Source organism: Episyrphus balteatus, chromosome X (assembly GCF_945859705.1).
Source record: "Episyrphus balteatus chromosome X, idEpiBalt1.1, whole genome shotgun sequence".
Lineage (NCBI taxonomy): Eukaryota > Metazoa > Arthropoda > Insecta > Diptera > Syrphidae > Episyrphus > Episyrphus balteatus.
The window spans coordinates 1,786,212-1,858,300 of record NC_079138.1 but is presented as its reverse complement, the minus strand read 5'-3'; the positions used below and the strand labels follow the sequence as shown (position 1 = coordinate 1,858,300).

Below are 72,089 nucleotides of genomic sequence, written 5' to 3'. Positions count from 1 at the left end.
AAACAAAAAACCATATTTTGACTAAATCGCTTGCAAATCACGATAACATTGTGATCTATCTTTGAAAAGCAGCTGGCGTTTAACAATACCTTTAAAATGAGAGAGGATGTTTCAAAACTTGTACATACAAGCGATGTGCAATATAGAAAACTTGAGTTAACACTTCCGGATGGAGTATACAACCTAATTTATTGAATTAGTTAATTAGAAGCTATTTAAGTTAAATTAAATGCTACGTGGAATCTTATTTTATTTTGTTTTATAATCTAGTAGTATCAATCTTTTGAGAGTACAAATTGTTAGTAGTAACTCGTAAGATAATACGCTGGTACTAAGATTACTACTGCGCAGAGGCGTACACTCCCTTGGGGCAAGCAGGGCGGTGCCCCTGGGCCCCCGACCGACCCCAGGGCCCCCACTGGAGACAATGCAGAGAAGGAAACTGTTAGCATAAATTGAGTTACGAAGTAAACTAAAATGTATTTGAATCACTTCAGATACAAGGAAGACAAATTATGTCATTCAGTGTAATGTGTAATGCATTGGTAGCCACACAATATATAATGATTTAAAAAAAAGGTTACCCCAGGGGCCCCAAAAAAATAAATTGCTTTTAAAAAAAAATTATAATTTTATCTTAGGGCTCCAAAAAATATTACTTGAAAAATCTTTGCAACCACAAATAATACATTAGGGGCCCCAAAAAAGCAAAAAAAGTTTTTTTAATGGCATACCAAATATTACTTTAAGTCATTACATTAGGGGCCCCAAAAAAGCAAACAACTTTAGGCCAGGGGCCCCAAAAGCCTTTACTTGAGGGCGTCAAAAAAAAATAAATTTAAAAAAATTGTTTTTTAAATTAAATTACATTTGTTAATGGATTACTAATAATATTACTTTAGGAGCCCCAAATAATATTACTTCGGGGCTCCAAAAATATTGTATGAAGGGTCCCAAAAAATAATTTTTCAGGAATCCCGTTAGTTGAGAGACAATCAAATATTAATTTGAGGGCCCAAAAATATTCATCAAATTTTCTGATGGCATGAAAAATATTATTTGAGGATCCTCAAAAGCTATTACTTCAGTGGTTCAAAACAACCAAATGGCAAATTAACTATCAATTCAGGGGCCCCAACATTTACTAATACCAATACCTATTAATTCTTGGCTCCAAAAAATTATATTATATTTTTGGGCACTTAATTGTGAGGCCCCAAAAATATTTTTTCTGGGGCCCCAAAAAAATAAACTATGTTTGATGATGGAAAATCAAATGTGTACATATTACTTTAGAACAGAGGCCCCAAGAACAATCAATTCTAAGCTAAAAAAATATTTATTTTAGGGGTTTCTAAATATTTAATTTTGGGGGCTACTAGTACAAGTATTTACACCTTTTATGATAGAAATTTTAAGTAAGTATAGCAAAGTGCATTGCAAACATATTAAAACATTAAAATAAACCTAAAAATAAATAATCCATACAAAAAAAAATGTATGGCGTATACGTAAATTTTTTTTTTGTATCTAATGGGCCCCCAAATATCAAAGGGGCCCCAAAATTTAGTCTTGCCAGGGGCCCCGGCGACTCAACGTACGCCTCTGCTACTGCGTTACTTTATGTCACCAGATTTTTATAGCATATTTGGACTTCTTAGTAGTTACGTAAAATAGTCTTAACCTCATACGTCCCGATTTAGCATCATCTAATGGTAATGTGAACTAATGTTTTGCTATTTTTTTTTAAGTAAAATTTTGGTAAAGCAATAATATTAATTCTTGAAATTATCGTTCTGCTTAAACAAAATTATTATTATGCTTTTTTTACTGTTTATAAAATGTTGTTACACCCAAATGTGCTTTATTAAAATAAATAAAATCTAATAACCGTCTGTTTCGTTTGATATAAATAAATAAGTACAAAAGTTTTTATTCGAATTTGGCAGCATTGTTCTCAGGTTTATTTGATCATAAACAACAGCTTTTATTTGAAAGGCATTTTGAACTTTGAAGTTCATTTCTGATTCATTCTATACGATGAATTTTTTTGCTTTAATAAATGAATCTTAATTTTTTTAGTTTGTATACTTGATCTTTTGTTATTATTGTAAACAATCTTCTACAAATCCATTTGCTATGAATCATTTTTGTTAGGCTTTCTACTGAACAAAAAAAAGGGGAAAGAGGGGGTACGTTTCAGGCAACCAATGAGGCATGAAAAACAGTTGTGTTGGCGAGGTTCCTAATATGTTTAATATAAATAAAAATATATACAATATGCGTTCTTAATGTGCAAGTAAATAGAATTTGTTTCTGTGCATGTAAATCTTGAAATCTATAGTTAAAAAATTCTGGGCTCACATTTCATAAAATTTTTGTATGAAGTAGAAGATTTATAATGAAAAAAAAAACACAGAGCTTATGATGATTGGTCGTATAAAATGTGTAACATCATTTTATATTGATTGCAAAAATAAAAAATTAATTATGTTCTGACTTTTACTATTAATGTAAATGCAAAAACGAAGTTTAAGTAAACTTTTATACAAAAATATTTATCCCCCAAATTTCTTGAATTGTATTCAATTTCTTTATTTTTTTTTTTTTTTTATTAAAATAAAAAGACATAAATTTGCGGAAATTATATTCTAACCCAACTTTTATTTTGGCTATCCTACCCTGAATTAAAAAATTATAGAAGAATTATTTTTTATTCACCTCAGAAAAAAAAGTACGCATACACCACAGTGACCTTTTTAAATTTATAATTTAGAAAAAGCATATCACTGGTGACTTAGAATTCTTGATTGAATGTAGGTAGTCCATACAACCACAAAATACAAATATTTTTTCAAGTGTAAGAATCATTGAATTTTTTAAGCACCTAGAAAAGCTACATGCTTAGTTTACTCTATTCCAACTTTTTTCAAAAGTAACAACAAATACCATGGTTAGTTGTAAAAGGTTTAGAAAGTACTATTCATGTACTGACAAAGAAATCCCTTCACACACCATTTTATATTTGTTGTTACTTTTGAAAAAAGTTTGGATACATTATAGTAATCATGTAGCTTTTGTAAATCTTGAAAAAAAAAATATTTGTATTTTGTGGTTTTTAAGGTTAAAAAAAAACAAATCACTTTAACTTCTTAATAGAAATGTTCTATGGACTATATTCAATCAAGTAAGAATTCAAATTGAGAGGCAGTGCCCACACCAGTGGATTTAGTTTTTCAAAATTATAAATTAAAAAAAAGGTCACTGTGGTGTATGCGTACTATTTTTTTTTAGGTGAATACAAAATAATGCTTCTATAATTTTTAAACTAATTGTAAGATAGCGTTAATAAAAGTTGGGCTATCCTGAGTTAAAACCACGGTTTTAAACTAACTAAACTAACACAGAAAAAGAAAAAAATGGTTGAATACAAAAAAAGGTTGGGCTTTCTTGGGCAAACGAACCAACGAATTTTACACTGAATAAAAATAATTATTTTTTGTGATTTTTGGGGTGAAAACCGAAAGGTCTGTCGCCAATTTCTGTGGTTAAACCAGCGAATCTCACAGGCGGATCACTATTGTGAAGCAGCTACGTGGGAGAGTTTATAATCTCCTTGACATTGAGATCATAACAGCGCCAAGATAAAGGAAAAAGAAAGAATGCTATCATTTATGCTTTTTTCGTCCCCAAATCATTTATAATTTATTCTTAAGCAGCAAAGAAAAAAGTCTATTACTCAGATTTTAAGCTCCTGTCGAAATAATGTAAAAAATGCTTGAAATCTAAGCGCTTAAAAAAAAAAAAAATTTTGGTCGAAATATCAAAAACTCAGCATTCTCAATTTATTTGCATTTCTAATCAGCTTTTTCCGAACAAATGATTGGACTATTTTTAGTTCGAATTTTTTGTAAAAAGGTATGCATAACTGGACACGTTTGAATAGCAGGTAGATACTCTACCTATCTACTTGGAGATACACTCACTAACACGCACACAACAATTTAATGCTCCCCTTATAAGTAAATGCCACATATGAACCCATAACAGCCTGAACTTGAACTTTAAAAAAAAAATTAAAAAAATAAATCCTGAGCTTTGAAGCAGTCGTCCTATTTATATAGATATTATTTGATGATAATTATAAGTAAAGAGATAGAAAATAGAAGATATAATATTTTACTGCACCTCAAAAATACGTTAGGGTGGTCTTCTGTGTTTAAATTTTCCGTAAACATGCAAATACAGTCTTATTCAATAGAAGAGTCTAACCAAATGCTTAACTATTTAATGTAGACACTTTACAACGTTTTAGATGGTGTTTTTTTTTTGTAATACGATAAAACCACTTACTTCCATTTCTTATAAAAAGAAATTAAAGAATACCCAAATTAAAATTCTTCAGCAATAAAAAAAATAGTATGTAAAACCGAATGCACCCTAATGTGCATATTGTATCGAAAAGATTTTAATCTAAAATGCTTCATATTGTTTTTAATGTGCCCACAACTTTGAAGAGTCATGGTTTTGCAAAAACCATAAAGCTTTTAAAGCATAAAACAACAAAAAAAAAATTAGGTCGTTACTATCAGCAAAGGGTGTTTTTTTTTTATTGTAGCCAAAAGTTGTTCTATTCTAGCTGATGAACACGTATATATTTACTTAGACTAACGGAGAGGAATTAATGTTTGCCTCGACATAATGAGACCATAACCCACTTTTTTTTATTTAACTCATTTTAACTAAAATAATAGGTATGGACAATCAATTAAATACAGGAAAATATTATAAGTGTGGAAAGGGAACTAGCCCACATTCAAATCAAAGACCCATAAAAGTTAAAAAAAAATTAATATTGTGGCACGACACCCCATGACTAAAAAATCTCACCCATTCTTGTGTGATTATAATTAATTTGCAAGAACGGACTTTACCTTCAACCGGATTCAATAGACTAAGCACAGTTGACTTGACAATAGGTGACTAAACTGGACAAAAAAAAAAACCCAGTCAGGCTTAGAAATTTGCGTGTTAAATGCAATAACACTCAACCCTAAGCCCAAAGGCTAATGTGTTGTTGTATTTAATTGCTTACCCCCGACAGCGTTTTTTTGTCCAGTTTAGCCCGGTCGTAATAAAAAACACACCTAATGAAATGATACTCTTGGAGGCTTTTCCAATTCCTCGCAGCGCAAGTCAGCTGGAAATGCATACGAATAAAATAGTTAAAGGAGAATGCCTAATACAAAAACCAGCATCGAACGATACGAAGGGCATGAACATCTAGTAGATAACAAATATGAAATGTTTTGGACGTCCGGTTGCTGAATAATTTGCAATCGAAATATTTTAATTTTTTTTTTTCTTACATTTGGAAGCAGATATTTCGTAATTGTATTTTCAAAAAAGTTCTCCAAATCCATCGAGTGATACATCAAAAGGAAGGCCTCTTTAAGCTCTATTCATAACCGAAAACTAAAAGTTTCTTGGACGTCTGGTTGCTGAATTATTTGCAATCGAAATATTTCTTCTTTTTTTTTCTTACAATTGGAAGCAGATATTTTCGGATCAAGGTCTCGAAAAATGTTTTGGTTAACAGATATAAGCTCACAATGAATAGGCCTATCCATTTATGTAAAAAAAATTACAAATTTATTTTTTAAGGATTTTCGAGAAAAAATCAAGGTTAACCCCTTGCCTAAAAAAATTGTATTTTCAAAAAAGTTCTCTAAATCCATCGGGTGATACGTCAAAAGAAAGGCCTCTTTAAGCTCTATTCATAACCGAAAACCAAAAGTTTCTTGGACGTCTGGTTGCTGAATTATTTGCAATCGAAATATTTTTATTTTTTTTTTCTTACATTTGGAAGCAGATATTTCGGAATTGTATTTTCAAAAAAGTTCTCCAAATCCATCGAGTGATACATCAAGAGAAAGGCCTCTTTAAGCTCTATTCATAACCGAAAACCAAAAGTTTCTTGGACGTCTGGTTGCTGAATTATTTGCAATCGAAATATTTTAATTTTTTTTTCTTACATTTGGAAGCAGATATTTTCGGACCAAGGTCTCGAAACAAGATTTGGTTGACAGATATGAGCTCACAATGAATAGGCCTATCCATTTATTTTCAAAAAAGTTCTCCAAATCCATCGAGTGATACATCAAAAGAAATGCCTCTTTAAGCTCTATTCATAACCGAAAATAAAAAGTTTCTACTACGTCTGGTTGCTGAATTATTTGCAATCGAAATATTTTTTTTTCTTACATTTGGAAGCAGATATTTCGGAATTGTATTTTCAAAAAAGTTCTCCAAATCCATCGAGTGATACATCAAAAGGAAGGCCCCTTTAAGCTCTATTCATAACCGAAAACCAAAAGTTTCTTGGACGTCTGGTTGCTGAATTATTTGCAATCGAAATATTTTTTTTTTTATTTTTTCTTACATTTGGAAGCAGATATTTTCGGATCAAGGTCTCGAAAAATGTTTTGGTTAACAGATATGAGCTCACAATGAATAGGCCTATCCATTTATGTAAAAAAACTAGAAATTTATTTTTTAAGGATTGCCTAAAAAAATTGTATTTTCAAAAAAGTTCTCCAAATCCATCGAGTGATACATCAAAAGAAAGGCTCTTTAAGCTCTATTCATAACCGAAAACCAAAAGTTTCTTGGACGTCTGGTTCCTGAATTGTTTGCAATCGAAATATTTTTATTTCTTTTTTCTTTCATTTGGAAGCAGATATTTTCGGATCAAGGTCTCGAAACAAGATTTCACTTAATTGGTATTGAAAAAAGAAATCATAACATTCAGCTTGTTAAACAAATAAGGGGAGAAACTTATCTACGAATACCGTGCTCTGATCATTATACCTACCCTGCAACATACCGCATCTAAAATCTACTCTGCCTATAAAATGGTCACGATTCATGTCACAGAAGACATAAATATAAACATCTAATAATCATCTTCTCATTAATGATGTCCAAAAGCATTAGCAAGCAACATAAACAAACATTCACCAACAAATAATCTCATTTTAAATTCAAAACCCCATAAACAAGTAGGTGGCTATGTCAAAAAGTGATTTCATTATTTGTCTTCTTAATGATAGCACAACCCCATCATAAACACATTAGAGAAACTTTATAGGTTGTAAACCAAGGCGTTTATGACAAACAAACAAATAATTCTAGACTATAATAACACCTCAGCTGAGATAAACACCTCATAATCTTACAAATAATATTGTCATTATCACTTCTGACTTCCAGCCAGCAGCGCAGCGGCTCATAAAATATGTCTTTCGAAAACATGTACACCCAATAAATTAATTGGTTCATATAACTTTATGTTTCGTTTATTTTTGTGGAACACAATCACAAATTTTATGTTTAACGGACATTGTACGAAAAGGCTTTCAAAAATATGAGGCGTTCAGTACAGAGTAATAAATTGTCAAGATCACTTCTCTACAGGTAGGATATAGAGCTATTGATCTGTGAAACATTTTTTTCAAAAGTTACTTTAGTGAGAAAGAGCTTCTCAAAGTTCTGAGTAATGCAAAAATTTCGGTTAATTCACCAAGAATTTATAAGCTTACAAAGTTCAAAAATTCAATTTTTTTCGTCATTTACCCAATTTCGACATCAATTTTTTCAAGGGTATGTTTTCAATACAAAATTATGTTTTAAAAAGTCAAGGAAGAATCTGTTTTGCTTGCAATGTAATAAAAATTGGGATCGTAAATCAATTATAAGATGCTTTCCAGAACCCATACGGATTTTCATATTCAGTTACAGTTCGTTGATGTAGTACAACGAAGTCGCAAATTCATCACGGCAGGAACTTTATGACTCGGAATAATTTATTCCTTAAGGGTTGCACGACTAAATTTCATAAAAACGAGCTATTAGTTTTAAGAGATATGAGATCATTCTGTTTTCGATTACTTTAAAGACAACTGAACTAAATTCTTCATAATTCGTCTGATTCCTTATTCATATTTCTTTCGAGCTATAAAGGCATTAACTAACATATGGCAGAGTCAAGTTTCAAGTACTTAAGTCTTCACATGCACTAACATTTTATTACCTCAAACTCAAAGACAACAGTTCAAGTAAGATTTGAGGCAAAGACAGATCTGAGGCTGACCAGAACGAACTGAACGATAAATTAAAACACAAAATTTATGAGATGGATATGAATTTGTTCCACTTCTACACATAATGATGAGAAAAATCTTGTAAGTATAAATTTTTATAGTGTTTTTTCCATACTTTCAAAAAAAAAACCAACATAAATGGCAGCACATCAAATCGTCGTCGTCGTCTCTTTATATGACCAACTTAACCTCATATAATGTGCACATTAAAACCTCTGAATGGGTGGAAATTTCCCTTATGCGAACAGATCTCTCAATTGTATAGATACATGTTTTCAAATTTCAAGACAGAGTACCGATCCAACGCACACACTAGTGGACTAAATTATAAATTTTAAAAGGTCACTGTGGCGTATGCGTACTATTTTTTTTCACCATGAGTTCACCGCTCACTGTTGAAGACTATTTTGGCTATTAAAAACTGCAGTAGAAGTAACATTGCCACTTTTGAAAACAAACAACTAACAGCAACAGGATGCCAGCTCAATTATGATCGGCGATGATGGCGTTTGCTAAGTGTTCTTCGTTAAACCCGGTGTGTTTCCAAATTCTATATTTCATAAGCAAAAATTAAAATAGTAATTTTTTTAAACCAAAATGTTCACCACATTTTTTTACATTTTATTTGTGAAAAATATTACACTTTATTAAAAAAGAAAATTTAAATTGATTACATATAAGAAAATGAGAGTTTATGAATAGTATAAAATTTTACTTGAAAAAAATATCGGAGTGTTTGAATAATATTAAATTTTGATTGAAGAAAAAGATGGTTAGTTGTTACAATTTTTATCGAAAACCCCACTGAAAAATATAAAAAAAAAAACACATCAATTGAAAGCGTTTTTATTTAATTTATGTATAAGTTTACCTCATGTTCTCATCCACAGTATCATCATGAATTTCTGGTAAATCAAAACGAACTCGCTTTTTAGTTCCTTTAACTTGAACTTCGTTCCTTGAGATTTTCTCATCAGTAACATTGAGTTTATATTTTGGTTCAGCTTTTAAAGTTGAATTTGTGTTAATATATGTTCTGGCAATGGTTTGTAAGGACATTGGTTTATTCCATTTAGATGTCGAAGTAGATGCTTCTTGGGCATCTAGATTTTTGTTTTCTTTGATGTTGGATTCCATTTTAGATCTCAGAGAATAAACTTAATAAAAAAATAAATAAAATCAAAATGAAAAAAAAAAAATTAAAAATTATGATTTTTGAAAATAGTCTTAAAGACGCGGCAGATTTCACAAATTGGGTAACAAAAATATGATGATGATGCAGATTTGTGCAATAAGTTCAGGATTGTCAATTTGATAATTTCAAAATGGTACCTGATGAATGATCCCTTTTTTTAGAGACAGATAGTGTCACAACTAAAAAAAAACACGATTTTTTAAGTAAGATAAGAAAATCGTAAGACTAAATTTACGTATAGAATAGCGGCGAATTTTGCAGATAGAATCACGCCATTAGTTGCGAATGTAGGAATATCGACTTAATTCATAATCGAAACTCTTTGAGTTGTGACTAGCTAAAACAAAAAATGACAAAAAATATGAAAATAAAAAAAATGCAAAATCCTAAAATATTAAAAAAAAAAAAAAAAAAAAAAAACATTTAAAAACAACGAAAATGAGCCAAAATACCACTTTGTTCACAATATATTAATCGACAGATTTGTAAGTTCTTAAAACTTTTAGTAACCTGCGACACTGTGAACAAAGTTGTATTTTGGCTCATTTTTTTTTTTTTAATTTTTAGGATTTTGCATTTTTTTTTTATTTTAATTTTCATATTTTTTGTTATTTTTTTGTTTTAGCTATTTTTACTATCATCCGTGTATTTAAAGACTATTTTTACTTGAATGTCTAAGACTATTTTGTAGATTTGGTTTTTTTTCGACTTAAAATATACATATGAGAGCATTGAATTGTGTAAAAAAATCATACTCTTTGTTTAAAACAAAATTTTTAAAAAAATCGTAGAAAAAAAATTATTTTTTTTTTTTTTTTCAAATGATGACTTTCAAACTAAATTTCAAGTACAAAACAAATATAAATCGAACAGTAAACCATGAACCACACGAATCAAACCCAAAATTTTTGAATAAGTCTCTTCGATGAAGTGTTTATAAGAATAGTAAATCAAATTTAGTACAAGGTTCTATTGAAGAATTAACCTAATCCTTTTTTTTCAATTGTACACTGAGGGAAAAGCCACCATATAAAATCAATGAAAACCACTTTGATTTAACTATTATTCTTCATCTTTGAAACAACGATGTTTCAACTTCAATTTATTTTTTTCCCTCAGTGAATGCATTTTTTTAACTCAATTTTAGTTTTATCTTCAAATTAAACTTTTTCCGACTTATAGAATTTTTTGTGTCCACTAGTACAAATTAGATATATTACACTGATTAAGCAAGGAGTTACTTAAAACCTCCTTATAAATATCAGTAATAATTAAAAAAAAAAAAAAAAAAAAAAACAAAAAAAAATAAAAATAAAAACAGAAATTAGTAAAATATAGTTACATGTAATAAATTTTTCACCGGAACAACGTTTAAACCAAAACCAGACAAAATTAAAACAAAACTGACCGCAAGCTACGGATCTACAAGAGAATCTAAAAAAGATCTTGCACACGTCTCTGCCTTCTTGTTTACAAATCGAGTTGGAGACAATAAATATAAACTTTTTCAGAAGGAGATTCTAAACAATTTCATTGGTGGATAACTTTGTTCATATACATATACATCCACAATCAAAGATAATACAATATTCTATTATCTTTGCATGGAGTTGTATCTAAACAAATCTCAATAAAAGAGTGAATAACGAAAAAATTGATATTAAATTTTTTTCTTGGAACTATGATGTTGAATTTGAAAGGGAAATAAATAGATACAAGATTTAAATCGATTGTGGACAAAATTGAATTCTGCAAAACTGCCAATTATGCGGCTGTAATTAAATGTACCCACTCGTACATAAATGTACCTAAATGTACGTACTCATGGCCATGGTGCATTGATAAGCTAGTTTGGATATTTACATATGCTTACTGTTCTTCATTAAACTCGCCATATTACCAAATTCTATAATTCAAAATAAGTAAAAACTTGAAATAGTACATTTTTTAAACCAATATGTTTAGAACATAGGTTTACACTTTATTTGTAAGAAAAAGATAAATGGAATTTATATAATATAATAAGAGTGTGTCAATAATATTGTTTATCACAAACATTTACACTTTATTTAAAAAAAAAAAGATAAATTGAATATAATATAATAAAATAAGAGAAATCAATTAAATCATTAAAGTCAATGAATAATATAAAATTTTATTTGAAGAAGATGTTTAGAAGATGTTACAACGTCGACCAAAATATGAACTACAAAATACAAAAAAAAAAAAAACCATCAATTGAAAGCGTTTTCATTTATGTTGAGTTGAAATTTACCTGTTCTCAACCTCATATTCATGACGAGTTTCTGTTAAATCAAAACGAACTTGCTTTTTAGGCCTCTTAGCTTGAACTTCATCCTTATAGGTTTGCTCTCGAGTAACATTAATGTTGTATATTGGTTCCTTCACAAAAACTCGATTTTTGTTAGGATTATATGGTTTAACAAGAATACTTTTAAGTGGTTTTTCATTAGAAGATGTTGATGGTTTATTATCATTGCTGCTCGATGCCATATTGGACCTCAAATGAACTGCAATAGTACAAACTAAATTTAGGTATTAAATAAGTAAACTCAAATGAAACATAAAACAAAAAGAATTAAAAATTATGATTCTTGATGACATTTTGCCTTAATTATAGACTAGCATTTAGCGAAAACTCGATTTAAAATGCATTTTTTTTTTTAAGTTGTTTGCCTACCCTGAGGGGGAAAAAAAAACAACTTAAAATCAACGAAACCACGTTGATTCAACTATTTTTTCGGAATCATTTTGCGTTGAAGACGAAAATTTTAAATTTACATATATTTAAACCAACAACTGATAAAAAAAAGGAAACTTTGAAAGAAAATTTTAGAAAAGGAAATCGGGAGAAAATGCAATTTTTAAACTCCCAATCTGGCAATCGAAAAAAGCTCTATAAATCTTAGAATTTTGAATATCCACTAGTATAAATAAGATATACATATTACACTGATTAAGAAAGGAGTTACTGATTATAAATATCAGCAATAATTGAAAAATATTAAAAACAGAAATTAGACAAATATAATTAATTACATATAATAAATTTTTCACCGGAACAATAATAATAATTAATCCGAAAACCGACAAAATTAAAACAAAACTGACAGCAAGCTACAGATACACCAGGAGAATCTAACAATGAGATTGAGAAAATTTTAACTTAGATGTCAACATGAAACTTAAAATAAATCAGGTCCGGATGGCTTTATTTGTTTACATATCGAGTTGGAGACAGTAAACAATAGCTTTTTCAGAAGCAGATTCCATACAATTGCATTGTGCATATACATATGCACAATGTACATGTACATTTTGTACAAATATCCACCTAGTACAGCAACAAAATCCATAGGAATAATAAATATTATTATACAGGGTGCCCCGTAAGTAGATAAAGGGTAAAGGTGGAAAATGGCACACTTTTGATTATTCATTCAAAAATTTATGACTTTAATATTATAATTTTTATTTCAGGACATGAATTAGCTTATGAGGATTCATAAAATTTTACTTCCATTCAATTTTTCAATAATATAATTTGTAGAGATTATCATTTTTCCTGTGGGACACATTCCTAATATCGTTAAAAAATCATTTTAAATCATAAAATCTTACAATTTCTAATAAATTCGGTAAGATCGAATCAGTACTGTATTAGTTGATCACAATTGTATAAAGTTACCATCTTGGTAAATCTTCAACTAGCGTCTGAATTTATGAATTTTATTTGCCCAATCTTAAATTGTTCTATGGGGTTAAGATCGTGACTTTGAGTTGGCCAGGTAGTTAGGTACCACTACTTTACCTATATAAATTATGGAGATATAGGCCATAGTTGTGGAACAGTTTTTTTTTTTTCCAAAAATATTCGTAAGAATCACCTAATTACGAGACACCCTGTAAATCCATTGTGTATCTAGGTATTTGTTAACACTATCATGCAGTGTTAGGTATACTAAACAAAGCACAATGAAGGAGAATAACGAATAAATTGATATTAAATTTCTTTCTTGGAATTCCATATTGTGATGTTGAATTTGAAACAAATAAATAAAAAGAAATAAATAAAAAACTTAAAACTTTCTTGGAATTCCATATTGTGATGTTGAATTCGAAATAAATAAATAAAAAGAAATAAATAAAAAAACTTAAATCGATTTTGGCTGTACAAATTTGTATTGTTTTGTATTACTTTTTTCTGATGCTTATTTTGATTTAGGTTTAAAAAAAATCAAATTTTCTTCCCAAAATACCGAAAGTCGTACTATTCAGAGATATGATTTTTTCGTTATGGTGACGTGACTTTTTGTGTTATTGATCACAACAAAAAAAGGGTCAGTTTTCAAAATTCTCAAAATATAGCAGTATAGGTATGAAACGATAGGTATTTTTTTTTTACTAACAGCCCTATTCTGCTATTCGATTCACGTGAATCGAAAGATTTCCTTCCTTTGTCACGTCAAACTGGTTTTGAAAAACCTCTAACTTTCGAAAGCAAAGCGTTGCTTCTAAAGACAAAAAAAGTTTAATTTTAAACCTCATTTAAAGGCTTCTTATTTTAGACTTTCACGTGAATCGAATAGCAGAATAGGGTCGTAAATCATAAAACGATCATTTTTTTATTCTCTAATTGACAATAATGCCAAAAAGTAAAAATTTGTACAGTTCACTAGCAATACAAGGAAATACCGCGTCAAGATGTTCGAAATCAGGTTTGCCAAGTCGGCTCCAAAATGGCCACCAGAATAAGCCTTTAAATAGAATTTTCTTTTTCAAAATTGTATATAAGCTCGAAATTTGGATCTTTGACTTAGTATTCATTAATTCATATTAAATAATAAAAAAAAATAAAAAAATTTGAAAACAAAGTCCAAAAAGTGCCAAATTAGTAAAACACACTTTAAGACCTCTTATTATTAGCATATTTTTGACATCTCTTCTGAAAAAAAAGTATCAACACGATGCAAACCAACCGATTGCAATTTTGCCTAACTTTAAAATTTGCGGTTCTGTGCGATAGCCTTTTGTGGTAATCCACTATCCAACCACACTGTATGACCCATCATCTCCTATCTTTTATGTACATTGAATTCCTCTTTACATAAAAGCAAAATTCATCTCTGTGTAAAATGTATATATAGCAACCAATCCCAATTCCCTTAGTAACAAAGGGTTTTGCTCTCTAGCGTGTCTCGCCTGTAAGTGTGTACCTTTGCCTTCCGTTGTTTGGAGGTAACTATTTATTCAATAAGTTCAACCAATCCTGAAGAACTACGTACCTATACACACTGCCGGTTTATAAAATAGGGTCTCCTTCTTTTAAAGAGTTTATTTTGTTTAGCCTAAATCTACACCCGACCATGCCATATATGTTAAATCAGGCATAGCATAGCCATAGATATGTACATCAGAGCCCTTAATGCCTTAATATAATACATACAAAAAAGTGATTCACAAAATTATTTAAACATACCCTACTAACAATTTTACTTCTATAATGCTTTACAGAAGCAACAATTGCATCTGTAAAGCTTTATAGAACCAAAATTGTTTGTCGGGTAATTACTTACAGTGAAGGCTTACCCGTTCAAAAACTGGAACGTACTAGATTATGCTATCAGAGATCGCTGATGAGAGATTCCTGAAAAATGTATCTAGATAATCATTTCAGAGCATCTTCTTTTACATCAAGAACTATTTAACGTACGTAGTTTTAACCATCAACTGCTCTCAGGTCAGAAGACACTTACTTTCGTAACGAGTTTTCACCCTCTATTACACTCTCTCGTGACGCACTCCTCTACACAGTTTTTGAAGTTGAGGACAAAATTCGGAAGTCTCAATCTGAGTGTGGAACGGACCTATTATTTTTAGAACAAGAGTTAAAATTTAAAATTTTAACTTTGTACCTAATCGACCGGATGTGCCTCAGCTATGTGATCTATGTAACGAAAACGTGAATGAAGATACGATTTCTTAAAGCCTTACAAAAACTTTTTGGAAATTTTTAAATATTCCCAACGTGTTCTTTTTTTTAGTAAACTTATTAGAATACCAACTTATTGCAATTTTTAACTAAATTAATCATGCCAAATTTTGCCTCATTTGTTTAATTTATTAAATGTTATGTTGCTGAACATACATAATTCAATTCTTTTGATATTGTCAATGATTTTTATAAACACTTCATCAAATATACAAAATTGTGTTAAATTTGATTCAAAACATGATTCAATTGAAAATGTTTGTTCGGAATTTTGTTATATTAATCAATTTATAAGTGTAAAAATTGTGAACTCAAAGAATCTGTCTACAAGTCTATTTTTTCTTAAAAACGACTGTAATTTTTGATTTTCTTGAAAAGTCGGTGAATTTTATTGAAACTTTTTGTGCTAAAGTGTCATTTAACCCTCTGTAGGCACACCTCTTTTTTGCGAATTTGGTTTACACTTTTTCATGTCGCTAGAACTTTTTTCGGTCTCACTATTTTATAGCGAATTATATATGAAATTGATGTAGAATTTTCCAAGGAATTCAAATATTGTATTTATAATTCCAAAAACATTTATTTTCAGTCTTATAAAGACACTTTTTTGTGACCACTTTTTATTTTTTTTTCCTGCCAAATTCGCACCCGTGTGCCGACAGAGGGTTAATAATTTCTAAAAAAAAATTCCATAACAATGCAAAAAAAATGTTATAACTCATATTTTTCTTACCTGGTGGGATGAAAATAACGGCGCATATTTCAATTTATTTCAAATGAGTTAGTTACAAAAATAAAATCCATCGACCATATATATTGTTATTTTTTACTTTTTATTTCTGACATTCATAATTATTCACATTGATATTGTTTTTTGTTATATTTACTTCTGACATTTATAATTCTTCACATTGATATTGTTTTTTGTTATATTTACTTCTGACATTTATAATTCTTCACATTGATATTGTTTTTATTTTGAAAAAGTTGAAAAAGATATTTTAGAAAGATTAATAAAAGTACATCAATAAAATGTCATTTAATTTTAAAAACAACAATATACAATTATTTAGATATAGGTATACCTACAATCATATCTGTGGCAACAAGGAATAACAAACATAAGTCAACTTATTGAGTTTACTAAAAAAAATTTACCACAAAATACGAATGCCATAGTGCTTAGACAAAATAAAAAGTAAGAACGTAATAGATACTAAGAGTGCGGCTGTCAAAACGCTTATGGCAACAATTTCGCAATGGGTTGCCTGGCAAAAATTTACGTCATCTTCAAGTTCCCAACGATAGAAGCGCAAGAGCGAATTCAAACTCAGGTGTAATGTTGTGTCATTTGTTCCAAGATTATTCCTCAAACGATCAGGAATTCTATTTGTTGATTCTCTGGATGGAGTTTGTTGTAAAATTTCATCGATTGGGGGGGAAGCTGTTGCTGTTGGGAAAACACACATAGGTATTTCTTCCGTAGCTGCACTTCGTCTAGTTGTTTCCTTTGACGGTGACGAAATTTCTTTCGATATTGTCGAAATAAGTTTTCTTATGAAAGTAGGACTTTCTTCATCATCAGTTTTGGTAGCTGGTCTTTTTGAAGATGATGATGAGGAATGACAGACAATTTCATCCTCTTTATTAAATCGGCATAGGTTGGATTTTGTATTATCCTGTTTTTCTGTTACTAAATCAACATAGCGATATGTTTGTACAAGATTTAGGTCCATATAGGACCGTTGTGTAGCGTCTTGATGATGACTTTCATTGTCTGTTTCTGCTGCAATAACTTCCGCTTTAACTATTTCTTTTGTTGGTTGGCTTGAAGTAGTAGCTATGGTTGCGGTTGCATTTTCCGATTTTCTAGCTTTTGTCAATTTATGTTCAGATAGTAAATTTTCAAGCCGTATGCAACTATCGCGAGCTTGTTCTAGTGAATGTTTTAAATTTGACATTGGTTGGTCAAAGTCAAAGTCATTGTCATCAACATGGTCATCGGAGGCATCAATATATATGGTAACATCATCATTATCGACCATTTTTCTTTCCATGTTTTACCTGTAAATGTAAGGGGCATTAATTAAATGTATCTTTTTATTTTTCTTAAATTCTGAAACGAAGTTTTGTACAGAAATGACAGCCTAAGGATCAAAAGAGTTAATACAAAAATTGGGTGGAAGTGTGTGATGGTCAACAAAACAGTAAAAATTGTGTTTGTGGAATATAATTTGTACATGTTTTTATGTTATTTTTTGATACTGACATCAAAATAAATTTAATACGACTTCTCTTCGAAATGTTATTGCCAATTGAAGGCGAGGATTCTTGTTTTTTGGTAGGTAAAATAGGGAAAATATGACCAAAATATATGTTTTTGTAATAAAAAAAAAAATAAATTCAAATTAAGTACCATAAAAACTGTGACAAAAATGATATTCAATAAAAATATTGGTAAAAATATTTAAAATTGCGACAGAGAGAAAACATAGGTAATAAGCATATTTTTTTTGGAACTAACGAAAATCCGCTATAATAATAATTCAGCCACCCCAACTCCTACCAACTTTAGGTTTTCAGTTATGAATAGAGCTTAAAGAGGCCTTTCTTTTGATGTATCACTCGATGGATTTGGAGAACTTTTTTGAAAATACAATTTTTTTAGGCAAGGGGTTAACCTTGATTTTTTCTCGAAAATCCTTAAAAAATAAATTTGTAATTTTTTTTTACATAAATCGATAGGCCTATTCATTGTGAGCTCATATCTGTTAACCAAATCTTGTTTCGAGACCTTGATCAGAAAATATCTGCTTCCGAATGTAAGGAAAAAAAAAAATAAAAATATTTCGATTGCAAATAATTCAGCAACCAGACGTCCAAGAAACTTTTGGTTTTCGGTTATGAATAGAGCTTAAAGAGGCCTTTCTTTTGAAAATACAATTTTTTTAGGCAAGGGGTTAACCTTGATTTTTTCTCGAAAATCCTTAAAAAATAAATTTCTAGTTTTTTTACATAAATGGATAGGCCTATTCATTGTGAGCTCATATCTGTTAACCAAAACATTTTTCGAGACCCTGTTCCGAAAATATTTGCTTCCAAATGTAAGAAGAAAAAAATAAAAATATTTCGATTGCAAATAATTCAGCAACCAGACGTCCAAGAAACTTTTGGTTTTTGGTTATGGATATGAATGAAATATTTCGATTGCAAATAATTCAGCAACCAGACGTTCAAGAAACCAAAACATTTTTCGAGACCTTGATCCGAAAATATCTGCTTCCAAATGTTAGAAAAAAAAATAAAAATATTTCGATTGCAAATAATTCAGCAACCAGACGTCCAAGAAACTTTTGGTTTTCGGTTATGGATATGAATGAAATATTTCGATTGCAAATAATTCAGCAACCAGACGTCCAAGAAACTTTTGGTTTTCGGTTATGGATATGAATGAAATATTTCGATTGCAAATAATTCAGCAACCAGACGTCCAAGAAACTTTTGGTTTTCGGTTATCGATATGAATGAAATATTTCGATTGCAAATAATTCAGCAACCAGACGTCCAAGAAACTTTTGGTTTTCGGTTATGAATATGAATGAAATATTTCGATTGCAAATAATTCAGCAACCAGACGTTCAAGAAACCAAAACATTTTTCGAGACCTTGATCCGAAAATATCTGCTTCCAAATGTTAGAAAAAAAAAATAAAAATATTTCGATTGCAAATAATTCAGCAACCAGACGTCCAAGAAACTTTTGGTTTTCGGTTATGAATATGAATGAAATATTTCGATTGCAAATAATTCAGCAACCAGACGTCCAAGAAACTTTTGGTTTTTGGTTATGGATATGAATGAAATATTTCGATTGCAAATAATTCAGCAACCAGACGTCCAAGAAACTTTTGGTTTTCGGTTATGGATATGAATGAAATATTTCGATTGCAAATAATTCAGCAACCAGACGTCCAAGAAACTTTTGGTTTTCGGTTATGAATATGAATGAAATATTTCGATTGCAAATAATTCAGCAACCAGACGTCCAAGAAACTTTTGGTTTTCGGTTATGGATATGAATGAAATATTTCGATTGCAAATAATTCAGCAACCAGACGTCCAAGAAACTTTTGGTTTTCGGTTATGAATATGAATGAAATATTTCGATTGCAAATAATTCAGCAACCAGACGTTCAAGAAACCAAAACATTTTTCGAGACCTTGATACGAAAATATCTGCTTCCAAATGTTAGAAAAAAAAAATAAAAATATTTCGATTGCAAATAATTCAGCAACCAGACGTCCAAGAAACTTTTGGTTTTCGGTTATGGATATGAATGAAATATTTCGATTGCAAATAATTCAGCAACCAGACGTCCAAGAAACTTTTGGTTTTCGGTTATGAATATGAATGAAATATTTCGATTTTAAATAATTCAGCAACCAGACGTTCAAGAAACCAAAACATTTTTCGAGACTTTGATCCGAAAATATCTGCTTCCAAATGTTAGAAAAAAAAATAAAAATATTTCGATTGCAAATAATTCAGCAACCAGACGTCCAAGAAACTTTTGGTTTTCGGTTATGAATATGAATGAAATATTTCGATTGCAAATAATTCAGCAACCAGACGTTCAAGAAACCAAAACATTTTTCGAGACCTTGATCCGAAAATATCTGCTTCCGAATGTAAGGAAAAAAAAAATAAAAATATTTCGATTGCAAATAATTCAGCAACCAGACGTCCAAGAAACTTTTGGTTTTCGGTTATGAATAGAGCTTAAAGAGGCCTTTCTTTTGATGTATCACTCGATGGATTTGGAGAACTTTTTTGAAAATACAATTTTTTAGGCAAGGGGTTAACCTAGATTTTTTCTCGAAAATCCTTAAAAAATAAATTTGTAATTTTTTTTACATAAATGGATAGGCCTATTCATTGTGAGCTCATATCTGTTAACCAAATCTTGTTTCGAGACCTTGATCCGAAAATATCTGCTTCCAAATGTTAGAAAAAAAAAATATTTCGATTGCAAATAATTCAGCAACCAGACGTCTAAGAAACTTTTGGTTTTCGGTTATGGATATGAATGACATATTTCGATTGCAAATAATTCAGCAACCAGACGTCCAAGAAACCAAAACATTTTTCGAGACCTTGATCCGAAAATATCTGCTTCCAAATGTTAGAAAAAAAAATAAAAATATTTCGATTGCAAATAATTCAGCAACCAGACGTCCAAGAAACTTTTGGTTTTCGGTTATGAATATGAATGAAATATTTCGATTGCAAATAATTCAGCAACCAGACGTTCAAGAAACCAAAACATTTTTCGAGACCTTGATCCGAAAATATCTGCTTCCGAATGTAAGGAAAAAAAAAATAAAAATATTTCGATTGCTAATAATTCAGCAACCAGACGTCTAAGAAACTTTTGGTTTTCGGTTATGAATAGAGCTTAAAGAGGCCTTTCTTTTGATGTATCACTCGATGGATTTGGAGAACTTTTTTGAAAATACAATTTTTTAGGCAAGGGGTTAACCTAGATTTTTTCTCGAAAATCCTTAAAAAATAAATTTGTAATTTTTTTACATAAATGGATAGGCCTATTCATTGTGAGCTCATATCTGTTAACCAAATCTTGTTTCGAGACTTTGATCCGAAAATATCTGCTTCCAAATGTTAGAAAAAAAAAAAATATTTCGATTGCAAATAATTCAGCAACCAGACGTCTAAGAAACTTTTGGTTTTCGGTTATGGATATGAATGAAATATTTCGATTGCAAATAATTCAGCAACCAGACGTCCAAGAAACCAAAACATTTTTCGAGACCTTGATCCGAAAATATCTGCTTCCGAATGTAAGGAAAAAAAAATAAAAATATTTCGATTGCAAATAATTCAGCAACCAGACGTCCAAGAAACTTTTGGTTTTCGGTTATGAATATGAATGAAATATTTCGATTGCAAATAATTCAGCAACCAGACGTTCAAGAAACCAAAACATTTTTCGAGACCTTGATCCGAAAATATCTGCTTCCGAATGTAAGGAAAAAAAAATAAAAATATTTCGATTGCAAATAATTCAGCAACCAGACGTCCAAGAAACTTTTGGTTTTCGGTTATGAATAGAGCTTGAAAATTCCAAATATTTAGGCATTTTATTTTTTTTTTCTCAATAACACGTTTTTACACTAAAGCTCTTAATAAATCACTGGCTTTTAAGGATTTAATACAGATTTAAACAAATTTGGATACATTTTTTTACAAACAAATGGCGCTAGCGAGTAAAAAAATATTTTCACTTTTATGCCTTTTGCAAAAAGTGGCCAAAAGCTTTAGAATTTATGAAAATTAAAAAAAAAATTGAAACAAAAAAAGAAAGTTGTTGATAATATTTTCCCACTGAATATTAATTAATTAATTGCAACTGAAAAATATTAGCATTGAAAATAAAATTTTTATTGCAAATAAAAATATTTTGCATTAAAAACAATTTTATTGCAAATACAAAATTTTCTACAATAACAAAACACAAAAGCAAAAATGTATCTACAAAAAATAACAAAATTACAAAACTCAAAATCAAATTTAGACAGTTAAAAAGTAAGAGTATTTCAAAACTTGAGAGCTTTTTTTGTATATTTTTCACTTTACATTAGATCTGGGACTATTGTTTAGCTTCGGTAATAGATACATATGAATTAAAACTGAAGGACAAATCATATAGCATATTTCTATTTCTATATTTTATAAATCACATTGGAATGTCCAGGTGTCCAGAGAATAAATTTGTCACACAATTTTTTTTTGAGAATATTATTTACATATTTCTTTAAATATAACATAATGATTTGTTTTTCTTTCAACTCTAATTGAAAATATAATACTTTGCACAATCAAACAACCCCAACAGAGATATACAATGTCACTTATTTCTTTTTTCATATTGAAATTGAAACTGAAGTCACAAGATTTCCTTCCTATTTTTTGATTAAATATATTTAAGCCAACTTAATAAAAAGATAGTTACCAATAAATAAAGTAATGAACTGAATTGTTTTGAATCTGATGGAATTATGAAATTTTATACTTTCAACAAGCTTAACTTGCAACTACCTCTTTATCTACTGAAGCAATTGATAACAATACACAACTACCAAAGTTATGGCTGCAAGTCATCCTCAAAGGAAATTAGGCGCCGAAGCAGTTGTTTGCATTTTAACACTCTTTCGCCCATAATAATTGCTTAGGGCGCATCTAGGTAGATGCTGGAGGACACAGTTAGGGGTATTAAGGCAGTCAACAAGTCGCACGTATACATCATATCTTTGGTTGATAATTAACTTCGCTAATATGCTAACATTGACCAATTGATTGAAACGAACAAAATATTGACAGATTTGACAGGCTTTACCGACTTGACAGATATGACAGATTTTTCAGACTTGACTGACTTGGCAGACTTGACAGACTTGAAAGGCTTGACTGGCTTGACAAACTTGACAGACTTGACAAACTTGACAAACTTGACAAACTTGACAAACTTGACAAACTTGACAGACTTGACAGACACACATTTTTGAAATTTTCTATAATCCTAAAGGCATTTTTTGTTTATTTTAACGAAAGCTTCAACTTTTTTTTACAAAACCATTACTGGGCACATAAAGTACCTACCTACTCCTACACTGCAAAAAAAATGAGAACGAGAATCTAAATGATAACACTTCTAATTCCCCTACACAACAAGGTTAATAAAAATTGCAGGTATTTTCTGCAAGATTGAGTAAAATGCTTTTTTTAGCTTCAGTCCAAGTCCCAGAACAAAACAATTTTCTCCTCACTATCATTTTTCTATACATACACTAACCCCACAATAAACTTACCTGTTGAGTGTTTAGCCAGATGTTTTGATGTATTTCTGTTATTTGAGTTATGACATCTGAGGAGTATTCACTTTCAACATGCTCATCAGGGAATAATTACAAATTTACCTATGCATGTGGGGTTGGGGTGAAGTAAAAGCTTTTAATTTCTCTGTGTATTAAAAAGTAGCAGAGTAATAATTTAGTGAGGCAATAGATTTTTCAGTAGGTAGAGGATTAACTTTGTCTGATGGGGGAGGTGGTAGATAACTGCTGTTAATAACTTGTTGAATGGGTGGTTTAAACTTTTTGTGATAAAATGTACCGCAACAAGTTTAAGATACTGCAAAAAGGGTGATTTAGCTTTCAGGAGGTGGTAAGGAAGGAGGAATTCAGTGAACCCATTATGTTTAACATTTTCTTCATCAAATATTTTTCATAAGAAGTGTTACGAATCAAAAAAAAAAAAAAATGTATAAAAAATAAAAAAAGTACGTATACGCCTTGGTGAACAATTAAGTAGTCTTTTCTTAGTCTAAACATTTTCTAAATTTAAATATTATTAAAAAGATAACTAATAGAAGTGCAAACACTGAAGGAATGATTTTCTGTTGAAGATGAAAATTTTAAAATCAAAATATAACGATTCTAATTTTTTAGTAGGTTTTTTAAAAACAAAATGTTGCGTTGATAGTGAAAGTAACCTATTTCAACTTAAAATAAAATGGTTTTCTATCAGCATGAGATAAGGAGATTTATTTTGACAGGCCTTCAAAAATCAGATTGGAGTTTCAAAATGTATAGGTACTTTTAAATGAACAATTTTCAAAGTCACAGTCGAAGAAGTTAAAACTCAAAACAAAAAAGTAAAAGCTGTTGGGTCATAGATGAAATAGCCTAGAGTTTTGGATGTCACCCGTGAGATTATATGAGATAATATGTATAATCAGTCACTGTACCAACAAAAATTCATTCCTATCTTTCTATTCATTCTAACTAGTGCCGTGTGATAGGCATGTAAAGTAAAAATGATGAAGCCACATCCACATTTGAAATTTAGCTAAGCAAGACTTTAAACAGGTTTCAAATATTATCCAAGGTTCACTTTCCCCTCCTTTATTTCAACGTACAGGTATAAGTGATAGACATTGGCCATATCATACACATAACCCGCCTTCGCATTTTACCTAACCGCGTTCGCAAGTGAATGTTTTAAGTTGAGGCTACCAATGGAAAATTTCAGTGGTCAGTGCACCTTTCCATCATAACCATCGTTATCGTTCAAACCAATCGTGAAAACCAATCAAACAAGTTTCAAACTAGTTTTGAGTTGATCTTTCTCCTCATACAACGAATAAAGTTTACTATGAACTATGAACAGAACCTATATAACACATTAAGTTGGACAGTAGCTACCTGAACTTAATCCGCCTTCTAATCTTAGCATTTTTTTTTTAAAGTTATAGGTACTTGTTTTGCGGCATTGAAGTGTAAGTAAGGGAAAGTTAGACTTTTGCTGGAAAAATTCCAAAATTTATTTTGACTTCAGGACTCGAAAGAGTATCAAAACACGTGTCTAAAACCACATTTTGCATAATCGCACCTAGAGTCAGTTTGGCCGCCATTTATCTCTATTATTTGAGCTTTATTCAAAAATTAGTTCATAGTAAAAGTTGTAGATTTTTGAATTACCTTCATTTGTTACATTAACGGTTATTCGATTTGACACACCGTTTTCGATCTGTAGGCAAAAAACTTCAAAAACTTTTTTATATGTATAGGGAAAAGGTACTAACACAGGGTAATTTGCATTAGGTCTAACAAAAACCAAGGGGGTGTAGGTTGCACTCAGACAAGAAAAAAATCTCATTGGAGGAGGTCTTTTTCCCTCCTTTCAGGCGGGGAGGGGCAATGAACCATTTTTTGAAAAATCAGTTTTTAAAGAAAAAGTAGTTTTGTTTTTTTTTTTAATTTTTCGAAAACGACAAGACATTATTGGATCCAGATTTCTGATTTTTTTTTAAACAAATAAGAGCATTTAATTTCGTTAACTTAATTAGTTCTTAATTACATAAAATTTTGAAAAAAATTTGTTCGACGTTTTTTTTCCCTTTTTTCAGAATTTTTATTTTGAAAATTAATTTTTCAAAAACAAGTCCAATTAACAGCTTTAATTAAAAACATTTTAAAAGATATAGTTTTTGGCTTTGCTTTGCTTTTTGGATTTTACAGCACAATTTTAAATTTTTTTTTTTCAAATTAAGTCAGTTTTCTAGAAAATTGCCCCCCGTTCCATACAATGTTTTTCTTGTCTTGACTCAACCTACACGCTCTAGCTTTTTGGTACATTCCTACCGTATATCGTTCCTCTCAATAATTGCCAACCCAAAAACCACGTTTTACAGCTTTGGTGTTCATAGCTCTGGGTTTTCATAACATTGGTTTTTCATAACTTTGGTTTTTCATAACTTCGTCGGTTTCCCTAGCCAGTCACATAAGTCTTATTATAATTCGTTAGTTTGACTTTAACAACTCACTCTTTTTTGTAATCAACTTTGGACAAGCTGCAACAAACATGCATGTGTTAGTGTTACTATATGTCCATGACTTGACAAAGATGGATAAAAACATTTTAAGGTTCATCAAATACCTACTTTGTTCCAAATTTCTCTCGAAGTCACCATTCTTGACTGAAACGTTTTTTAATTAAAAAACACAAATTATTTTGTATGATATGTTATATTAGTAAATCAAAAATTTCAATCAACAAGTAGGTTAATATATATTTATTATTTTATTTGAAAGCATGACATGCATTTATTCATTCAAAAGTTAGAAAAAAAAATAATCACTAACTGTTCCAGCTAGGTATGGAATGACAAAACAAAATAGAATAACATATGAAACATATATGGCAGTTCCATAAATGCATTCAAATTGTGAGTCAACAAGGACAACATTTATAGCTCTTCCATGAAATATTTCATATTCGCCATCATGGCCAACCCAATGGCCTCCCAAAAAATCGTCCAAAAGATCGTCTTCCTCAACAAGATTGTCGTCCTGATCCTCAACAAGATTGTCGTCCGCAACAAGATTGTCGTCCTCAACATCCGTTTCAACATCAGACACAAAAATACCGGATTCGGTATCGGAACTTTCAATTCCATCGCCGCCGATTTCATCTTCAGCCAACCACAAATCGTTGTTATGAAACTGTTCAAACATTAGTATCGTTTTTTTTTTAGAAATTTATCTAGAAAGATAAAATTTTTATTTTTCCAAAAAAATTGACCCAAACAAAAAATTGATTTAACCTTATTTTGCTAGTTTGTATTGACAATCTGTACGATTTTAATCTGCTCTTTAATGGTTTCCACTTAAGTGAGAGTCTGTTCTATAACTAAGTTAATTCACTGCACTCGCATTTCATAGGAGGCAATTAATTCAAATTCATTTAACAATCCAAAAAGCTCCAGACAGGGATGTATTCAGAGGCATTATAATTTATTTGCATAGGTAGACTATGCCTTGGAAAGTTTTTCCTAGTGGATGTGGAAAATTTCGCAGGTCTTCTGTTAAAGATGTTTAAAAATTCCTAAAAGAATATTAATTTTATAAAACAATTTAAGTACAACTTGAAATTATAAAATTTTTATTTAAAATTACGAAAGGATCTCTTTGTTTTTAGATTTTTTTTTTGAAAATCGCTATTTTATAAGAAAAATTTGGTAAACAAATTAAAATGAAATATTAACCGGCACATAAAAACCAAAAATTAATCAATAAGTTTTCATGAGACTTAAAAACAAATTTTTTTGAAATCCAAACTAAAATATTTTTGTAAAATTTTTTTTTTTTTTGAAATCGGTTACGTTGTTTATGAGAAAATCAAACATCATTTTTGTCGTATATTTTTGAAAAATTATATTTGTGTAAAGTTTTGAATGGTTATTTGAATCTTTGAAACCAATATATCCATTAAACCCAGTTGTACTCTATCAATTTAATTAATGTCTTTCTTGAAATAAATAAATGCAAAATTTTTGGTAAGAATTTGGCAGCATTTATTATATATCATAAACAACAGCTCTGCTTTGGAGTGATTCATTTCCAATTTATTCTAAGATGAATCTTAAGCTTTAGAAATGAATCTTTAGTTTTTGGTTGTATACTTGATCGTTTGTGATTTATTGCATGCCATTTGATATGAATCATTTTTGCGAAGCTTTCTGCTGACGAAAAAGGGGGGCGGGTAGAGTTACGTTTAAGACAACCAATGAGGCATGCAAAACAGTTGTGGTGATTTGTATAGTATAATTAAATAAATACCTTTGTTGATTGTGTATGTGCAAGTAGATAGAATTTGTTTCTCTAGATCGTTGATTGTTGACATTAAGTTATAAATAAAAAGTTAAAGTCAAATAAAATTGATCGTAGAATGCGTAATATATAACGTAGAAAAATGATATTGGTATCAAATGAAAGGAATTTTTATTGTCTATAAATCTGTATCAAAAATTTTTGTTTAGTTCTAAAAAAAACTTAGAGATATTAAATGTTTTCTTCTCAGTAATTGATTTTTTAAACGAGGCCTTTGACGCATCGAAATATCAAAATATTCAGTAATGACATATAGTTTTTGTTTGTCTTTATTAGATAGCTTACTATGTTACCTTTAATTAATAGAAATAGATTCTAGGTTAGACAAGTAATTCATATACAGGGTGTCCCATATTAAGGTAAAGAAAATTAAAAAGGGGATTTTTTGGGTAGATATATTGCAAAAAAAAATATTTCGTTGAATTAAAATCGTTAGAGCTGTTTTTGAGAAGAACAAACCCTATTTTTTTTTTTGTCGTAGGTAACCGTTAATTTTGCAAGACAATCGCTTATTCGCTTTAGTGGTTTGTGCTGCAACTCGTAATAAAGTTACACCAGAATATCTCGCTATAATTATAAGTTACAGAAACGCAATGTCTCTTCATATGACATTATTCACGCCTGTCCACGAATAATCTCACATATTCAAATACATATCCGCTATCCCGTGTTCACAGGAATGCGATGTTGATTTCACTGCAAGTGTATTTGTTAAACACAAACCCATCAGCCAATCAAAAATGAACCCTTATAAATATCAAGGGATAAAACATAAAATACCTATTCTTCTCCCTATCCCTTCTATAAAATCAGAGAGCAAAGTTAATTTATTTAAAAAGAGGCGTACCTATTTATTTTATATCGACATTTGTTTATTCCTAGGGTAGTTTGCATATCGGATTTAGTTTTTAACGACAATTCTACAAACTACAATGAAGTATGTAATGTCAAAACAGGAATGTATTGTGTTCGTAATAAATTTGACCTTGGATAAAAGTCAAACATGACATTCCCCGGGTTCAACCTTCACACAGACCACCGGAACTTAATCTGGACAGGTTCAGAAACATTAGGCAAATTTGCGTTCAGAGAATGACGTTGACTAAATATTTAGTCCCTAATGAACATGCCCGTTCTGAATTTTTAAGGGGCTTTATGATACATTTAGGTGACATTTGATTTTGACCAATCAGACCCTCTAAAAATATTATAATTTATACATTTTGTCAACCCTTCATAAATTAATAATCAATTTTTAGTTGGAACATAGCTCAAAAACACCAAGAAACAGCACCCGATAAAAACCACTACATGGTTTTCTGGTATATTTAATCATAATATAGTTAAATATACCAGAAATAAAGTTAAATATACCAGAAACAAAGTTAACCAATAAGGATTTTCAGACATTTATCTTACATTGAAAAATAACACAATAAACAACAACAACATTTTTGCATTGTTCTTGTTTTCAACCTTTTGGAGTTAGAATTTGACGTCTGGCTAAATAGCCCAATTTAACAATTTCTCTTTTGTTTATCTGACATATGCATCTGACATATGTCAACATTTTCTTTGAAAGAACTCATTTTTTTTCCCTAAAGACATTTTAGGTACAACATTTTTGAGGGTGGGGAAATTTGCTACTCTCTCGTGACCGCTCTCTTTTACGAAAAATAGCACATCACAATTTTTTAAGTTGGAAACAGAAAGAGTCAAAGGAATTGTTATTGTTATATTGAGAAGAGCTACATATCTATTAATGGTAAAGTGGATGTAATATTTTTGTTGTAGGATTTTTATTTTTTTGAAAAAATTTAAAGCTTTTTTTAACATACACAATACACACTTATAGATACAGGTATCAGTTTACTTGTTCACAGGTATACTAATTTTGAAATTAGTGACTTTAGTTAATTGTTTTCACAACGGCCCTAATTTGTTGGGCACTTAATTTTTAATTATTGTAAATTTGTTAGGGTCCCCCCCCTTCTACGTAATATAGCACAGTGCAAAATTTCAAGTCGGGAACAGACTGACCAACAATTCGCAAGTTTCAGATTAAGTGTGGAGCAGACATGTCTCAATTGCCAGAAATAGTTCTCTCAGTTTAGGAGAAAAAAACACTCATATGTTCTCTGAGCTGTTTGCATTGTCTTGAGATTGCAGTATTGATGGTTAAGTGGATTTAATATTGTTTTTGTAGGATTTTTGTGTTTTGAAAAAAAAAAATAAGCTTTTTACCTACACACTACTTATACAGGCATTTATTAGCTTGTTCACGGGTATACCTACCAGCTTTGAAATTAAAAAAAATTAAGTTTGTTTATATCAGAATATTATAATTTAATATTTGGCCGAGGATACATTTTTGACATAATTGAGGTAAAAAGATAAATTTTCAGCTGTCAAAAATTTAGGGGTTTCATAAAACGGTGTAAACTCTGGGTAAACCTGGTAAAATAGTGAATGTGGTAAACGAACTGTCAAACCCATACAAAATTTTGACACATTTACTACTTTACCACGTTAACCAGGTTTACCCAAATTCAGAAATATTCTACCAGCTCCCGTTTTTTAAATATTACCGTTAGAAAATGCAAAAACACCTGTTTCTGAAGTTGTGTTGCAATGTGTGGGAATTTTTTGCAACACTTTTTGTGAAGGTTTGTATAATAATTGCCTTTCTTCTTTAAAAATCTGTTTTTATCTTTGCGATATCTTTTTTATAAACCGAGATATTTTAATTTGAAGTTACTGCAGTTTGAAAATAACGTTATTGATAAAATAAGCAAAAACACTCGTACTTAAACTTAAATTATCTCAGACAATAAAACAGATATCGGAAAGATTTATACAGATTTTCAAAGAAGAAAAACATCACATCAAAGCATAACCTCAAAAACAGCCAAAACACGTTTTTTCGCAAATTCTAACGGCAATATTTCAAGAACTAAGACTGATAGAATATTTCTGACTTCATATTCGAGTTAAGCACCCCAAAAACTATTGGAAAAGTATAGTTTGCTTTATTCATAATAAAAATAGGCAAATTTTGTTGACCAGAGCTATCAGCCAAAAAACGTGTTTTTACATTTTCTAATGGCAATATTTCAAAAACTAGAGCTGATAGAAGCTTCAGATTCGAGTTCAGCCATTGGAAAAGTATTGTATAGTTTATTCATCCAAAACCTTGTTGTGCAGTGTAATTCAATATGATAGATAATTGAGGCCAAGTTATTTCCGGGAACGCTCTAGGGCTATATTTCACTGACAGAACAATACGCTGATTCGAAAAATATATTTTATACTTTTTTATTAATCTCCTCTACAAACATCCGTTACAATTTTTCGCTGACTTATTTAATACTCATCTACTCATTCCGATAAACCATGTTGTTTATTTCTAAGAAAGAATCAAAGTTTATTGTCAAAAAGTAAACAATAGTTCAATTTCTGTATCCCTCGAATCCCGCAACCACATCGAAGTAATAAAACCTAAACTAAACAAAACTTAAGTTCTCCTTAATGGGCTTTTAGCCTTTATTACTTCAAGTGGTTTTCCTGTTTATTCAATTTACGGAAAGAGATTTATGGAATTAAGTTGTTGTTGTTGTGAGAAATACTTGATGATCTCACTTATGGTGTAACTATATAAGAAATATCATATTCATGGAAAAAATACGGCACAATATTTTTTTATGGTTCGGTTTGTTTATTGTATAAACAAATTTTGACAGAGTAGATATGAGGAAGAATTAATAGTTCAGCCAATGAAGAATCAAATACATAAAATATGAAAAATAGTTGTGACGTCAGCTAAGTTTGGAATGGTTGCATGTGTAGCATTGCGGAAGGATCATACATTTCAGCTTGACTTTTTGAAAAACGCGTAACTGCAGGTAAACAATGTTGTTCAGAAGTAGAATATAGCTGTCAAAATATTGTATTTACGCAAATACAAATCCTCGAACACAACGCAAAGAAACTGATCAACTTTTGACATGAGCTTGCACGAGCTTATGTCAAAATTGCACTTGCTAGTAAGCGGACACGAACAAGCCTAATTAAATGCATTGGCGCAAATTTTCAGACAGCATTCGTTTAAGCGATAAAGCCTACTCTAGTTAGAGCATTCGTTTAGGTTTAAATCCTCGTTTAAACTACTCTTCTAAGAATATTTTTTCACTTCTAATACCAATTTTCTTTACTTTTTTTGCTTTGCTTTCCATTGACATTTCCGGGAGCGCTCTAGTAGTAAAAATGAGTTATTTTTCTTATAAAACACGTACTGAAATTTTGTTTATGTGTAATTGGTTCTTTCGTTAAGCATGAATTTCTCAAAATATAATAAAAATAGCATATTCAAGCATTCATAACCTATGAGATGCATTTTTAAATTTAAATTCAACAAGTGGGCCGTTAATGTTGCCTGCAACATTGTGTGTGAACTTGAGTGCAAACAAACAAATTTCACCTCGCAACAAACTTTTTTAATCACCTTTCACCACACTTCCTTACTTCACTATGAAAGTAGGTATAAATATGAATCTCAATCTAAGTCTGTTTAAGCAGAAAGTTCTTTTTGCTTCATACCTTTTATGGGAGAAAGGAGTAAGAAGTATAAATAGGTAATGCATTGATATATCATTCACTTATTTGCAGTTCCCGGTCCCGGGCAGTAATTTGTATGTAGGTGCATAAATATATGTACCTTTATAATATACCTACATAGACAGGGTTAAATTGGAGTGGATGAAAGTTAAAGCTTTTGGTTCTTTTTTATTGTTGGTTTTGGTTGAATGTGTTTTACTATTTGAAATCAATATTGTAACTATGCAATGGTTATCCTGCAGTGTTAACACTTATTTGATATTGGTTTCAACACCTGCCTTAGAGAATATATAAGTTCTGTTCAATTAGAAAATTATTAGATCAGAACAGGACAGGATAGAACAGTTTAATGAAAAACGTCAGAACAGAAAACAACAACAAAAACATTTGACAGTTCACACGAATCTGTTCTAACCTGTTCTGACTCAAAAGCTAGAGTTCTTTCTCCAAATCCATCGGGTAATACATCAAAAGAAAGGCTTCTTTAAGAAACCAAAAAATTCTTGGACGTCTGGTTTCTGAATTATTTGCAATCGAAATATTTTTATTTTTTTTTCTTACATTCGGAAGCATATATTTTCGGATCTAAGTCTCAAAAAATGTTTTGGTTAACAGATATGAGCTCACAATGAATAGGCCTATCCATTTATGTAAAAAAATTACAAATTTATTTTTTAAGGATTTTCGAGAAAAAATCAAGGTTACCTAAAAAAATTGTATTTTCAAAAAAGTTCTCCAAATCCATCGAGTGATACATCAAAAGAAAGGTCTCTTTCAGCTCTATTCATAACCGAAAACCAAAAGTTTTTTGGACGTCTGGTTGCTGAATTATTTGCAATCGAAATATTTTTATTTTTTTTTTCTTACATTCGGAAGCATATATTTTCGGATCTAAGTCTCAAAAAATGTTTTGGTTAACAGATATGAGCTCACAATGAATAGGCCTATCCATTTATGTAAAAAATTTAAAATTTATTTTTTTAGGATTTTCGAAAAAAAATCAAGGTTAACCCCTTGCCTAAAAAAATTGTATTTTCAAAAAAGTTCTTCAAATCCATCGAGTGATGCATCAAAAGAAAGGCCTCTTTAAGCTCTATTCATAACCGAAAACCAAAAGTTTCTTGGACGTCTGGTTGCTGAATTATTTGCAATCGAAATATTTTTATTTTTTTTCTTACATTCGGAAGCATATATTTTCGGATCTAAGTCTCAAAAAATGTTTTGGTTAACAGATATGAGCTCACAATGAATAGGCCTATCCATTTATGTAAAAAAATTACAAATTTATTTTTTTAGGATTTTCGAAAAAAAATCAAGGTTAACCCCTTGCCTAAAAAAATTGTATTTTCAAAAAAGTTCTTCAAATCCATCGAGTGATGCATCAAAAGAAAGGCCTCTTTAAGCTCTATTCATAACCGAAAACCAAAAGTTTTTTGGACGTCTGGTTGCTGAATTATTTGCAATCGAAATATTTTTATTTTTTTTTCTTACATTTGGAAGCAGATATTTTCGGACCAAGGTCTCGAAAAATGTTTTGGTTAACAGATATGAGCTCACAATGAATAGGCCTATCCATTTATGTAAAAAAATTACAAATTTATTTTTTTAGGATTTTCGAAAAAAAATCAAGGTTAACCCCTTGCCTAAAAAAATTGTATTTTCAAAAAAGTTCTTCAAATCCATCGAGTGATGCATCAAAAGAAAGGCCTCTTTAAGCTCTATTCATAACCGAAAACCAAAAGTTTCTTGGACGTCTGGTTGCTGAATTATTTGCAATCGAAATATTTTTATTTTTTTTTTCTTACATTCGGAAGCATATATTTTCGGATCTAAGTCTCAAAAAATGTTTTGGTTAACAGATATGAGCTCACAATGAATAGGCCTATCCATTTATGTAAAAAAATTAAAAATTTATTTTTTTAGGATTTTCGAAAAAAAATCAAGGTTAACCCCTTGCCTAAAAAAATTGTATTTTCAAAAAAGTTCTTCAAATCCATCGAGTGATGCATCAAAAGAAAGGCCTCTTTAAGCTCTATTCATAACCGAAAACCAAAAGTTTCTTGGACGTCTGGTTGCTGAATTATTTGCAATCGAAATATTTTTATTTTTTTTTTCTTACATTCGGAAGCATATATTTTCGGATCTAAGTCTCAAAAAATGTTTTGGTTAACAGATATGAGCTCACAATGAATAGGCCTATCCATTTATGTAAAAAAATTAAAAATTTATTTTTTTAGGATTTTCGAAAAAAAATCAAGGTTAACCCCTTGCCTAAAAAAATTGTATTTTCAAAAAAGTTCTTCAAATCCATCGAGTGATGCATCAAAAGAAAGGCCTCTTTAAGCTCTATTCATAACCGAAAACCAAAAGTTTTTTGGACGTCTGGTTGCTGAATTATTTGCAATCGAAATATTTTTATTTTTTTTTCTTACATTCGGAAGCATATATTTTCGGATCTAAGTCTCAAAAAATGTTTTGGTTAACAGATATGAGCTCACAATGAATAGGCCTATCCATTTATGTAAAAAAATTACAAATTTATTTTTTAAGGATTTTCGAGAAAAAATCAAGGTTAACCCCTTACCTAAAAAAATTGTATTTTCAAAAAAGTTCTCCAAATCCATCGAGTGATACATCAAAAGAAAGGTCTCTTTCAGCTCTATTCATAACCGAAAACCAAAAGTTTTTTGGACGTCTGGTTGCTGAATTATTTGCAATCGAAATATTTTTATTTTTTTTTTTCTTACATTCGGAAGCATATATTTTCGGATCTAAGTCTCAAAAAATGTTTTGGTTAACAGATATGAGCTCACAATGAATAGGCCTATCCATTTATGTAAAAAATTTAAAATTTATTTTTTTAGGATTTTCGAAAAAAAATCAAGGTTAACCCCTTGCCTAAAAAAATTGTATTTTCAAAAAAGTTCTTCAAATCCATCGAGTGATGCATCAAAAGAAAGGCCTCTTTAAGCTCTATTCATAACCGAAAACCAAAAGTTTTTTGGACGTCTGGTTTCTGAATTATTTGCAATCGAAATATTTTTATTTTTTTTTCTTACATTCGGAAGCATATATTTTCGGATCTAAGTCTCAAAAAATGTTTTGGTTAACAGATATGAGCTCACAATGAATAGGCCTATCCATTTATGTAAAAAAATTACAAATTTATTTTTTAAGGATTTTCGAGAAAAAATCAAGGTTAACCCCTTACCTAAAAAAATTGTATTTTCAAAAAAGTTCTCCAAATCCATCGAGTGATACATCAAAAGAAAGGTCTCTTTCAGCTCTATTCATAACCGAAAACCAAAAGTTTTTTGGACGTTTGGTTGCTGAATTATTTGCAATCGAAATATTTTTATTTTTTTTCCTTACATTCGGAAGCAGATATTTTCGGATCAAGGACTCGAAACAAGATTTGGTTGACAGATATGAGCTCACAATGAATAGGCCTATCCATTTATGTAAAAAAAATTAAAATTTATTTTTTAAGGATTTTCGAGAAAAAATCAAGGTTAACCCCTTACCTAAAAAATTGTATTTTCAAAAAAGTTCTCCAAATCCATCGAGTGATACATCAAAAGAAAGGCCTCTTTAAGCTCTATTCATAACCGAAAACCAAAAGTTTCTTGGACGTCTGGTTGCTGAATTATTTGCAATCGAAATATTTTAATTTTTTTTCTTACATTTGGAAGCAGATATTTCGGAATTGTATTTTCAAAAAAGTTCTCCAAATCCATCGAGTGATACATCAAAAGAAAGGCCTCTTTAAGCTCTATTCATAACCGAAAACCAAAAGTTTCTTGGACGTTTGGTTGCTGAATTATTTGCAATCGAAATATTTTTTTTTCTTACATTTGGAAGCAGATATTTTCGGATCAAGGTCTCGAAAAATGTTTTGGTTAACAGATATGACCTCACAATGAATAGGCCTATCCATTTATGTAAAAAAATTACAAATTTATTTTTTAAGGATTTTCGAGAAAAAATCAAGGTTAACCCCTTGCCTAAAAAATTGTATTTTCAAAAAAGTTCTCCAAATCCATCAAGTGATACATCAAAAGAAAGGCCTCTTTAAGCTCTATTCATAACCGAAGACCAAAAGTTTCTTGGACGTTTGGTTGCTGAATTATTTATAATCGAAATAATTTTTTTTCTTACATTTGAAAGCAGATATTTTCGGATCAAGGACTCGAAACAAGATTTGGTTGACAGATATGAGCTCACAATGAATAGGCCTATCCATTTATGTAAAAAAATTAAAAATTTATTTTTTAAGGATTTTCGAGAAAAAATTGTATTTTCAAAAAAGTTCTCCAAATCCATCGAGTGATGCATCAAAAGAAAGGCCTCTTTAAGCTCTATTCATAACCGAAAACCTAAAGTTTCTTGGACGTTTGGTTGCTGAATTATTTGCAATCGAAATATTTTTATTTTTCTTAGATTCGGAAACAGATATTTTCGGATCAAGTTCTCGAAAAATGTTTTGGTTAACAGATATGAGCTCACAATGAATAGGCCTATCCATTTATGTAAAAAAAATTACAAATTTATTTTTTACGGATTTTCGAGAAAAAATTTTTATTTTCATAAAAGTTCTCCAAATCCATCGAGCTCTATTCAGACTGTATTTTTTGTAATAAAAAACACACCTAATGATGCAGAAAGCTTAATTTGCTAGGAAGAAAAAAAAACTTACTTTTGTAAATTTCCCATTTTTTGCAAAATGTGGCCAGCAATTAAATTAGGATTTGGCAACGCTGCTACAAATCAACAAACGATAAGCGAAAAGGAAAAGAAATATTTAAAAAAAAATCAAAGTAGGAGAAAGAGAAAAAAACAGACTGGAAATATTGAGCAAATTTTCCAGGCGCTTAGTTTTTTGTCTTTCTTTCTTCATTAACATCTCCCTCACTTATTTTCTTTCCCATAACTTCCCTCTCACTCTCTTGTCCAACAGAAAAAAAGTTCGCCATTGGTAACAAAAATCGTTAAATATGAACTCATTTAAACGAATTCGTTCCTATTCCTGACAAAAAAGCGGCATTTTCCCCACTCTATTTGAATTGGATCTCTAAATCCAGTCATATAAACGTACTTTGTTCGTTAATTTCTGAGAATTTCATAAACTGTAATTGGGCTTTTAAGCCAAACGTCAGTGTCGAAGAAAAAAAAAAAAATCATGTGTGCATTCACACTTGGTAGAAGTGAAACCTTAAAATCATTTTTTTTTTGAAAAAATAAAATTCAAACCATTAAAAAGCTTACAAAAATTTTCGCAAAAATGCGCAAAAAGTATAAAAATAATTTATTGAAAACAATCAAAAAAAAAGCGAAAAAAACACGTAATTTTATCTTCTCACGCTATTAAATGCGTTTTTTCCCTAACAACCTATAAAAAATGTTATACCATCTGAAAGCTTATTGTCTTAGCTCAATATATATATCGATCAGGTGTATGAGACATCTACAAAAAGCAAAAAAAAACATTTATTTTTATGTTCTCATGCTATTAAATCAATTTTTTTGTTTGACAACCTATACAAAATTTTATACCATGTGAAAGCTTATTGTTTCACCTTGTATAATGATGCATAAATCTTATTTCAAAGATGTCTACAAGAGAAGTTAGAATTTTTTAAAGTCAACCATGTCGAATTTCCAGACTGAGATTACGGTACTTCCTACACTGGTAGCTGGTCATCGCCAACAGATCTCCACAGGTGTTTTGAGGTATTTTTAAATTTTTTTTCAATTTAAGATTGTGTAACTTGTAGAGCACGTAACTTTATGTGTGATATATCAAATAAAAGGTTATGTTATCAGCATGCGTATTAAAGTTAAATCAAATTTGTATGTGCACTAGATCAAAAGATATAACGTGTGTTGGAAAAGAACATCTTTTTACCTTTATCTCCGAATTTTGAATATGAAATTAATTGAAATTTTGTACAATTATAAATTATTTATCTACCTATCTACAGTATAATTTTCATATATCTATCTATTAAAACAAAAAAGTTAGAACAAGTTGAAGTCGTGTCGCGTTTTCGTTTCATCTTGTTTCAAATCACTACGATACTAAAGAAGTTTTCACTTAAAAAAAAAACAGAAGAAAACTTTTGACATTTCAATTTTGAGGAAAAGTGACGTTTTTGTAAATAAAATATTTATCTATCTATGTATCTTCTTAAAGAATAGTATTCTTAAGGCCACATTATTCACTTTGGATTTAGTTTGGATTAAAGTTAATTTTAAATCCAATCCAAAAAATTGAACACGATGAAAATGAATTTTACATCTAGATTTATAAAGTACAACAGACCTCCAGGGAGCAGTTTAAATTTGTTTGGATTAAAAGAGATTGGATTTAAAAAATTGGATTTAAGTAGTGAATATTATGGAATTCGTTTTATTTTTGACATTCTTTACATCTAGATGTATTTTTTTAAACTACTGAATAATATAGCCGTAAGGAATTTGGATTTATTTTTTGGATTTAATTTTTTTTTTTTTTTTTTCATCCAGATGAATTTATTAATCCAATTTAAACTACTGAAAAAATACGCCCATATTATATAGAGGAGATTTATATTCGTATATGTTAAATCATGTGATTTAGAATAGATTTTGAGTTAATAACCCGAAATCTAGATTTAGGTTTGGTGTAAACGTAGCAAAAAGCTTTGTGTTTGACTTTTGATAAGATATTACTTTTTATTTTTATTTTGCAAGGCCTGGTACGCAGATCGAGCTAAATTTTAGCCAAGATAAAATTCCCATACAAGTAATAGATAACACTGGTCTGCAAAATTTAACTACTTTTTTCTCCTTTGATATTATGAAAGATTAAACTTTCCTGAATGTAAATCTGGTTTCAGAAAAATTCTGTCAGGTACCATTTTTATAAAAATGATTTTTGAAAAATGTGGGTAGTTTCTAAAAAAGCAACCTTTTAGATTTATTTGAACTCGTGCAAAATTAAAACTATTTTTAGCATTGAGCTCAAATTTGTAGGACTTATTCCTCGTAATATGGCCTATCGATTGACACCAAATATGTCCTTATACATTAATGTTCACTCACATTTAAAAATACTGATTTATAAAAAAAAGCAGAAATATCGAAATCCTTTACTTTTTAGCAAATCCAACATGAACAAAAACACCTTAATTATAGAAAATGTAAAATATCAACGCCCATTATATTTAAAAAGTCAAATATGTAAAGAAAACCATAATAAAATACATTAAACAAAATTTTTACGTGTTTTGTAATTTCATATACTATTTATCTATTTAGAAATATCTAATTGGTAATAAATCATTCGATAAAATGCCTTGTAAAGCTTCAGATTTGTTTCTCCTAGAAACAAAAGTATACTTTTTTTTATAGTTTTTGATGTGCTGAGTTAGAATCCGAAGTCAAAAAAATTCTATCACGTGAGGATTTTAAGATATTCGCATTAAAGTATCACAAAATCAAGTTTTTTCTTAGAAAATCTCAATAAAAACTACTATATCTCACAAACCAGAGCTGACCGAAATTTTTTGAGTTCGGATTCAAAATCAGCACACTAAAGTCCATTAGAAAAGTATATTTTTGTTCTAGGGAAAAAGATATATAAATTTTTAGAGATCAGTTTTTTTATGATAAGATATGCCAAACCTACTAAACTTACTTAAATTAAGATATCTCGGAGAAGAAAAGAGATATTGAGGAGATTGAAACTGAATTTGAAAGAAAAAAATAAGTTCTTTTATAAACCGTAACAATTTTAATTGATAAAGATTACATTATGCCAAAATATTTCTTCGAAAATAGCAAAAACAAAAATGGGTTTTTGAGATTTTCTAACGGGAATATCTAAAAAACGTGACGTGCTAGATCAATTCTGACTTCGGATTCGGAATCAGCATACAAAAATCCTTTAGAAAAGTATACCTACTTTTATTTAAAGGAGGATTTTTTTGCAGACCAGTGTAATTTGTATGGGCTAAAATTTAGCCCGATCTTCGTACCAGGCTTAAGTAGGTAGTGAATTTTCTTCTTTCTTTTTGTGAAAAAAAAATTTTTTTTTTTAAATACACCATCAATTAAAATCACGATTTGGCAACGCTGCTACAAATCAACAAACGATAAACAAAAACGAAAAGAAATAAAAATCATCAAAGTAGGGGAAAGAGAACTAAAACAGACTGGAAACATTGAGCAAATTTTCCAGGCGCAATTTTTTTTTTGTCCTTCCTTCGTTCTCACATCTCACTTTTTTTTTCCTTCTCCTAACTTCTCTCTCATTGGATAGAAAATTCGTTAAAATATGAATTTGTTTCGTTCTTATTCCCCTTAAAAAGAAGCGGCACATTTCCCGCTCTATTTGAATTCGAACATTTTTTTTAAATCCAATCATCCACTCATCCAGTTTGTAAATTTCTGAGAAATTTCATAAACCGTATTTGCCCAAGTGCACGACCAGCGCATTTTATTGACAACTTGATTTTTGGTTTGGATTGGAGTTTTTAAAATCTACTCGCTAATTGAATTTTATCATTTTGTGTATTAAATCAAAACTTTACACAATCAAATATGGACAGAGTAAGTTATTTTACAAAAACTTTGTATCAACATTCAATTGATTTATTTTTACTTATACAGAGTAAATCAAAATCCATGGAGAATCTGCTCTGCGAGGAGTCAGCCGATGATTTATTTAAAACACCAGCTCCCGTCACAACCAAACAAGATGAAGGCGATTCAGACTCGTCCGTAAATGAATTCGATTACGAGCAGTATTATTATGCTCTGACATCCGAAAGTGAGCGCTCCCTGGATACCTTTAAATTCAAAATCCCAGCACAGCCTCCGAAGAAACCAAAAAGAAGCGACCTCAATGCGCCAACTATAACCGAACCGGTTGCTATTAACACCGAACCGGTTCATGATAATACCCAACCAGTTGATAAAAGTACCCAAACAGATGATTCGGATTCCGATTTCGATCCAGAGGTAGTCGTTGAAGAGGAAGATGAAGAGGTGTCACAAACTAATGACACCCCACCTCAACTGGAGTGGGACAATGAGGATCTCCAAACCGATAACTCTGATTCCGATTTCGATCCAGAGGTAATCGTTGAAGAGGAAGATGAAGAGGTGCCACAAACTAATGACACCCCACCTCAACTGGAGTGGGACAATGAGGATCTACATTTGTTGGAACAATTTGACATTGACTTTGATCCGGATCCATGGCGGGTTGTCAAACGTTTTGTTAGAACCCTATTTTATGCGCTATTTATTTGGCTGATTCACAAATTGGCTGACCGATTCTTTGATGAGAAATATTAATTTCCTATTTTTATATTGATTATTTTTGCTTGTATATTATTTTATTGTGTTTCCTTGGGACGTATTCTTTTTTAATTGAAAATTTAATTTAATTTTGCTTACTAGCATGTTTATGAAGTTTATTTTATTTATAATTAATTGAATACGTTCCCAAGAGTGATTTTTCTATTGTACCTGTTTGAAAAAAAAAAAAAGAAATGAGTTAAAAAAATAACTACATTAATAATTTCAAAATTACATTATATATGTATATTATTTTGTATGTTTATATTATGACCATGTTTTTAGGCTAACTTAGTGCTTGGCTGAATAAAATTTTGGCACTGTAAACAACAACAAATGATTGCGTTTAGGATAAAGAAGGGTAATCATTTTGTTGATGTTTATAGTATAAAATGGTACCTACCTCAGCTGAGTAATGAAGTTAGCACCAAAACACCGGCTCTTTTATGTCTTTATTGTTCTATAATTATTCTATATTCTATGTTCTATGTTTGTTTATTAATTGTGTTTTCGAAATAAATATGAAGTTTTGATTTTAATTGAATTTTAGTTTTTTTTTTTTACTTGAGACAACAGAATCTTATCTTTTGAATTGTTTTAGTTGGAAATCGTGACGTCATTCCAAATGGATTGGGATAGATTTAAAACAATTGGAGATATCGGAAGAAAAAGGGGTTAATTTTGAGGCGACTTTCCATCAAGTGAGCACACCTAGAGTTTTGGTAAGGTAAAAAGGTAAGGAGGTAAGTAGTGAGATACTTGGCCTCATTATAGGATTTGGTATGGGGATAAGGTTGGGTATGTACAAATACAAAGAACTATCAAAAAAAAAAAAAATGTATAGTTCTTTGTGGTCATCGTTTGCACACATTTTGTATGAAAAATGAAACTTTAAAAAATTAATTAAAAATATAAATACATTAAAATTGTTACTTTATTGCTTTTAGTCATTATTCGTTCAAATGAAAGTATTCGCGTATTTAAATTCGTGCTCCCTTAAAGAAAAGTCTTTTTCCGGAGCAGGGTTATGAAAATCGTATCACCTTTTTTTAGTATTTTTTCAAGCTTTAATGTGCAATGGTAGGGTATAGAGTTGCCTAATTCTGGCCGTCTCCAGTAGCCAGCCACGTTTCAAAAAAATCGTTATAATTAGTGATTTTGTAGGATTTATTTGAAATTTTTCCTCTTATGCTGTTCTTTTAAATGTCTCTCTTGTTAGTCAGTCTTCTTCGAAAAAATAACTTTTTGTGCCCTAATCCAATCGGGTAAGGTTTTTTTTTTTTTATAATTTTGCTGCTGAAACCTACTATCCTACCTGAATCCTTTTTCAGTTTTCCATGAGATTATCACTGTGCGAACAGGGAGTGAACCAATAAATGGGTTTCGTCCGGTGCAGGTAGGTACATTATGTGAATAGACAAAGTGAATGTTAAATGTATTTGATTTTGGTATGTATGTATGTTTTTTTTGTATAATGGAGTGTCCCGGAAAGAGTTTTTCAAATAAAATAACAAAATTACTAGACTAAGCACCACATTCAAATTGAATAAAGGAATCTGATGATCGGTGCTGTAACTCTATTTTAAAAAGCAATAATCTTAACACAAAGAGATTTCAAAACCTGCTTCATAATCTCTTTGGATCTAATTATACAGACGATGAATGCGCGGAGAGGTCAACAACGATTTTTAATAAGGAATGCAAAGACTTTGTTTGAAAGAAATACCCAGAGATTGATAATTTTTATTTCAAAAGGTACTTCAAGGAAACTCAAAGCAATCGGTAACATAATAGATATATCTTTAAAAAATACAAGGTTCATATATGAACATTTCCTACCACTTCATAGAATTATATAAATGTTCTTATTCTTCAAATAATATTTATGTTTTTGGTCAGACAATGTTTTGGTCGACTAGACAAGGAAAAAAGCTCGCAATTTATTGTGAAGGGATTTCAATTGCTTTAAAGGGACTCTTGCCTTGGAAAAGCAATGGTTTGTAAGTGGCATTCTTTTTTTGAATAGGAAAGAAAGTCAATTGAAGATGATTCTCTCTAGAAAAATCATGGCTTCAAGTCCTTGTGAAACGGATTTAGCTTGTCGATTACAAAAAAACTCGAATTTTGGAAGAAAAGGCTTCAATTCTCGTGACGAATGCCTATCAGACATAACCGATCTCAAAACTTATTAAGAATTCGTTAAAAAAATTTTTTTAGTGATTTTGTGTTACAATAAATCATATTCGGCACATTGTTTATTACAGAAAAATCATCTTGAGACCGCTTTAAATGCGCTTTAAGGGAATTCGACATTAGATTTGGTCCTAGAAAACTAAAAAGCCGAATAGTATTTTGCTATCAGAAAAAATATTTCATTCTAACTGAATTAACCATTTCAAAAACTACTTAAGTCACACAGTTTAAAATTTTGCAAACACAGTTTCTGATCGGAATTCAGTATGGGCGTAAAATTCCAAAACAATATTTAAAATTCATTTTATTTGTGAATGAAAAAGTTTATTGACACCTGCAAAAATATTTAGGTACTGTAGTGATTTAAGCGGTTTTTGTATGTTTGTTATGTTGTCAATAAAAGATTGATTTTTATTACCAAGAGGTCTATATTTATTAAGTATTGTTGTGGTTTTTCGGTCCCTTAGTCCTAACAGCAGGTAAAATTGTACGTGTTAGGTAATCAAATATAAATATTTGTGCGCTTCTCTTTTAAATGTAGTTGTTGTTTTTTTTTTTTATCAATTTCGGGTTTCTTTCCTACTACACATAGAAAGATATGGAGGTAGCAAGGTGAGTAGGATTGGGATTTGGGATATTAGTTTGCTTAAAGACAACCTCTTACCTTACTCAGGTAAGATTTTTGAGCAGAGTAAAGAGTATATGCACGCCCTACCTGAGTCGAGTTGCAATGAGTCGGGTTCTCTTGAGTCGGGGTATGGGTTGAATCGGGCTGTCGTGAGTCGGGGTGTACAAAGTCGTGTTGTCCTGAGTCGGGCTATACCTACCCTGGCTTAACTAACTAACCAAAGTCTAATGCACCTCTTTTTAATTTCTCTCACTTAAATTAATAAAAATGTTATTTATAGCTGTATCATTGTTTTAATTAGTTTATATTAATTTTTTATATAAGATCTTAAACATCCGCATCTGCAGATGTTAACTTTCAAAAATCCGCATCCGCATCTACATCCGCAACATCCCTAGTTTACATTATCAAAATACCTTCCGATCAGAACGAATGGCAGCTGGTATGTGCGGCAAGTATGTCTAATGGTTTTTTGTCCGTTGAGCTCAAATCCGAAGTCAGAAAAATTCTATCGCATCACATTTTTGAGATATTACCATGCTATATTACCATATTACACCACAAAAGTAGTGTTTTAGAAGTTCAAAATTCAATATCTCAAAAACTTAGCACGTTAGAGCCATTCTAATGCTAGATTCTAATTCATAAGATCAAATGCCATTCGAAAAGAATAATTTGGTTTCTAGAGAAAAATATTCTCGCCAATATTACTGTCATTTACGGAAAAATCGATCTTATTTTTTGTTTTTTTTTTTTCAATTTTTCTCAATATTTTCCAAAACAAAAGTACAATTTTAACAAAAAAAAAAAATAATTTAATCTAAATAACTACATTCCAAACTTTTCAAAAATCGAAAATTTTTCGGTAACTTTTTTGATTGAAAAATAGGCTATTTTTTTCAAATTAAATTCGTAAAAAATACAGAAATTATCTTTTTGCTAAAAAAACATTTAAAATTGATAGAAAATATAACAAAGTAATTTTTAACTAAGTTTTGTTAAAATCCAACTATTTTTGTAAAAGATAAAAAATATTTTTGAGGTCATATAAAAAATGGTTTTGAGTAAAAATTGCAGACACTTTTACTATCTACAACTTTTGATTTTAAAAAACCACGATTTTTGACACCCACCCACCCCCTTTCCACCAATTTGTTTGTGGGCAATTTATTGTTCCCCTTTCATATACCATTTATCCTAAATGCTAATAATTTTTTCAACTTTTGCCCTCTGAAAATCGGATTGGTACTGGTCTAATTGCTGACACATTGCTTAAGAACGCTCTCCAATTGAATGCAAAAACCCATTCAGTATACCTTTGAGCCCAACTTTGTCATGTCAGGGGTTTCTTTCTTAAAGCCATACAACGAGAATGTGGAATGTCTTGCCAGACTGTTTTCCCTCCCACTTTGATGTGCAGAATTAAAATAGATTTGCATCCTATTATAAGAAATTCAATAAAACACAAGTTTTTTTTTAGAATAATTTCCAATCGATGTTTTTTTTTTAATAAAACAAATTAAATAAACAAAACGAGATAAGGTTTCATATGATTACAAGGACAATGACAAACAATTTTAAAAGTAAAAGAAAACAATTTATATAATTGTAGTACATGCTGACTAGTTACATTACCACATAGAATTTTACAACATTAATACAAGCTATAATTTTTTTTTTTTTGTTATTGAATAACTGAACGATTAAATGAAATAATAATAATAATAATAATAAACATAAAATAATCCCTTCGCGGTATTTTCTGAATTCAATGCGACATTAATATTAAAAAAAAAAAACCTTATATCTAAGACTAAAAGAAATACATTCTCTCGTTGCATTCTTCATTTGGGCTCATTTATTTATTCCTAAAAACTTAAAGCTGCTTTTGATAAATTCACTCTTAGAATAATTGAATCGGTCATTTCAAAAACGACCTAAGTCCAACTGTTAACTGATGGACTTAAGTCGTTTTTGATATTAACGATTCAATTATAGTTGAAAGCAGATTTAAATATTAAGCAATTATTTAAAAGAACCCAAAAAAAAGCTTGCTCATGTTGTGACAATCTTATGTAAAAATTTAAGAATAAATAAAAAATTTAAAATTAATTGAATTTATCAAATTACATTTTTATGTCATCATCATCGTCGTAGTTTGTTGATTTTGGTGGTGTAGTTTGCATGTCTTCTGGAGTATAAAGAACCTCGCTCATTAAAAGGGGTAAAATACTTGGAGGCGGTTTCATCTCCGCAAGTATTGCATCCATCCACGAATTATCATCAGAAAATTGAGCTTCACAGGCTCCCTCTTTCATGTCGTCATTATCATCAGAAAATTGAGCTTCTATATTTGATTTACAGGCTCCCTCTTTCATGTCGTCACTATCATCAGAGAACAACTGAGCTTCTACATTTGATTTACAGGCTCCCTCTTTCATGTCGTCACTATCATCAGAGAACTGAGCTTCTATATTCGATTCATAGGGTTCCTCTTGCATGCCGGCATGCTGCATCCATGGTGGTTTGTAACAGTCCCATGATGTGTCATCTGCTTGGGTCAAAGTGGGAGACACTGACTTTGTGGGACTGTCTTTTATTTTCTTATTGGATGTTTCGGCAATATCTTCCGATGTCGACGGTCTTTTTTTTGGTGGTGTTATTAGATTATTCAATGATGGTGATTGTTGATGACTCGGGTTGATAGTTTCATCGTAGTAATCATTCAAATGGTCACGTAAAACTTTATCAGTGTTGACAAAAGATGGCCGACTACCGTTGACTCGCATGTATTCGCCATATGGCTTAAAGGCTTGTGCCAGAAATTCACCTTGAATGTCTGTTATTAATCTGGCCGTTTCAATGTAACGAATGCGAGTTTCTTCGGTATCATCTTCTTCTATTACAAAATCACGGATCTGAGCGATAGCTTTGAGAGCATCATCAAGTGAAACGTTTTTTTCAACATAGGTACGGTTACGGGCTCTCAGAGGTTTTATGTCGGCAGGTTTCCATAGCTTTAATCTAGCAGTTGCTGTGGTAGGAACGTAGTTAAATTTCTAAAACTTAAAAATTAAGAAATAAGTATAAACTCACAGTGGACCAGGGTTCTTGCCATGTTTGAATTGTGGATTTGGTTATGTTTTTATCTGAAAACGAAGAAAATAGTGGGCTTTAATCTGTGAGTGAAGGTGTTTTAGCTAAATTAAATTCATTCATAAGCCACATGCAATTGGAAAATGCAAGAAATATGGAGGAGGAGGAGTGGCATAAAAGGGACTAGGAGGGTTGCAATACCTATAGGTACCAATTCATTATGTTTTCTTGACAAAATAAGATAAACTCTTACTTTTAAATTGAAGACAAAACCCTGCCACTCATCTTTCTAATACTTTGTATTATATTTGAGTGATGCACGTGCTTTGTATATAAAAATTTATATACAAAGTGCACGTTTCTGATGCTGATCGTAGATGCCTTTGCGGTTTTATTTAAATTTTGAATTTTTTTTTTATTCCAGTCAACAACATTTGTGTATTGGAACAAAATCAAAAGAGAGAGAGAAATAAGGGGAATGAAAAAAAAAATCGTTTATACCTGGAAAACTTAACGGATTTTTTCCAGTTTGTTTCATTTCTCTTTCATCTTCTTTCCATTTTTTTTTTCTTTGACAATGAGCTGCGTTGCCACACCGTTTTTTTTTTATCATTACTTGGGCTTTTGAGCTAGATGTCAAATTTAAGTTCGAAGATGAAAAAGATTGGGCTTTTAAGCCAAACGTCAGTGTCGAAGAAAAAACAGAACATTACTTGGGCTTTTGAGCTAGATGTCAAATTTTAGTTCGAAGATGAAAAAGATTAGGCTTTTAAGCCAAATGTCAGTGTCGAAGAAAAAACAGAAAACAAAACTTTTGACATTTCAATTTTGAGGAAAAGTGGCGTGTATTATGCATATTATGCTTTTGTTTTCCTCAGAATTGATTTGATTTGATTGGTTGGTTTTTTCTTGTACTTCTTTAATAAACAGTTATGATAGAAAGGAAAAAGACAAAGACAGATTGCTTAAAAGCCCAATTATGCTTTGAAGAGGTTGAAAATAATAGCAATGGGAGAATTTTGTTGTTGCTTCTAGTATTATTTTTCTTGTATGATAAATAATAAGGGTATTCATGTAACGATAGAATTTTCCACTTTGTAGTAAAATATAAATTTCCACAAATGGTTTAAGTGAATACCCTTAAAGAAATATTTGCGTAAACGTGAAGGAAAACAAACGTCAAATTGAACTTATAAAATTTGTTCAGTTAAAAAAATAAACAAACGTCAAATTGAACTTATAAAATTTGTTCAGTTAAAAAAATAAAGTCAAGTTAATTTTGCAAATACTATGCAACAATAAAAAAAAAATGTAATTTTCTCAAATAAAATAATCATGCCTATTACCGATGACGCGTACTGCGGCAGGATTGAGAGTCACTTTCGTCACTGAATTCGCCGGTGCGGAAGTGATAGAATGACATTTGACATAATATGTCGGTAAGCAGTTTAGGGTGATTTCGTAGAATGGTAATACAGTTTATCCCGGGGAGTTCACGGATTGAAATTTGATGCGGTTGCGGATCGAGTAGATCCCGGGGAGTGAATCACTGCGTCTTCGGTAATATGCATGAATATTTTCTTTCTTTATTGTTGTTGAAGAAAATGAATTATGTCGGATAGGTATGTTGTTCAATTGACTTAAGTCAGAATTGTCAATTGTTGTTGTTTTCTTTGTATTTTCATCCGTCGAGTGCGGTTGCGAGCGCACTCGACGGATGAAAACTTATCGAAAATACAAAAAAAACAACAACAATTAACAGTAGCTTCCGACTCCATCCGCCAATTATGCCCGACTAAAAATTTTGCTTCTATAAAGCTTTACAGGTGCTAACGCTGCTTCTGTAGAGCTTTAGACAAGCAAAATTGTTTGTAGGGTGGTTCTGGCTTTATATGTCCGTCCGTACACCAAAATAAATTTCAAAATCATCCGTCAAACCGGATAGGCATTCGGATCCCTACTAACAATTTTGCTTCTATAATGCTGTACAGAAGCAACAATTGCATCTGTAAAGCTTTATAGAACCAAAATTGTTTGTCGGGATGGGTGTTCACATTATCAAAATACCATCCGATTAACCTTATTGTGAGTTTCACGTGAACAAGATTCCACCCGGAAAAATAACTTCACTTTTCCCCCATTGTGAGTTCTGGGCGAAACGTTGTTAACGTTCGGACATTTTCTTGTATTTTCAACTTTTTTTCAATTATTTTGTTAGATATTCGACAGCTCTTCTCTCACCAAATATTTTGGTGCGGAACAAGAAACTAGTTTAGCTGAAAATGTAAATTCCCTTCGGATGAAAGTCATGATAGCTTTTTAAATTTCGGGCGAACAAAAATATTCCGGGCGGGAAAAAATCCACGTGAAACTCACAATAGGGCTGATTACCACTGGATTCCATTTGGAATTCTTTATTGGGTCAAGAATTTGGGAGTAAATTTACTAAGAGCGCCTATGAATCAATTCGGAAAAAATCCTACCTGTAATGTTACCAAAGCCAATAAAGTCTAGCAGGTAAAAAAAATGTATACCGTATCTTTGACGTTACTTATTTATTTATGCAGATATTTTAAATCTTTGTCATAAGGAAAAGATATTTTGTTTACCTGACTTTCTGTTTTAAACCCATTGACGGTGATTTGGTAGACTATTTTGGATACTGTATAGGGGTGGGGCATAGGTTTTTTCAAAATTCAGGTATATTAATTATTTAATTTTTCGAGCACTCTTATTGGCTAGCTGTGTTGAAACAAACTAATGATAATAAAACTGAACACTGTACCGTGTGTTTAATGTTTATTTAATGAATGTATTTTCGGGCCTAAGGCAAAAACAGAACCATTTTCAATATCCGAAGTAGCAAATCACAAAGAAGTAGAGATGGTTCTATCTACGTAAATATTTGTTTCTTTTGAGTACACAAGACATATATCTTCGTCTTAGTTTGTTTAATCAAATGTGCTACACCGACCTCTTTGCAATCATTTAAAACGAAGCATAATATTTATGAAAAAAAAAACACCCAGCAATATTCTGAATGAAAACTCCCGGAGAAATGTATTTGAATTTGAATTTATAACTTTATTTCTTGATGCGTAGATACAAATTCTGTTCAATGTTGATATTTTGGCAGATTTGTCTCGAATGTGCTCCGAATGTATCCCGAAAGTGTCATGAACGTGTCCCGAACGTAAGCATTAAAGCTTACATTTGAATTTTTTAAACAAAATCGTTGCAGCCGTTTTCGAGAAATTTTAACTTAACTAATCGGTATATGAAGAGTACCGTTATTTTTGGTCCAAAAAATTTAATTCCAAAAACCCCGCTGGAGAGTCGTCAAAATAACGCTACATACCAAGTTTGACATTAGTCGGTCCATCCGTTTAGGTTGCAGCTTCGTTTACAGACAGGCAAATTGACAGACTGACAGACAGACGACGATACCCGCTTTTTTGACATTCTCTATCATCATAATGTCATGGAAAATTGTAATCTAAACTTTTTTTGTACAAATGCTTAACTTGATGTTTCAAATAATAATAAAAAAAAAATGATTGAGTTGTTTTTTAAAATTGAATTTAAATTTTACCCTTTTTTCTTACTCTTTAATTTCAGCGCTAAAGATACTACAACATCACCTCTAGAATGGAAACAGCTATATACTGATTAGTCCAACAAACATTATCCCTTATATAAAGCTTTACAGGAGCTAAATTACCACCTGTAAAGCAAATTTGTTAGTCGGGAGCATCGGCCTATCTGAGCCACGACCATCCCGAACCTTCGCCCGCCCGACAAACAATTTTTGTTATATTTACAATTTTTTCGTATGTTTCCATACTTTGCAGTGACTGCTTTTTGTTCCGTCAATTCCATTATAATCTTTGAACAACAACAACATCTTGAAGGTGCTACCACCAAGTGGTTCCTACTTTCGTATATGCAAACGAATTGTTGCTATGCTTAAGACTATGGAGAAAAACATGAAAGAGCCGAACAACAACAATCATACTTGAAGGAGCTAGTAAAAATGCTAAGTCTATTCATTTGCATGTTGATAAACTAAGAAAACCTGCAATTGGGTGAGGCTAATCACGTGGGTGAGGTAGCGCAGTGCGTAGTGTACTGGCTTCTGAACTCGCTTGGTCTAGGTTCAATACTCAAGTGTGACGGAAGAAGTTTTTCAAATCAAATGAAAAAATTACTAGACCAAGCACCACACACAAAATGGAATAAAAGGAGTCTGATGATCGGATTGGCATCCGTGAAACAGTACTGTAACTCTAGCCATAAAACACTTGGTGGTAGCACCTTCAAGATGTTGTTGTTGTTCAAAGATTATAATTTTTGTTACATAAAGCTTTACAGATGCAATTGTTGCTTCTGTAAAGCATTACAGAAGCAAAATTGTTAGTAGGGCCTTTATATTACTGCACTGGAAATGATTGTTTCTGAATACAAACGATCAAAATTTGAACTAAATTAGAAGATCAGGACAAAGCTTTGACAATGGTGAGTCTCTTATGTAAATAGTAAAATCCACGTGGTTTTCGTTGATTCATTCTTTGTGTGATTTTTAATCGATAATTTCTAATCAAAAGGCAACACAGTCAAATATCCATTCAAAAATTGTCCTGGATTGATTTCAATGATAGTTATAACTGGCCCTTAAAAGGACTTCTTTGAGGCGTTAAAAATAACGTAAATTCCCTGAACTATGTAAACGTAATCCATTAAAGCTTTTAGCTTCCTTATAACACTCATGGTGAAACACTTTGCGAAAAATCCTTCCCTAGTACTTTTCAAATGTATAACTACTTTTTGTTTTGAACAGCTTTAAGGCTTTCAAAGTAGCAGGACCAGACTGAACTGCAAAAGATGAAAGGCATCGTAATCCCTATCCCTGGAGACGATAAGGTTTTTAACGTTGGTTTGGTTAAAAATCCTCTTGTAAAAAAAAATAAATAAATCGTATTAAAGTTCTCAAGCTATTGTTTAAATATCATTTATTGGTTCAGTTTTTAAAAAATACAAAATATATAAGCTTCCTGTTATCATGTGTTTTAATAGCCATATCATCACCGCTAAATAATGCTTTTTTTTTGTAAAAATTCATTCGATTCCCTTTATGAATGCAATTTCCTTTGTTTTCAACGACAAGACAAGATTCATCATTATCATCTTCTGGAACATAAATTGCCATTTCACGTTCTGATAGACGATTTTCAAAAATTTGAATAGTATCCCGATTAGAGGAACCAAAATAGTTTAAACCTTTTCTAAGGAATATACGTCGATGGGCTGTTGATAAAAAGAACCATTTGGAACGAAGTTTTTTTGATGTGACGTTTGCATTTAGATTACTTATTCGGGTTTGTCCAGGAAGTTTTAATCGAGCCTGTTTTGATATATATAAAAAAAAAAGAGATAACAATGCGAGATTAAAACAAAAGAACACTGAAAAATTTAGTTTTTTGTTAGTTTTATTTACACCTAAAACCTTTTGGAATAAAATTTAAAATTTCAAAAGCTTAAAATTTCTGGTTTAATATCAGTAAATAGAAACTTGTTCAAATGTAAGTTATATTTTTAACAAAGATTACAAAAGTGCGGCAACCCAAACTTTTCAAAAATCAAAAATTTTGTCGGCAACTTTTTTCAAATTAAATTCGTCAAAAACTAATTTTTTGATAAAAAAATGTAGGTATATGTTAACTTGAGAGGTAGTTTTTTTAAGATAAAGTAAAAATGCTTAATGAGCTTCTTGTCTATCTATTAAACACCGTTTTAAAAAGGTATAAACCATCTTTCTAGGACCAGAGGTTTAGTCAAGACATGCTTGTTCTGAACTCAAAAAATTTCTATGAATCATTTTTTTGAGCTTACAGAGGCACCTGAATCACCCAAACTAAAGCTGCTAGAAGAAATCTGAGGGCAGATTTGAAATCAGCAATGCCAAATTAGAAAAAAAAATAGTTGGTAAAAAAAATAAAATACACGTACTTGCTCTTATGATAAAAGTAAACTCTAATGTTAAAGCTTTTTATTGAACAAAATTAAGGAAAATGTATGCCATTTGAGTTCTTGCATAAAAAGGAATTTTTAGGAGAAAAAATTTCGAAAATCATTAGAGCCGTTTTTGAAAAAAAAAAAAATTATTATTTTTTATGTATAGCAATATTCTAATATTTAAAAAAAAGTTGGTATGCCATTTTCAAGAAAATATTATACAACACATCAAAACAAAATTTTGATAAAATTCATCGATATGTTTTCAAAAAATTGATTTCTCAAAACAAAATTTTTGAAATATTTTAAAATTTTGTTTGTGACTATTGAAATAGTCAATAACGACTATTTAAAATAGTTATCCCGGTTTTAATTATTAAAATAGTTATTTTTCTCTATGAACGATTACACGGTGTAACACTCAAAATAGACCTATCAGGTTTTGTAGAGCTAGTCGCACTGAATACGAAACGGTATTTGAAAATCCCCTAAAACCCCCAAAATCTGAAGTTACGGGCAAAAAACGGTTTTTTGGACCTTCACCCATTGAAAAAATTCTAGCTTCGACAATTTTTTACCCATTTTCGATTTTTTTACAGTTTCTGATAGAAGATAAATATACCTTTTTAACAATGTATAAAACATGTAACTCGGTTAAACCACTTAGAATTTATAAGCTGTCGAAGTTCAAAAATTCCATTTTTTTCGTCATTTGCCCAACTTCGGCATCAATTTAAAGTATATGTTTTCAAAACAACATGCTATTTAAAAAATATATTCATAAACAATATCTATTTCCCAATCAATCGAGGTATTTTTTATGAAAATCACTCCAAAATTGGCTGAGAAAACTATATGTTTTAATGTCTTCTAGTTTTTGAGAAAATTGAAAAATTATTTTATCAGATTTTTCTTTTTTCAAAATATTTTTTGTTTTTATTTGTTTTTATTTTTCAATTTTCTCGAAAACTAGAAGACATAGAAACATATAGTTTTCACTGTTCGATAAGGAATCAATTGAGGCAGTTTTGTGTGTTAAATTTTTTTTTATTAAAATTCACAGTCTGGACAAAAATAGTATTAAATGAGTTTTTAAAATTTTTTTTTCGCCTATTTTTAACTTTGAAATCGATTATTTCAAAAACTATTGGTTATATTATATTGATTTAAAAATTAGAATCAAATGTACAATTTTTCCTTTCGGAAATGGTATCATTTATTACTGTAAATGTTGCCATTGTTTTTTAATAATTTTTTTTTATTTTGGTAATTTTTTTTTAGAAAACTGCCCCTCCCACCTAAACGGGGGGAGATAGACCCCCCTTCCAAAGAAAAAAAATGTTTGTATTGAGCTTCTCTACAAAAACCCGTTATCAAATCCTGGCGCCCAGGTTATCCTACTACGTGCCGAAACAACATTTTTGTTCTATACCTAAAAGTTCGAATTTCTGTATCTGGGTTGAAATCGAAAAGATTTTTTTTCTCAGCCAATTTTTTAGTGATTTTCATAAAAAATACCTCGATTGATTGGGAAATAGATATTGTTTATGAATATATTTTTTAAATAGCATGTTGTTTTGAAAACATATACTTTAAATTGATGCCGAAGTTGGGCAAATGACGAAAAAAATGGAATTTTTGAACTTTGACAGCTTATAAATTCTAAGTGGTTTAACCGAGTTACATGTTTTATACATTGTTGTAAAGGTATATTTATCTTCTATCAGAAACTGTAAAAAAATCGAAAATGGGTAAAAAATTGTCGAAGCTAGAATTTTTTCAATGGGTGAAGGACCATAAAACCGTTTTTTGCCCGTAACTTCAGATTTTGGGGGTGTTAGGGGATTTTCAAATACCGTTTCGTAATCAGTGCGATTAGCTCTACAAAACCTGATAGGTCTCCGCCCGCGTATATTTTGAAACCTCATTTTTGTAACACCGTGTTATTTCTCCTTTTGAACATTTTTATATGGTATGACTCATGGCAGGCATAACAATAAATTTATTACTCAATTATCTATATAAAAAAATGTACTCAAGTCAATTTCAATATTTTTCAAAAAAAAAAAAAAATTAATAAATGTTACATTCATTAGTTCAACTACAATTCAATTATATCTATTTTTTTTATTTAATACGCGCATAAAGCTTCTGACAAATTTCTGCCCAAGAATTAAATGAGCTTGTAAAAAAATTCCTAGAATTCCAAAGCATCATCATCATAATGCATCGCATACATCATTCCATACCAATAAGATCGGTATTCTTCAAGTTCTGATATATACATACCTATGGTCCATAGAGCTTGGCGCATAGGTTTTAAAGTATCTACACAAAGTGCTTACTATCGAAAAAAACATAAAAAATTAATTGTTATAAGTTCACATACCCTTTCTGGAGATGAACGCATTAAAACCGAAGAAAAAACGAAACGTTTGGGTTCCTTCTTCTTATTTTCAGATTTCAACTTTTCATTGGCGGTTGAGCTTGGAACTTTAAAAATGCGAACCTTTGGTAATGAAAACCTATTAGTTTCGATAGCTAAAGCTTTCCACATTTTTTTTTTTTTTAATTATTCTTAATTTTTTCTAGGTATTTGAAATTATTTTTATAGTTGTACTCGAGAAAACGATCGAATGCTAACTGTTTGAGAATTCTATGATCAGTTAGGGATCGATCGGTCTTACTGGAAGTGGTAAAATTTAAGACACCTTGTTTATGTTTACTTTAAATATGTTTATTTGAATGCTTCCGATGAAATAGGGAAAAAAATCAACTCTAAATAATGTAAACAATAAACTTCGAGCTTTTATTGGCGTTTGTTTATTTCTTTTATTTTGTTGTCTTTTTTGGTTAAAATAAAAATTGAGTAATAAAACTAAGCATGGGAAACATCTAATTTTTGTATCTGTATCATCTATATTTTGAGTATAAATTTCAGTTTGCGCCATATTTGATCTTATTATCTTAATTATACAATTATGTTTCTTTCTTCGTTTCATTATTTTTTTTTATAAGAGTATGCAAGTTTGTTTCAGAGTATGGAAGTGTGTGTTTTAAGAAATTACCCTTAGGTAGTTATGGGTTATGTGAGAAAACTGAGAAAACTCATTTGTCTAACTTTTACATGTCATGAAGTTTCAAGATCGATCTTAACTTGTAAAAGTCATCCAAATTCGCAGTAGCGATGTTTTAAAGCGCTTATATTATTGAAAAAAAAATTCAAAAATTGAACTTTTCAATTTTACCTTACATTAGGGTGGTCAATTTTTTTTTAAAACTTGTTTAATTGTGTATTTTAATAAATGGCATGTTTTCAACAGTAATGGCATGGAATATAAGGTTTATAGATGATATTTATCCCATAAAGCCCTCATCAGCACCACAGATCCTTCTTATAAAAGAAAACGCATGATATTGAATATATTTCTTTATTTGTAATTTCAGAATTTAGGAGCAATCGTATAAATTTGTTTGGAAAAATTTATCGCATATTCCGGAGCCATTTTAGACTTATGTGTTGTTCATTTTTAATTTTCTTTTTGTTAATTTTTTTTTTATTTGCAAATATGAATACATTACACTCTAATGCAAATAAATCCAATAGATCAATATGAGGTGAATTTTGTGCGCTAATTTCCGGGGATTCTCTTCCTGATGATGTTGTATCAGAAATTTGGCTACTAGAATATATTAAGATCAAAATAAGAAGAAATTATTTAAACATGTTTAATTTACTTTTGCGTTATCCGTATAAAATCTGGTTCTGGACTTTCTAATATATATCTTTCGTTCTCAGGTCTGCAAATAATAGGTATATAGTTGAAGTGCATCATTTAATTAAAAGCAGGTATTTTCACAAAAGAATTGCTTTGTTTATATTTCCAATAAATATAATTCAATATTATTTTTCGTTATTATTTCTATTAAAATAATTAATTTGATTCTAAACTGCTTGACTAAGAACAGTGGAAATCAATGGGGCACAGTGGGCCAGATTTTCATTTTTCGTTGCAAAATGAAAAGATTTTCAAGAATTTCAATGTTCCTTAACCCAGTAAATAAATTAGTTTTTGAATTAGCACACGTGAAAAATAATTTTTGCAACTACTTTTTAAAAATTGCCCCACTGTGCGTCATCGGTCGATCATAGGCGTTCAACGTGTCGATCAGTATTCTGCCCATAATCTCGTAAAGGCCCTAACTAAATTTTTCATACTTCTGAGTTATAGTTGTAATTTTCTGACATTTCAAGACAAAGGCTAAAAAAGTAAATGAGAATAGATCAGAGACAAAGCCCTAAGTCCAAATATGCAAAAAAAATTTGTAGTTGGTTCCTTTACGAGATTATGGGCAGTATTGATTGAAACACTTTATCAATGACCCTTAAATCTAAACCAACTATTTTAGATCGAAACTTCATTTTAAGATAATAAATTTTAAAACATTCAAATGCTTACACGCTTAAATCAAGTACGTTTACAAAAAAGTGATCAATAGGTTCATTAAAATCTCTGGAAATGAAGATAAAAATTTAGTTCGAAAATAAAATTCAAAAATAATTAAATAACAAGAGACATACGCGATATGTTCATGAGGTGAAGGCTGTGGAGTTACTGTAGCTAGTCTTCTAGTGAAGTTTAAAAATTAAATAAAATTTTTAATTTTTTAAATCATACAAAAATTAATTTTAAAATAAGTTATTGTTCCTTACGGAGATTGTGGATCGATATTCTCTTTGTTTTCCATAGTAAAATAAGAAAACTTTTTAGCTGTTACTCCGCCACTACTAAGTTAGAGTAAACAATAGCAAGTGAGTCCGCATACTGGGGTCTTAATTCTAAATGCAAGTGTGTAGATACATATTTATATATACATATCCCTAGATATTCTTAATATCTCAAGTTTCAATTTGACATTTTGTATGTAAACATTATGGCTTAAGAGCCATAATGTTTACTTGAATTTTAAATATTATTTTAGATACAACAAATAATCAATTGGATAAGATAAAGTGAATCACAAAAAAATACGTTAATGGGTCGCAAGAACTTGCTCTTAGAGTAAAAGCTGCTAAAATTTGTAGGACGTACAAAGGTAAATATACGATACATATACGATACATGAATGCTTTTTTTTTAAGTTTCGTTGAAATCGAATTAGGGTTCTATGGCAATTACCGTTAATGATTTTCAAAAAAAGTTTTTTTTATTAAAAGATAGACCTTGTCTTAAAACTTACATTTGAATTTTTTTTAACAAAATCGTTGGAGCCGTTTTTGAGAAATTTCAACTTCACTACATTTAGTATGTAACAAGTACCGTTAGTTTTGGTCTAAAATAATGAATTCCAAATTTTCAAACTTGGCTTGCTTTTCAAGATATAGACATAAACTTGAAAAAATCATTATTTGTTCACCATTTAGGAGAGATTCAAAAATCGATTTTTTTTATAGCAACTCTCTTTTTTTCTAAATCCCCAAAAATTATTAATTTTTTTTTTCAAAAATTCAAACGGTCATCGTTTTTCCACCTCAAGAAATTGATAAAAATTGAAAATCTTTGTTTTTCCACCTTCCATTTAGGAGTTATTAAAAAAAAAGTTACGCATACACCACAGTGTACTTATTTACTGAACAATTTAAAATAAAAAAAAAAATTCAAAAATTCAAACGAAAAACGTTAATCCACCGCTATACAAATTAAAAAAAAGAAATTTTAAATACAATTAGCATGACATTTTGTAGCGATGACTAATTTACACCTTAAACTAAAATTTCAAAAAAATGTATTGTTTCGTTTTCGAAAATTTGATTTTTCAAAAAAAAAAATTAATCCTTGAATTATGTTTTTCAAAATTGTATTTATATTTGAACGATATAAATGTTTTTTTTTTTTTATCTACCTTTTTTTCTGTACGAATATACCTTGCGAGTAAAAATGGTCCCTTTGTCATAAATTTAACGCTTAAGTTCAATTTCAAGAATTATATCAAAAATTCCTTTATTTGTTTTAGATCATTTAGTTAAGTACCTAGTACAAAAATCACAATTCTTAACCTTATTAAAAATTAAATCGAATTATAAAAATAAAAGCACACTCTTTATTTGCTCTGTGATTCATATTTTAATAAAATTGGTAATAGAATACTTATTTGAAAAATTCTTGGAATGGCCAATCAATATACAGACACATTATTACACATTTTGGATGAAAGATTCAAAAACCATTTAAATCCACAAGTGAGTCCGGCAAGAGAACCAACTTTTTTGTATCCATCAATAAGTTTCAGTTCGTATCGGAAGACCCATCTGAGTGGATCGTGTTTATGTTTATTTTACATTTGATTCAAAATATTTGTAAAGTACTCTAAAGTCAAGTGAGTAATTTGACTTTTAAAAGTTTGATGTTTTTTTGTTTTCAAATTTATTTATTTAGATCGCGCGCTGATTAGAATTTGTGAAAATGTCGTCATTTTTCGACTGGGCATTTCAGATGAGAAACTGCGAAGCAGCTACACCGGGTTACAATGACTGTCTTTTTGGACATATTAATGCCGCTATCGAAACCAATATTGTTGGCCATGAAGGTGATGCTGCAATCACCATTGAGGAGCTTGAAACACCTAACGCAGAACAACCATCGGAATCGCCACCACCGACATATGAATCTGCAATGGTCATGGAAAGGGATGAAACTGTGACAGCTTTAAATGAAGTTATTGCTCATGTTGATCTTGTTACTGGCGGAGGCAGCGGCGATCGTGATAATCAGGAGTATCCAAGATTAACCCAATTTGATGTTGCCGATTTACCGCAATCAATGAATATAGTACCACTATTTGCACCAACAGTTCCAACTCAATTGCCAGTATACTTGGGTTCCAAGTGCCTCACTGTACATTATTTTGTGACTCTCATTTTGTTGTTGGTATTAATAATAATTCAATTGGCCTTCATTATAAGATCTAATTTGAACTTCTAAAAAAACTTTTGTATTTTTTTTTTTGGATTTCATTGAATAAACAAATACTTTTTTTTTAATTTTGGTTTATTTTGTAATGAGGATAGATCGTTAGGAATAAGTATACAATTGTTTTTTTTTTTTTTAATCATATCTGCCGATAACTTAACTTCTTGGATCAGTTCTAATTGTGATACAAAAAATATATATCATCTCTGAATATTTTGATATTTTGATGCGCCAAAGACTATTTTTCAAAAAAACAAAAATTTCATTTTAAAGAAAATATTAATCAACACTAAAAAAACAAAATTTGGAAAAAAATCTTCAACCGGTTTTCAAAAAAATTGATATATGCATGAATGTTCACCCACGTACTTGCACCTGTAGACCAAAGTTCCTTTATATTAGTTAACCAATCAAAATGTTAATATTTATTTAGGTCCAACAAAAAAAAAATTAAGTTTTTTCTTTTATTTCCACCTTTAAACAGAATTTGTTTAACCATTACCGATGTAGGGCTAAGGGCAGAACCCTTTTTATGATTTAAAAAATTGGAAATGCAACATGAATTCCACTACCCGTAGTTTTTGAGGAACACCAAAAACGTAGTTTTGTTAGAATTACTAATTTCAATTAGTACTCGAACCAAACTTTGAAATAACGAATAAATCATCGGTACCAAGCAGATTCTTAGATGAACATAAAAGTCATCATGACAAAACCATAGACCAAGTACAAATTAAAAAAATTTTTTAATCCAAAGATGTGTGTTTTTTTTTGCATTTTTAAGATTTGACCGAAAAAAGTTCCAGCGACATGAAAAAGTATAAACCAAATTCGCACCCGTGTGCCTATCACGTAACAAAAAAGAGGTGTGCCTACAGAGGGTTAAGACTGTATAACTCGGATGAAAAATCGATTTTGGTTTATTTTTTATTTTTTGGGAAACGGCCAAAAGTGTTGTTATTGACATTTAAAAAGTCACTCCTCCATTCATCTATCTCTATTATATGTTTTGTAGAATAATTGTTTGGATATACAAAATATTCTGCAGAAATTTCATGCTGTTTGAAACTCTTGAGCTTAATAAAAGTCAAAGGTCCAAAGATTTAAAATTCAATTTTAATCCACCAAAATGCAATTGAAACAAATTTTTGACAAAAATTTATTATTTTTTGAGACTTAATGACTCTTTGGTAAGAGTTCCCTTATGATCAACGCCATTGCCAGGAATAGAAAAGCCATAAGACTATAAAAATACCAATGAAATGCTTTACATTCGCAACGTGATGGTGAACGTTGAAATGCAACTTCCTCTTCCTGTTCAATTTCCACAATGCTTGTTAGTTTTTTATGTTGTTGATTTACAGATACCATTGCCATTGCTTCATCATAACTTGGAATTGGAAGCGGTTCTTCATTCAAGTCAAATACAATATGGGAACTGCTCCTGGGAACTGAAGAAGTGCACTCGTTGACAAACGTTAAAGGTAAAGTAGTTTGTTTTGTCTTCTTAAATGCCATCGTTACACCTATAATATTTTGCTGTGATAAAAAAATTTGAATGAAATAAAATATGAACAATGTATTTAATACCACACCTTTTATATTTTGAAGTCAGGCAAATTATTAAAGAGCAACCGATATCCTTGGGTAGAAATATCTAAGTTCTCCTTTTCTATTGATGATCTCCGCTTCTGTAGGAATATAATACTCTGATAATGGACGCTTGGACCACGCCTTGCAAAATTATTAATACATTTTTCAAAGTATATTTTTCGTACCGAAAGAGGAAAGAGCGCTATTAATTTTTAGATTGAGTAAAGAGTATTTTCTGTTTAAAAGTTAAAACTATATTCAGTGAGAGATTTTTTTGGGAAAAACCTTATACACATTTCGTTTTATATAACAAATAGCCAGAAGTTATGAACCTGTTTATATGTGTGTTTACACTTATACAAATGCCTATAATTTTTAAGCTCAGTTTTGGGTTCGAATACACGCAAATAATATAAACATGAAATTCCAATTAACTTGTCTATGTCTATAAACCAAACATTTCAGAGTTAACGTCAATCCCACTATAAACTTTAGATATTGTGAAATTGTGATGTTTACATTTACCCCGATCTTGTTTAAAGCGAAGAGAATGAAGTAAATGAAAAGAGGGCTTATTTGTTTTACTCCTTTATTAAGTTGGTATTAGAAATACAACTAAAAAAATGTAATTTCAAAATGTACAATACATGGTTCATATCTATATAATTTTTGCTCATTTCTCGAAATGTGTGTGGTTTTTTTCCCCCACAAAAATAATATCATGAAGTAAAAAAACGTCTCCTTCAATTTTATGTTCTCTTAGATTCATCTATTAAATAGAAAATACTCTTCATTTAAAAATTAATAACGCTCTTTTTTATTCTTTTCGGTCAGCAACAAATACTTAAAAAAGAAATAATTTTGCAGGGTGTGGTCTCTAATTTCTGTATGTGTCCAAGCGTCTATTATCAAAGACTATATAATATTCCTACAGAAGCGGAGATCATCAAAATTAAGGGAGTACTTAGATATTTCTAACCAAGGATATTTGTATTGGTTGCTGTTTAATTATTTGCCTGACTTCAAAATATAAAAGGTGTGGTATTGAAAGCAGAGCTTATATTTTATTTCATTAAAATTGTTTATTAGCAGCAAAATCCTTAAACGATGCCATTTTGGAAGAACGAACAAACTTCTTTACCTTTTACTCATCGGACAACAACTCGTATTATGTTTGTCGATGACTGCACTTCTTCGGTTCCCATTAGCAGTTCTCAGATTGTATTTGATTTGAATGATGAACGCCTTCCAACTTATGATGAAGCAATGGCAATGGGACCTGTGCATCAACAACAGAATAATCTAACAAGAATTGTGGAAATTGAAGAAGAAGAAGAAGTTCCACTTCGACGTCCACCATCACGTTCAAGTCAAAGGATCAGTTATTGCGAATGTAAAGCATTTCAATGGCAATATTATGGTCTTTTGGCTTTTCTATTTCTGATAATGGTGTTGATCATAAGGGTACTCAGACCAAAGACTCATTAAACAACAAAAAAAAATAATAATTTTTGTCAAGGCTGTGCATTATTGTTTTATTTAATTTTAAATTCTAAATTTTTGCATCATTTTTTTTAAATTATATTAGCGATAAATTTGAATGTACTTCATATGAGACTGACAAAAAAATAATAACTATGTATTCCTTACTAATTTTTGTTTTATAATTTAAATTCGATTAATTTTTCTAAGTGTACTTAACGCTAATTGCTTGCAGTTCCAAGCAATATTGAAATAAATAAATAAAAATATTACATACCTATTAATTTATGTTTGAACTTTATTAAGCTCATAAGATGCACACAGCATGGAATTTTTGCAGAATGTTTAATATATTTAAACAATTCTACAAAACAAATTACAAACTAATTTTAGGAGTGACTTTTCAAATAGCAATAAAAACACTCTTTGTCATCGCCCAAAAATGATTTTTTTCTCCTGTGAACTCGTCACTTTAAAACTGTGGTTTGTTTGCCCAAGGAAAGCCCAGAATAGCCCAACTTTTATTTTTCCTATCCTATTCTTATTTTCAAAATTATTTTTTATTCACCAAAAAAAAGTACGCATACACCAGAGTGAACTTTTTAAAAATTTATAATTTAGAAAAAGTAAATAAACTGATGTGGGCACTACGACTCAAATGTTATTTATTTGACTTAGAATTTTTACTTGATTGAATGTAGTTCATAAAACATTCCTGTTAAGAAGCTTATGTTGATTATATACAAATGTTTTTCCAATTGTAAAATTGATTGATTTTTTGGGTTTGCCATATGACCACGTAGAAAAGCTAAATGCTTAGTACAAATCTATTCAAACTTTTTTTAAAAATAACCTTTCTCAACTAACCATGGTAGTTCCAAAATATTATATCAGTTTTTTTCGTAAGCTCGGCCTTAGTTCATATAATGATGTTATGACAAAAAAAAAAAATTTTTTTCAAATTACCAACATATTAAAAATCAAAATGTGGTTTTTTCAGTCTAAAAATTGTCCCCTTTACACTTTTTATCAATTAACCATGGTACACGAGTGGATTTTCTTAAAAAAAGGTCACTGTGGTGTATACGTACTATTTTTTTTTTTTTTTTTAAGTGCTTCTTTATTTTTAGACCAAGGGTAGGATAGCAAAACGAACCACAGTGCAAAAGCAACAATATTTGCACTGAATGAAAAAAATTATTTTTTGTGATTTTTGAGGTGAAAGAAGTAATTCCGTTATAATTTTAGAACTAAAGGTGAGCTACAAAATTTCAGCTTGCCCCGAATTATTTGCATTTGCTCCATACAAAATTCTCTATATTTATTGCATTAATACAGATTTAATACTTTTGATACTTTTTTTCCTTTTCTAAAGAATTTTTGGAAAATATTTTTTCGATCTTAAAAATTTATCTCGGTTATTTTTAACTAAATTCTAAGAAAAAAAAAAGCATGTGTGCAATTCAAACAGGATATCAATGAAACCTTAAAAATTTTGATTGATACCTCAAACATTAATATCAGTCTAGTAGCAAGGAAACTGTGACCAACCATGTGCAGGTGGATTGTACTGTACGTTTTCAACATTTTAATACATTTACTCAAGATATTTTACGAATAAAGCGAAAAAATACCTTCAAATCAAATTATTTTTCGGTAAAACAATTTAGAATTAAATTCAATTAACACATTTCTTGTCTAGACTCTACAAGTGTAGTTTATTTATTAGACATATTTTTTATAATATTATATATTTATGCTTATGTATGCATTTTCTCTTCTATAAATAAAATATAAATTGAAATTTTTTTTTCTGCATGACCCCTTCAAGAAGTCAACCCGTATTCGTCCTTGGGTCACCATCGAGGAGTTATAGATTATGGATATGATGGTTTTTCCGGTTGATTTGGGTAATTGTTTCTGTTGTTCACGGAAGCTTGGAAGTTTTGAGGCATACCTTGATTTAAAAAAAAGTAGGTTAGATATGAAGTAAATTAAATAGCTGAAGCCTCTTTTACCAATTGATGTGGATGGCATCTCAATCGAGGTTGTGCATGACTGAGCAGATGCACTGCCATATAATGGAGGATAACCTAGTGCTTCCCTCATAGCGTTTACAAAATCCAAGGGATAGGAAGGTAACACTTCTTGATCAATTTGAGTTGCTCTTTGGATATTCTCGAGAGATTGGGTAGTTCCTAGTTGAAAAGTAGAAACAAGTTAGACAGAATTTATCTGTTACCTAGATGCTTTTTTACCTTTTGATGTTGATGGAAATTCAATATGGGCTGCAAGTGGCTGAACATTGGGACTGGAATACATTTCTGGTACGAAATCCGATTGGAAGGAAGGTGATCCTTCTAGAAACGGTACTGCACCAATTGATGAGGATGGCATCTCAATCGAGGCTGTGCCTGACTGATCAGATTGACTGGCACATAATTTAGAATAACCTTGTGGTTCCCCCATTTCAAAATCAAAATCCAAGGGATAGGAAGGTGTCACTTCTTGATTAATTTCACTTGCTGTTTGGGTGTTCTCGAGAGCTTGATAAATAGTTGAAAAGAAGAAAGAAAGAAGTTAGACAAAGAGTAAGTTTATTTGTTACTTTGATGGTTTTTTACCTTTTGATGTTGATGGTAATACAAATTGGGCTCCAAATGGTTGAACGATTGGACTGGCACACATTTCTGGGAAGGAAGGTGTTGTTTCTTGAAACGGCAATGCACCAATCGATGTGGATGGCATCTCATTCGAGGTTGTGCATGACTGAGCAGATGCACTGGCATATAGTGGAGGATATCCTAGTGATTCCCTCATAGCGTTTACGAAATCCAAGGGATAGGAAGGTAAAACTTCTTGATCAACTGGACTTGCCATTTGGTTGTTCTCGAGAGCTTGGGTAGTATCTAGATACATAGTTGAAAAGTAGAAAGAAGTTAGACAAAGAGTAAGTTTGGGTGTTTTTTCATAAATGTCTGCCTAACTTAAAACTGCGTTAGTCATATTCATAAAGTCAGATTAGCGATCGTACTAAGTCCAACTGCAGTACCTGCTGTTCAAAAACATCATTATTTCGCTACAGAACTTTCGAAAAAATGTATATGGGTCTTGATTCAATGTTTTTTTTTCAAGCAAGCCTGCAAATTTTCAGCAAGATTAGTGTGTTTATTAATGCAAAAAAGTAGAAAGACGATTGTACTAACGCAGATCTCCGACATTCATAAAAATACCCTTATCTATTACCTAGATGCTTTTTTACCTTGTAATTCCATTTGGACTGGACCTGATTGAACGGTGGGACTGGCATACATTTCTGGGAAGGAAGGTGTTGTTTCTTGAGTCGGCTCTGGGCCAGTTGATGAGGATGGCATCTCAATCGGGGCTATGTATGACTGATCAGATGGACTGGCATATGATTTTGAATAATCTTGTGATTCCCCCATTTCAAAATCCAAGGGATTGGAAGGTGTTACTTCTTGATTAACTTGATTTGCTGTTTGACTGTTCTCAAGAGCTTGGGTTGTACCTAGATAAATAGTTGAAAAGTACACAGAGAAAAAATCCGAGATAAAATCAATTGGAAAAATTAATGTTTTTTTTTAAATAACAATTTTAAACATTTTATATTATTTTCAATTTTCAACAAAATTTGAGAATAAAAGTAAAATTTAAACAAATATCGACCGTTATGCCAGCTGCGGCTCATTGAATAGAAATGTTGCTAGGAAGCAAAATTATTCTAGGTTCAACTCCCGGCTCAGGTTGAAAGTGTTTTTTTTTTTTCAAATAAAAGCCATTGAACACATTCAGAGAAGAAAGACAGGGGGAGAGAGAGAGATAGAGAGAGAGAGAGAGAGATAGAGAGAGGAAAGGGCATAGAGAAGATAGAAACTCGCAAATGGAGCGTAGTCTTCTTTTTTAAATAAATAAATGTTCAAAATAGCCACAAACAGCTAAGAAGAAAAATCATATTTATCAAAAGTATATTTATCTTTATTGATTTTAAATTTTTAATTGCGGTATAGGTACTCGTACTATATGGCAAGTTTAGGATTCGTAAAAAAAATCGAACTCGAGATAACAATTTTACATGACATTACGATGTCAAAAAAGCGGGTCCGGCAATTCTGTGAGTGAAGTGATTTTCTTTAAACTTGGTAGTTAGACGTTTTGGGTGATTCCCTAAAGGGCAAATACCTGCCATATAACGGAAAAGAAAAGTTATTTTTTTTTTCAATAACGGCTCTAAAGATTTTGATCAAAATTTGTTTGTGTAGTAATGCACATAAGAGTCAACTTTTGAAATAAAAGAATATTTTTTGTACCCTTATTAAAAGTTTTTTTTTTAGTTTCTGAATATCTCGTACAACATCAACCCGATTTCAACGAAAATTTTTATGAAAAAGCATTTTTGTAAAGATAATGTTAAAATTTTAGAAAATGTTAAAAAAACACATTTTTGGATTTTTAAAAAAATATTTCAAATTTTTTTTTTTGAAAAATCAATTTTTGGAAAACAGGTTGGTGAAAAATTTTGAAATTTCGTTTTTATATGTAAATAAATTATTTCTTCAAAATGGCATACCAACTTTTTTTTTTGAAAAATGTTAGAAAATTTTTATACATATATAAAAAATTATTTTTTTTAAAAAGCAACTCTAACGATTTTCGAAATTTTTTTTTCTTAAAATTCTTTTTTTTTTTTTTTTTTTTTTTTTTCGGCGAACCCCACATGCGGAGCCGTAGTGTGAAGCAGTAGAGTGGGAGAGTTGTAACCCCATCCGAGATCATGACTATCGTCGATAATGGAGAAGAAGAAAGAAGAAAATTCTTTTTTTTTTTATAAAAGAAATTAAATGGCATACTTGGTTTTTTAAAACAATTTAAAACGGTCTTTAGCCAATTATGAAAACAATTTTTTTTTTCACTACTTAAAAATTCTATAATTTTTTTAGTAGTACCTAGATACATATGAAGTTGAAAAGTAGAAAGAAGTAAGACAAAGAGTAAGTTGGTCTATTATCTAGATGCTCTTTTACCTTTTGATATTGATGGTAATTCTTTTTGGGCTATAAATAGTTGAAGCATGGCACTGGCACAACTTTCTGGAACGAAATCCAATGGGAAGGAAAGTGGTCTTCCTTTAATCGGCTCTGCGCCAATTGATGAGGATGGCATCTCAATCGAGGCTGTGCATGACTGACCAGATGGACTGGCACATAATTTAGAATAACCTTGTGGTTCCCCTATATCAAAATCAAAATCACAGGAATAGGAAAAAGTCTCTTCTTGATTAACTTCACTTGCTGTTTGGCTGTTCTCGAGAGCTTGGATAGTACCTAAATACATAGTTGAAAAGAAGTTAGACACAGCGTTAGTTGATCTGTTACCCAGCTGCTTTTTAACATTACATTTTTAATCTAATAAATCTACGGACTAGAAACACCCAACTTGGGAAACTTAGTTAATCGGATGATACAACACAAGACATTAATACAACACAGAAAGACACAGAAGAGGAAGAACAAGACATAACAGAGAAAAACGTGGCACAGAGGTGTAGATATAGATTAAAATAGTCTCATGTTATCGCACAAGTGGCTTCAGTTAAGCTGGCGGTTTTAGAAAAACTACTGAGCCGACCATTGGGCTTCAACCCACGATGTCGGCTCTGCAGTCAACTACCTATTCCTCTGTGCCATGGCCACCTGCTTAATGGTTTTTACCTTTTGATGTTGATGGTAATTCAAATTGGGCTGCAAATGGTTGAACGATGGAACTGGCACGGCTTTCTGGAACGAAATCATATGGGAAGGAAGGTGCTCTTTCTTGAAGCGACACTGCACCAATTGATGTGTATGGCATCTCAATAGAGGCTGTGCATAACTGATCAGATGGACTGGCATATGATTTTGAATAACCTTGTGATTCCCCCATTTCAAAATCCAAGGGATAGGAAGGTGTCACTTCTTGACATTGAACTGCCGTTTGGTTGTTCCATTTGCAGCCCGATTGGGCTGCACGACTTTCTGGAACAAAATCTAATGAGAAGGAAGGTGTTCCTTCTTGAAACTGCACTGCGCCAGTTGATGAGGATGGCATCTCAATCGGGGCTACGTATGACTGAGCAGATGGACTGCCATATAATTTAGGATAACCTTGTGATTCCCCCATTACAAAAAATCAAAATCCAAGGGATAGAAAGGTGTCACTTCTTGATTAACTTGATTTGATGTTAGGCTGTTCTCAAGAGCCTGGGAAGTACCTAGATACATAGTTGAAAAGTACACATGAAAAAACCCGAGGTAAAAATAAAAACAATTAACCATTAGGATTGATTTTACTCAACCCTAATGGGTTGAAAAAAAAACTACTTGAAAATGTCGAAAGTGCTGTAGTGTAGTATCAATAACTTATTGATAAGGGTATTGAATCTTTTATAAAGTCAAGTTTAAGAAAACTTTGGTAGAAGAGATTTCATTGGATGTTGAAAGGGTTCATGTCAACGTTATTGTACGTGCTGTGACGTACTATCCTCAAAAGTTTTTAATAAAAAAGTGTGCTTTTGTAAAAAAAAAAATTATTTAAAAAACATTTTTTTGTCAACTTTCTTGTTAAAAGATATATTAGATAATTAAATCTTATAGTAAAGTACTTAAGCTTAACATTAACCTTTTACATATTTATGTGTATGTTTGGAGAAAAACGGAATAACTTTTTGAATCCAATCATAATTTACAAGATAAACATAAAAAAAATTACTTTTTATTTCCTTATTCTTTTCTCATTATAACAAATTTTTTTATGTAAAGAGCTTACAAAAAAAATGGACCAAGAATGAAACCATATTTAAATTTTTACAACGAGCAAAAGGTATAAGAAAAAATTAAAAACAACAATTTTTTTATGAAAAAAGTGAAAAAAATCAAACTTTTTTCTTTCATTACCCAAAAATGCATATTTTTATATGACAATCTATAGTAAATTTCAAACCATCTGAAAGCCTATTGTTTCAGTTAAAAAAAAATTCATATCAAGCATGTCTGTACGACATCTTCAAAAAGAGCTTTTTTGAACCCAATAAATTTTCATAAAAAAAGCAGCTTTTTTTCTTCCATTACCTTAAATTCTGAAAGCGCGTTAAGAAAATAGTAATTTTTTTGCAATTTCGTTTTGCCCCTATTTACTAGGTTATTAGTAACCTTTCAAATAAGCTTTTAAAGATTTTTGTATCTCTAATAGTTTACTTTAAATTTTTAATTGCAATTAATGCCACACTGCTTAAAATTTAAGGCGGAACGTGAGAAAATGGAGTCACTTTTTCATGGATGCTGGATCATGTCAAACATTTATTTTTATTTTTTAAACTTCTAAAGATAAAACAACTTGAATAAGACACACATTAATTTGCATGAGCAAAGTTACAAAAAATCACTTTAGGTAATATAAAACAAAATAGTCTAGAATTCACAGCAGTTGAAAGAGAACTGTACAAATTTGTATATGATTGAAGAGAACAATGTAACCGACAATTTCATAAAAATGTTTAATTAAAAAAATAAATAGTTTAAAAAAAAACTAAAAATACTCTTTTATCACGCACTAAAAACTATAAAATAATTTTTTAATTGACTTATTGGAAATGGTTAGATCAAAAAAGTATAAAAGTACGTGTAACAAAAATGCGCTCTACCTTGTATCTTTTATTAGAATCTTTATTGAAAAATGCAAATTTATTAAGCGCGTTCAAAAGTCATCCAGTATTTTTTTTAACAAACTTAAAAACCATTATTTTAAAATTTCAAAATAAAGTCGAAATATAAAAACTACACATTAACTTATGTTTGCACACTGTCCTTTTGCTACTAACTTTCTGGAATTTAGTTCAAATTCAATAGATAGTCAATAATGCGACCATAAATCACTGACCATATTTTATCTTAATTCTCACAAAAAAAAATCTGGGATAAACAAACTTCTCTTCATTATATCCGAAATATATGAAAATCTGATCGAAGATCTTTCTTTTTCTGTGTATGTGTATCTATTAGCAAAAATTAATTGGTCAATCTAACATAATTGATGGATCGATTATATTTTTTTCTCTTAATTCTCACAAAAAAACAAACAAACTTCTCTTTATTATATCCGAAATATATATAAATCTTTCTTTTTCTGTGTGTGTGTTAAGCAAAAATCAATTTGTCAATCTCACATAATCGTGTCTTTTTTAATATTGATGATCGATTATAAGAGAAGGATGGATATGGATAAGGTGGTGTGGTACCCGCTGCTTTATTTGGAAAAATGAAAAATATTACATTTCATAAACATTAAGCAATTTCTATTAGGTACATACTTTGTATTTTACAAAAAAAAATAGAAGTGGTATATGTATATCAGAATTTAAATTAATAGATACAGTGGCGTAGCTAGCTTCCGACCTGGCAATTTGAGTGTCACTCTCAGAATGAAAGACGATAAATAAATGAAATTTCACTATTCCATATGTGGAATACCTATTGCAACATTGA

General features: G+C 30.5%; 5 protein-coding genes and 2 long non-coding RNA genes across 10 annotated transcripts; 2 read left to right on the top strand and 5 right to left on the bottom strand.

The window, feature by feature from the left end:
* Positions 1 to 40,577: 40,577 nt before the first annotated feature.
* On the top strand, positions 40,578 to 42,116 carry LOC129920674 (glutamic acid-rich protein-like). Its single transcript, XM_056002139.1, has 2 exons — positions 40,578 to 40,824; positions 40,885 to 42,116. Exons 1-2 carry the CDS (start codon positions 40,816 to 40,818, stop codon positions 41,572 to 41,574), a joined length of 699 nt encoding a protein of 232 aa, XP_055858114.1. The 5' UTR covers positions 40,578 to 40,815; the 3' UTR covers positions 41,575 to 42,116.
* A 4,011-nt stretch (positions 42,117 to 46,127) lies between these two features.
* On the bottom strand, positions 46,128 to 47,902 carry LOC129920657 (uncharacterized). 2 transcript variants are annotated; one of them, XM_056002096.1, is made up of 3 exons: positions 47,696 to 47,902; positions 47,495 to 47,547; positions 46,128 to 47,432 (listed from the first exon to the last, which is right to left on the bottom strand). In XM_056002096.1, exons 2-3 carry the CDS (start codon positions 47,514 to 47,516, stop codon positions 46,525 to 46,527), a joined length of 930 nt encoding a protein of 309 aa, XP_055858071.1. In that variant the 5' UTR covers positions 47,517 to 47,547; positions 47,696 to 47,902; the 3' UTR covers positions 46,128 to 46,524. The 2 variants fall into 2 exon arrangements, with proteins under 2 accessions (XP_055858071.1, XP_055858070.1); XM_056002095.1 differs by having other exon boundaries at positions 47,748 to 47,901.
* A 4,594-nt stretch (positions 47,903 to 52,496) lies between these two features.
* Positions 52,497 to 56,088, bottom strand: LOC129920699 (uncharacterized). 2 transcript variants are annotated; one of them, XM_056002227.1, is made up of 3 exons: positions 55,896 to 56,088; positions 52,862 to 52,895; positions 52,497 to 52,798 (listed from the first exon to the last, which is right to left on the bottom strand). In XM_056002227.1, exons 1-3 carry the CDS (start codon positions 56,061 to 56,063, stop codon positions 52,512 to 52,514), a joined length of 489 nt encoding a protein of 162 aa, XP_055858202.1. In that variant the 5' UTR covers positions 56,064 to 56,088; the 3' UTR covers positions 52,497 to 52,511. The 2 variants fall into 2 exon arrangements, with proteins under 2 accessions (XP_055858202.1, XP_055858201.1); XM_056002226.1 differs by having other exon boundaries at positions 52,497 to 52,895.
* An 888-nt stretch (positions 56,089 to 56,976) lies between these two features.
* LOC129920520 (uncharacterized) lies at positions 56,977 to 58,020 on the bottom strand. Its single transcript, XR_008773263.1, has 3 exons — positions 57,967 to 58,020; positions 57,245 to 57,307; positions 56,977 to 57,189 (listed from the first exon to the last, which is right to left on the bottom strand). It is a non-coding gene; the product is annotated as an uncharacterized LOC129920520 (long non-coding RNA).
* Positions 58,021 to 61,571: 3,551 nt separating this feature from the next.
* On the bottom strand, positions 61,572 to 62,280 carry LOC129920477 (uncharacterized). The gene is made up of 2 exons (XR_008773254.1): positions 62,073 to 62,280; positions 61,572 to 62,016 (listed from the first exon to the last, which is right to left on the bottom strand). It is a non-coding gene; the product is annotated as an uncharacterized LOC129920477 (long non-coding RNA).
* Positions 62,281 to 62,968: 688 nt separating this feature from the next.
* Positions 62,969 to 63,682, top strand: LOC129920480 (uncharacterized). 2 transcript variants are annotated; one of them, XM_056001704.1, is made up of 2 exons: positions 62,969 to 63,106; positions 63,163 to 63,682. In XM_056001704.1, the coding sequence occupies exon 2, from the start codon at positions 63,178 to 63,180 to the stop codon at positions 63,556 to 63,558; it is 381 nt and encodes a 126-aa protein (XP_055857679.1). In that variant the 5' UTR covers positions 62,969 to 63,106; positions 63,163 to 63,177; the 3' UTR covers positions 63,559 to 63,682. The 2 variants fall into 2 exon arrangements, with proteins under 2 accessions (XP_055857679.1, XP_055857680.1); XM_056001705.1 differs by having other exon boundaries at positions 63,160 to 63,682.
* A 1,586-nt stretch (positions 63,683 to 65,268) lies between these two features.
* Positions 65,269 to 71,442, bottom strand: LOC129920668 (uncharacterized). Its single transcript, XM_056002124.1, has 8 exons — positions 71,249 to 71,442; positions 69,282 to 69,820; positions 68,595 to 68,894; positions 66,815 to 67,081; positions 66,177 to 66,461; positions 65,811 to 66,098; positions 65,571 to 65,750; positions 65,269 to 65,509 (listed from the first exon to the last, which is right to left on the bottom strand). The coding sequence occupies exons 2-8, from the start codon at positions 69,727 to 69,729 to the stop codon at positions 65,430 to 65,432; spliced, it is 1,848 nt and encodes a 615-aa protein (XP_055858099.1). The 5' UTR covers positions 69,730 to 69,820; positions 71,249 to 71,442; the 3' UTR covers positions 65,269 to 65,429.
* Between the last annotated feature and the right edge of the window lie 647 nt (positions 71,443 to 72,089).

What these genes read in the sequence shown, in the direction of transcription:
- LOC129920657 (XM_056002096.1), bottom strand. Translation starts at nt 47,516, where the DNA reads ATGGCAAGAACCCTGGTCCACT. An exon ending in GGCAAGAACCCTGGTCCACT is followed by an intron (nt 47,433 to 47,494) that starts GTGAGTTTATAC and finishes TTCCTACCACAG; the next exon opens with CAACTGCTAGATTAAAGCTA.
- LOC129920699 (XM_056002226.1), bottom strand. Translation starts at nt 56,063, where the DNA reads ATGTGGAAAGCTTTAGCTATCGAAACTAATAGGTTTTCATTACCAAAG. An exon ending in TGCGTTCATCTCCAGAAAGG is followed by an intron (nt 52,896 to 55,895) that starts GTATGTGAACTT and finishes ATATCAAAACAG; the next exon opens with GCTCGATTAAAACTTCCTGG.
- LOC129920480 (XM_056001704.1), top strand. Translation starts at nt 63,178, where the DNA reads ATGCCATTTTGGAAGAACGAACAAACTTCTTTACCTTTTACTCATCGG.
- LOC129920668 (XM_056002124.1), bottom strand. Translation starts at nt 69,729, where the DNA reads ATGGGGGAATCACAAGGTTATCCTAAATTATATGGCAGTCCATCTGCT. An exon ending in ATTACCATCAACATCAAAAG is followed by an intron (nt 68,895 to 69,281) that starts GTAAAAACCATT and finishes CTATGTATTTAG; the next exon opens with GTACTATCCAAGCTCTCGAG. An exon ending in GATGCCATCCACATCAATTG is followed by an intron (nt 65,510 to 65,570) that starts GTAAAAGAGGCT and finishes TTTTAAATCAAG; the next exon opens with GTATGCCTCAAAACTTCCAA.